This window comes from Cnephaeus nilssonii (assembly GCF_951640355.1).
Source record: "Cnephaeus nilssonii genome assembly, chromosome: 10".
NCBI classification, from domain to species: Eukaryota; Metazoa; Chordata; class Mammalia; order Chiroptera; family Vespertilionidae; genus Cnephaeus; species Cnephaeus nilssonii.
In genome coordinates, this window is record NC_137081.1 from 23,762,326 (window position 1) to 23,834,414 (window position 72,089).

The window sequence follows — 72,089 nt, forward strand, 5'->3', positions numbered from 1 at the left end:
TTGTCAAGTGTTTGCTATTTACTTATTTCCAAATGGGCATCACTTACACAAGAATTTTTGTTTGGTTTTGTACATATTGCTTATAATAGAACCTTAAGTATAGCCACTAGGTCAAAAGATATGATATTTTCTATCTATATCTATCTATCTGTCTATCTATCTATCCATCCATCCATCCATCCATAGATCTGCCTATACATTTTCTTAATCATGTTACCAAATCATCTCTCATGAGTAGTATATGAAAGTGTCTGTCTCATGAGACCTTGGATATTTCAGCATGTTTTAAATATATTTTTTTTTAATTTTATAAGAAAAAAAGTATTTTTTTTAATGGTTTGGTTTCATGTTGTACCACAGTCACGTAAAAGCCCAAGCCAATCACTCCTCCCGGATTTTTCTTTCAGAGCCAATGACTCTGCGTGCTCCTAATTCACTGTGTCCATCTGTGATCAGCTTACATTGGTCATCAAGGGGAGCTTCAAGGCCACTGGAGTTCAGCCTTTGAAGTACATGTAAATGGGGTAGGGGCACTCCCAGTCCAGGTCCTTGGTGCCTTGGATTGCCTTGAAGGCCTACCTCACACCCTGAAATATTATGGGCAGCTTAGAAACAGGTGGCCAGCAACCTCTCTTAATTCCTCTCACTGTTTCCTGAGGCATTCATTGTTCAGTGTTAGGTATGGGGTCCTCCAAACCATGGACTACAGTTTATCTAATTGACCCTAGCAATGGCTAATACTATAGGGCCTTTATAGTTCAATTCCTTTTCTCCCTGGGTAAGAAATACTATATTCTCTTTCTTCATGGTCAGCCTTCCTTATTTCTAGTCTCTTTCACACAAGGCCATACAGATACACAACTTGCTAAATACAGTTCATTTAGAATGAGGAATGTAATCTTAGAATTGTGAAAATTTACTGATCAGTATGTCTATAGAATCGCATTTTCAACATTTAGTACTTGTTGATATAGTAATTAATGTAGAATTAAGGGGTTATTAGATCATGCCTTCTATCTTTTTTGAATTTAAAAAATTATTCTAAGAATGGATTTTAACTGATACAAGACAGTGGTTCTTAATGGTTCTTATTGCTTCTAGATAATAATTTAGACATTTGGAGGAACAGTTTGGTTTGGTTGGGATTGTCCGAATGATAGGGGGACAAGACTGACATTTACTGAGGCCAGTACCAAGGTTTCTAGATGGACAACAATGAACAGAACAGTCCCAAATAAGTAATAATCTACTTGCAATTAATGAGGCCCAGATCCTTACTCACCTTAGTGTATAGACACATTATTATTTGCATGTTCCAAAAGCATACAGAATTTTCCAAAAATGAAATTTATTGGGTAGAGGGAAGATTAGACTTTCTTTTATTCAGAATATTAGTAAGTTGCTTACTATTTCTGAAAACTCCAATACATGTTAATACCAAAAGAACCCACCTGCAGCATTATCATAGACCCATGTTTAGACATAAGAATCTATCAGTTATCTTGTGTCTTCTATTGTGGTAATGCTTTAGCAAATACATATTGAAATATATATGTAATTATTGTTATAATATTTTATTTCTTCATTATATTGCTGTTAGAGTTTTGTATTTTTTTAAATAAGTATGTGGCTTGTCCAGTGTGTCTCAGTGGTTGAGAGTCGACCTATGAACCAGGAGGTCACAGTTCTACTCAGGTCAGGGAACATGCCTATGAACCAGGAGGTCACAGCACACGCTCGGGTTTTGGGCTCCATCCCTAGTGTGGGGCGTGCAGGAGGTAGTGGACCAATGATTCTCTCTCATCATTGATGTTTATTTCTCTCCCTCTCTGAAATCAATAAAAATATGTTTTTTTTAAAGTACACAATCACATTAATTTTTGACCCAAGAATTAAAAACTTCTCCCTTTTTAAATATTATTACTCTTAATGAAAATTTTGTATAGAAATTTAAAAATAAATATATTAAATGGTTACTGAATGTTTGTTGAATAGTGAAAAAAATTTTTACTTCTTTTATTGTTTCAATAGTAAAAATATAAAAATGATCGTATACATAAGTGAACAGAAAAAGAACCAGAAAAGATACACAGCAAACCATGACAATGGTTACCTTTGTGGAAGGAAATAAGATGGGGGAGGGAAGTATATATATGATAATTTTGTTCTCTATATACTTGTGTATTATTTGAATTTTTGTACAGAACATTTATTCATGCATTATTTATGTACTTAAAATGAATTAATTAAATTTTAAAATGAAATATTTACTTTGTATTTAGAGACACCGAGTCTTCCTTGATTATAGAATGCTTTGTCAATTTCATGCCAAACAGAACTCCAGTATCTGCTCAGTTTCAGCAATTCGTTAAAGACAGGCGGGAGAGCTTATGCAACTTGTCCAAAGTAGCAAATGTTAGAGGCAAGGTTTGGATAAAACTCAGCTCTGTCTCACCTGGGTCTGCAACATTTCTATATGGCTTTTAATGTTTTCATTCTGAGTTAACATGCATTTGCATCTAAAAATCTTTTATTTCTTTCTATCATGAACTCCATAAATATTCTTCTTCCGATATGAGTTTGGGAATGGAGAGACACATCAATTTCCTAACATCTTTGTTGAGAGCATACCTGTTTAAATTGATTTTTATTTTCTCCTTTTCAGGGGGAGATGGTCTAGAGACACATGTTGGATTATTATTTGAACATTTATTATAATTTATCTCCTTTGAAATTCAACAGGTACATGTTTCTGTATGAAGCAAAATAAATAGGAAGTGGAGGCTCATCAAAATGGCAGCCGAATAGGTGAAAATGTCCTGCACCTTCTCACAGAGCAAATAGAAGAAACAACTAAATCGAATAACATCCACCTAGAATTGGCAAATTAAACACAGCTGGTGAGACAATCTGCGGGTGGAAAGGACAGAGGATGCCTTGAGAACGGTAGGATTGGGGATCTGAACCCACAACCACCAGGAGGAGAGGATCAGAAGGAACCTGCATGGCAACAAGTCCATGTCTCCTTGGGGGACACGTGTAACACTCAACTGTGGAAGGGAGGTCCACAGGGCTGCCGGCAGCCAGAGAATTTAGATCTAATTCCACAATCTCGAGAGGCTGTGCCCAGAAAGAAAGCCTGAAGGACTGTCCAAGCCGCGAGATGCAGGGGGCTGTGGAGGTGGGGGAGAAACTCACAGTGGCACAGTTGTTTTGCCTCTGTATTTTCCTTGCTTTTATTCACTGAATCCAGTTCATAGGATCTTTCTATTACAAACTCTCACCAAGGCTGCGGTGCAGGTGGAGGTGCAGTTTTGTGGAGGCTGAGGTGAGACTGTGGAGAGGAATAGGGCAGGGAGAGGTGACCAGGAATCTGGCACTGACATATTCCAGACCCTCCAACGCTAAGCAGCCATTTTTCTCCTGAAGAGCCAACCCATCTAGTGCAGCAGCACCCAGGCTCCAGCTTTGCAGAGGAAAGGAAGAATATGAATAGCCCCAGGGAGCCCTTGGGGACTGGATTGAAGGGGCGTTTGGTCCCAGAAATCAATACAGCAACACCCCTACCTAAAGCCCATGTCAGAAATAGAAGCTTGAGTAATTAAGACTTAGAGCAGGCAAACAAAGAAAGCGGGCAGATTGGTCCAGCCTGCTTGCAACCAAGGATGTGGAGAGTCACAGAGGAGTGGTGGATCGCTGGGAACTTCAACACGGTGCTGACTACCTAACAAGAAACTGAGAAGTGGCAGATAAAACAGTAGAGTAGAGTCTTTAAGCCAGCCCCCATGTGACATTAAAACTCGGCTGAAGTGAATGACACTTCACTTTTTTATTTTTTATCTTTTACTTAAATTTTTTTTTCTTTATTTTTTATCTTTTATTTTTTGTATTATTTTCTTCATTCTATTTTTATTTTTTATCATTATTTTATTTTATCTTATTTTTTTTATTTTTTTCTACCCTTTTCTTCCTTACCTCTCCCGTTTTCATCCTGTTTCTCTTCTCCTGACCCCAATTTAGTTTTTCTCTCTCCTTTCTTTTTACCCCTTGCTAAAAATTGATCTCCTTTATCAGCTTTATTGACGTGTTATTATTATGGCAGTCTCTCTTGGCTTACTCATATATCTTATTTCCTCTCCCCTGCTCCATGTCCATGCACCCTTCTCTTTTCTCTTTCTTTACTAGGCAATTTTTTGTTATACTTTTGTTTTTCCTCTCCTCTCTTGCTCTCTTCTTATCTTATTTGTTTAATTAGTTTCACTCACTAAACTCAACATGTCTGCTCTCTCCAATATTCTCCTTTTCCAAAAATAGATGAATATATAGATAGATACATTTTTAAATTTTTTTTGTTTTATCTTTGTTTTTCTTATTTATTATTTTGTTTTTTACTTTTCTTCTTATCCACTCTTTCTCTTTCTACCTTCTCTATACTGAACCAGGGTCCTTCCCCTATTCATTCAATTCCTTAGCCTTACTTTCTGTATATAAGCTCTGCCTCTACAGATCCTCCCCCACTTTTCTGGGTGTTTATTGTTTGCATTTTTGGGTGTATTTGTTTGTTTTGTGGTGTTTCCTCCCCATATATACCTTTCCCCTTCTTTTTTCTTCTTTTTCTTTTCTCTTACCTTTTTTCTTTTTCTCAATATCATTTTTGCTCCCTTTTCTCTCTCCTAATTCTCTTTTCTCTGGTGGTCACTTTTATTGAGGTTATCAGTGTCATGAGTACTAGTACATTTGTGTTTTGTTCCCTTTGTGTTGTATCTTGTCGAGTTGTATTTTGTGCTGTTGGGTCAATGATGTAGACAGTGAGCCACATAACCAGACACCTGAAAGGAGACTCCATCCACGAATGGGACAATAACACTCAAGAAACAACTACACCCGGAGAACCCAAATATCCCAAATAGGGGGCATCTTTATATTACCCATCCCAGAAAACTGGAGATATTGTATCCCTGTGTCCCACAAAACATCTACTATATAAGACAAACTAAAAAAAAAAAAGCTGAGTGACATAGAAGTTTGATCTAATACATAGAAACAACCACAAAGGAATAGCAAAAACACGAAATGAAGAAACAACACCAATATGAAAGAAGAGGAGGAATCACCAGAAAAGGAAATAAACAAAATGGAGGCAACCAATTTGTCAGAGAAAGAATTCAGAGCAATGGTTATAAGGACATTGAAAAGGATGGAAGACAAATTCAATAACATGTGTAAGAACCAAGAGGAAGTGAAGAAGAACCAAGAAGAAATGAAGAATGATATTGTTGCAATAAATAACATAATGGAAAGTATCAATAGTAGACTAGAAGAAGCTGAGAACTGCATCAGCGAGTTAGAATACAAGGGAGGAAAAACACCCAAGCAGAGCAGCAACTGGGGGAAAAAATACCTTAAAAAACAGGAGGAGAGCCCAGAGGAACTTTGGGACAACATAAAATGAAACAACACCTGCATATTAGGGGTGCCAGAAGGAGAGAAAACAGAGCAAGGTATAGAAAACTTGTTTGAAGAATTAATGACAGAAAACTTCCCTGATTTGGGGAAGAAAAAACTCACAGAAGTCCAGGAAGCACAGAGTCCCAAACAAGATTAACCCAAAAAGACCGACACCAAGACACATCATAATTAAATTGGCAAACATCAAGGACAAAGTAAGAATCTTAAAAGATGCCAGAGAGAGACAGAAAGTTACCTATAAGAGATCTCCCATTAGAGTATCAACTGATTTCTCAACAGAAACACATCAGGTCAGAAAGGAAATGGAATGAAATATACACAGTGATTCAAAGCAAGGGACTGAATCCAAGAATACCATACCCAGCAAGGATATCATTCAAAATTGAAGGTGAAATCAGGAGCTTCACAAACAAAAAAGGGAAAAGGGAGTTTATTACCACCAAGCCAGCAATGTAAGAAATGCTAAAGGGACTGCTATAAAAAGAAGAAATAGAAAGGGAAGAAGAAACACAGGCATAAAGAATAAAAATGGTGACAAACAAGTACCTATCAATAATAAACTTAAATGTAAATGGATTAAATGCTCCAATCAAAAGACATAGCTGTGTCTTTTGATAAGAAAACATGACCCATATATTTGCTGTCTACAAGAGACCCACCTCAGAACAAAGGACTCATACAGACTGATAGTAAAGGGATGGAAACTTTTTTTTCAGGCAAATGGAAATGAAAAATAAGCTGGGGTAGCAATACTTATATCTGACAAAATAGGCCTCAAAGTAAAGGCCATAACAATATATAAGGAGGGCTACTTCATAATACTAAAGGGAGCAATTCAACAACAAGACATACCTCTGGTAAACAATATGCACCCAATACAGGAGCACCCAAATACATTTTAAAAAGACTTCTAGAGGATATCAAGGGAGAGATTGACAGCAATACAATCATAGTAGGGGACTTTAATACCCTATTGACACCACTGGATATATCCTCTAGACAAATAATCAGCAAAGAAATAGCAATTCTAAATGACTCACTAGATCAGATGGAATGAATTGACATCTTCAGAACATTTCACCCCAAAGCTACAGAATATACATTCTTCTCAAGTGCACATGGGACATTTTCAAAGATAGACCACATATTAGGGCACAGGCAAAGTCTTTTCAATTTCAAGATAGAAATCATATTAAGCATCTTCTCAGATCACAATGGCATACAATTAAAAATCAATACAATAAAAACAATGAAAAAAATCAAACACTTGGAGACTAAATAGCATGCTATTAAACAATGATTGGGCTACCAAAGAGATAAAAGAAGAAATAAAAAGCATCCTGGTAACAAATGACAATATAAACACAACAATCCAAAATCTAAAGGACACAGTGAAAGCAGTCCTGAGAGGGAAGTTCATAGCTCTACAGGCTTACCTCAAAAAAAAAAAAAAAAAATGGTAATAAATTATCTAACCCTACAACTTAAAGAATTATAAAGAGAGCAACAAGAAAAGCCCAAAGTAAACAGAAGGAAGAAAATAATAAAGATCAGAGCAGAAATAAATGACATAAAGACAAAAAAAAAATACAAAAGATCAACAAAACCAAGAGCTGGTTCTTTGAAAGGATAAATAAGATTGATGAACCTCTAGCCAGACTCACCAAGAAACAAAGATAGAACACCCAAATAAACAAAATCAGAAATGAAAGAGGTGAAGTAACAACCGACCCCACAGAAATACAAAGGATTGTAAAAAAAAAAATATATATATACTATGAACAACTCTATTCCAACAAACTGGACTACCTAGACAAAATGGATATATTCTTCGAAAAATACAAGCTTCTAAGACTTAATCATGAAGCATCAAAAAATCTGAATAAGCTGGTAACTATTGAGGAAATTGAAGCAGTAATCAAAAAACATCCAGCAAACAAAAGCTCTGGGCCAGATGGCTTTACAGGGGAATTTTACCAAACATTCAAAGAAGAACTAAAACCTATCCTCAGACTATTCCAAAAAATTTAAGAGGAAGGCACACTTCCAGGCTCTTTCTATGAAGGCAGCATTAACCTAATTCTAAAACCAGATAAAGACACTACAAAAAAAAAAGAGAATTACAGGCCAATGTCCCTGATGAACATAGATGCTAAAATCCTCAAAAAATTCTAGCAGATCAGATATATCATTACATTAGAAAGATCATACACCATAACCAAATGAGATTTATTCTGCGATGCAAGGCTGGTAAAATATCTGCAATCAATAAACATGATACATCACATAAAGAAATTGAGAGACAAAAATCACATAATCATATCAATTGATGCAGAAAAAGCATTTGACAAAATCCAACACACTTTCTTGACAAAAGCTCTCAGGAAGTGGGAATAGAGGGATCATACCTCAACATAATAAAAGCCTTATATGACAAACCTACAGCCAACATCACACTCAATGGGCAAAATCTAAAACCATGTCCCCTAAGAACAGGAACAAGACAGGGATGCCCGCTTTCAACACTCCTGTTTGACATAGTACTGGAAGTGCTAGCCATAGCGATCATACAAGAAGAAGAAATAAAAAGTATCCAAATTGGAAAAGAAGAAGTAAAACTGTCATTATTCACAGATGACATCATATTGTACATAGAAAACCCTAAAGACTCCATCAAAACATTACTAGACTTAATAAGTGAATTTGGCAATGTAACAGGATACAAAATTAACACCCAGAAATCCATGGCTTTTTTAAACACCAATAATGAATTCACAGAAAGAGAAACTAAAAACACAATCCCATTTACTATGGTAAATGGGATTGTTTGAATATCGAGAAATAAACTTAACTAAGGAGGTAAAAGACCTGTATGCAGAAACTGCAGGACATTGAAAAAAGAGATAGAGGAAGACATAAACTAATGGAAGAATATACTATGTTCATGGATGGGTAGAATCAACATCATTAAAATGTCCATACTACCCAAAGCGATTTATAGATTCAATGCAATCCCCATTAAAATACCAACAGCATATTTTACAGACATACAACAAACTCTCCAAAAATTCATATGGAATAAAAAAAGACTCCAAATAGCCACAGCAATCCAGAGAAAAAAGTACAAAGTTGGAGGGTTCACAATACCAGATATCAAGCTATATTACAAAGCCACTGTTCTCTTATGCCTGATACTAGCAAAAGAACAGACATAGACCAATGGAACAGAACAGAGAAGCCAGAAATCAACCCAAGCCATTATGTTCAATTAATATTTGACAAAGGAGGCAAGAGCACACAATGGAGTTAAGCCAGTCTCTTCAAAAAATGGTGTTCGGAAAATTTGTCAGATACATGCAAAAAAATGAAATTAGACCACCAACTTACACTATACACAAAAATAAACTCAAAATGGATAAAGGACTTAAGACGGGAAAACATAAAAATATTAGAGGAATCCACAGGCAGCAAAATCTCAGACATATGCCGAAGCAATATCCTCACTGATACAGCTCCTAGGGCAATGGAAACTAAGGAGAAAATAAACAAATGGGACTACATCAAAATAAAAAGCTTTTGCACAGCAAAAGAAACCATCAACAAAACAACAAGAAAGCCCACTGCATGGGAGAACATGTTTGCCAATGTTATCTCCGATTAGGGTTTAATCTCCAAAATTTACAGGGAACTCATAAAACTTAACGAAAGAAAGATAAACAATCCAACCAATAAATGGGCAAAGGACCTAAATAGACACTATTCAAAAGAGGACATACAGAAGGCCAAGAAACATATGAAAAGATGCTCAAAGTCACTAATCATCCAAAAGATGCAAATCAAAATGACAATGAGGTACCATCTCACACCTGTCAGAATGGCTATCATCAACAAATCAACAAATGACAAGTGCTGGCAAGGATGTGGAGAAAAAGGAACCCTAGTTCACTGCTGTTGGGAATGCAGACTGGTGCAACCACTGTGGAAAACAGTATGGAGTTTCCTAAAAAAATTAAAAATGGAACTCTCATTTGACCCAGTAGTCCCACTTCTGGAAATATATCCCAAGAAATCAGAAATACCCATCATAAAGAATACATGCACACTAATGTTCATAGCAGCACGATTTACAATAGCTAAGATTTGAAAATACCAAAGTGCCCATCAGCAGATGAGTAGATTAAAAACTGTGGTTCATCTACACAATGGAATACTACACTGCTGTAAAAAAGCAAGAACTCTTACCATTTGCAACAGCATGGATGGACATGGAGAACATTATGCTAAGGAAATAAGACCAGTCAGAGAAAGATAAATATCACATGATCTCACTCATTTGTGGAATATAATCCTATCTAATAAAGAAGGAATATGCCAATTGACCCTCACGCCATCATAAAGATGGTGGCGCCTACAGCCAATAAGGGGGGAATATGCTAATTGACTGCCCGCCCTCAAAGATGGCAGCACTCACAGCCAATAAGGAGAGAATATGCTAATTGACTGCCCTGCCTTCAAAGATGATGGCACCCACAGCCACAAGATGGCAGTGCCCAGTTCCCTCAGCCCTGCTGGGGTGGCAGGTGCACGGCAAGGGCAGGCCTGCCCCAGGCAGGCCCAGCCACTCCACATGCCTGCCTCTGGAGTCCCCCAGTCCCCTCAGCCCCACAGCCGCCCAGGGCTGGCCCGAGGCACAGACAAGCCTCGGATGGCAGCTGCCCAGCCGCCCAGGGCTTGCCCAAGGTGCAGGCAAGCCTCAGATGGCGGCTGCCCAGCTGCCCAGGGCTGCCTGAGGCTCAGGTAACCAGGGTCGGCCGAGACTTGTGCTGCCAGCAGTGGCAACAGCAGAGGTGTGATGGGGCGACACCTTCCCCTGATCTCTGGGTCACTTCCCACCCCTGAGGGCTCCCAGACTGTGAAAGGGTGCAGGCCGGGCTGAGGGATTCCCCCTCCAGTGCATGAATTTTCATGCACTGGGCCTCTAGTGAACAACATAAAATGATGAACAAAAGTAGATCCAGAGACAGAGAAGCATCAAACAGACCATCAAACCTCAGAGGGAAGGCAGGGGTTGGGGTGAGGGGGTAAGAGATCAACCAAAGGACTTGTATGCATGCATATAAGCATAACCAATGAACATGAACACTGGGGTGGTGGGGGCATGTCCTGGGGGGTGGGAATGGCTGGGGAGGGGTCAATGAGGGGGGGAAAGGAGACATATGTAATACTTTAAACCAGTGGTCGGGAAACTGAGGCTCCCAAGCCAAATGCGGCTCTTTGGCCCCTTGAGTTTTTAGCAAAGGCCAGCTTAGGAGTACCCTAATTAAGTTAATAACAATGTACCTACCTATATAGTTTAAGTTTAAAAAATTTGGCTCTCAAAAGAAATTTCAATCGTTGTACTGTTGATATTTGGCTCTGTTGACTAATGAGTTTGCCGACCACTGCTTTAAACAATAAAGAAAAATAATAATAATAATTAGAAAATAAAATAAATAGGAAGTTTATTATTAGTTAGTTGTTTGTCTCCCTTCAAGTCCAAAAGGAACCTTATGGGAATCACTGGCCCTCAGGAGCAAACAGCCTTCTTTTATAAAGCAGTCTGTTTCTTGCACAAGCCCCCACACCCCAAAAGTCATCTATTCTTTCATGTTTCAAAAATTACCCAGGAATCTTGCTTTATCTCTGTATGTATTACTTGCAGTATAGAACCAAAGATACATCTCACTTGGGTTATTTTTTTTTTCTTTAGGAATATCCACTGCCCTTTGGTTTAGAAGTCTGGGCCAAATAATAAACAGAAAGATCTGAAGAGTAGCAGAGATTTCTACTTTTGTCCCTTTAAAAAAAATAAATAAATAAACTTTGCACTTCGTTAACTTCCATCCCAGACATTAGAATTTTTGTATTTCCATTTTTTATGATACCTGTTGCTCTTTTGTCTATAAATATAGTTTGAGGTTCAGCTCTTGCCGGGGTGAAATTATTAGTATATAATACTTATATATACATAAACATATATACTCATGCCTGCTTATAGGAAGTTCCCAGTGTGTCACAATGGATTTCCCTTGAAAACATTCCTCCTCCTACCCCTTTGTGAAACCAGTCCCCTAGCACAATCCCACCTGTGTCTCCCTGAAACAACCCACCCACATGTTTGACAGGTGAAGGGCTCTTCTGCCAATTTCCTGTGGCTACTTCTCTCCTTCCTCTCTTTGTTCCCTTTCTTTCTTCCTCATTCCTCCTCCTGCAGCTATCACTTTGAAGTCATCCCCACCCTTTCCTTATTTTCCTTTGTCCTTTCTGGGCTGCTTCATTATCTGGTACTGGTGGATTCTCTACCTGCTCTGTTTAAACTTGTGTCTGCTGTGGGACGTGTCAGGGTGCCTCCACCTCCTTATCTCCTTATTATTGTTTCTCGCCCCAGGGCAAATGCTTCTCCTCTTTGCAAAGGTTGTGTCATCTCTTCTTCTAACAATGGCTACTTTTGTGTCCAGAGTCCCAGCACCTGAAACATCAGAGCCGGCTGCATTCCACACTAATTTTGCCTGCGTGGGTTAATGTATTAGAAGGATCTCCCCCAGCAGTGCCCTGCGACCTCCACAGTCCGGGTTCTATTCTAAACCACAAAGTTCAGTAGTATCGGAATAGTCCTGCTTAGGAACAGAGCACCAAAGGAATCCATAACCTGTCTTCCTGGAGCTCTACAATCCCGATCACCTCTGCACCCTCAGGGAGGACCACATAGCTATACCCCTTACATGCATACACAGAGCAGAGATAATTAGAGTTTCCGCTCTGTAATTTCGGTGTAGGCTGGAGTCAGCTCATACCAGAGCCAATTGGTAAAATTTCAGGAATTTTATGACTCAGTTGACATCAGGTTGTTAGTTTGAAATTAGTCATTGGCGGGGAGTGGGGGAGGGGTGGTATTTACACCACCCAAAGCATCAAATACCACAAATAGGGCCCCCAACTTCCTGGAGATCTAGCTGTTCAACATGTTCCAGCATGCCACATACAGGGCTCCGAAAAAAAAAGAAAAAAAAACTAATGTAAAAAATATGCATGAAATGTGAGAAATCACTATATGAAAATTCTTTGAATCTTATGGCCAAAGCCCTTGAAGGTCTTTGAAAGGTCCTTCATTTTGAAAGGTTTTTTTTCTTAGCTTCTCTTTCTTCCTAATCTGGTCCTGTTTGCTTCTGACAGTTGAGCAACAACAAGCATCCACCAAAAACAAAATTACTAGTAAAAAATGTGAGATGTAAGATGTATTCTTCTTTGTTTCCAGAGCATTTTTCTGGTTTTGCTTTTTCATCCCAGGTTTTCCACGACAGCCAGAGGCTAAGGTTGACTGGGCTACCACAAGGTGAAATGACTCCATCGTCTGTAAGTTGTTTATGGCTCTGATTCTGCAGCTTCTGCCCCATCACATCTCCTTTCAGCCCTTCCAACAGCTAGTGGACAGTGAACACTACTTTTCCCTGACCATTTCCTGAAATTTCCCCAGAAGCCTCTTTATTACAATGCCATCAATCATGGAAGTCATGTTGTGAGGCATAGGGTGAATAGAAATTATTCAAGATGCTGTGACAGCAAGAGATAATATCCCCAGAGAACCTTAATCAATGGAACAATCAGGACTAGAACCCAGGTCTCCGAAATAGTATTCTCACTAGCAGACAGGCTTGCTTATTTTCATGCTGAAGTGCTTGCAAGTCATTCTGCTTAACTTCCTAGAATATAGGCCAAGGGACTATTAAAACTCTATCTAAAACGTTCAAACAAAAAAAGGAAACAAATATTTATTTGCTCACATCCGTGATTTAGGTTATCAAGTAACACCACACACACACACACACACACACACACACACACACACACACACACCTACTGGGTGTACTGGTTATAATGCGGATTTTTTTCAATAGACGGAGTTACACATATGTTGATATATAAGCGATTTGATATGTGTGCTATTTTGTTGTATTGACAACAAGCTTCAAAACTTCATATGTCAAATTTGCTGAAGGTATTAACAGCATAGATATTTTTACACTTAAAAATGTTGAATTTTGTGCCGAAAAAAGAGCATTTGCGGGAAGTTTTAATTCATTATTTTGAATAAAAGTGCTGCTGAATACTTTAGGAAGCTTATGGTGAATATGCTCCATCTCAAGATACTTGTGAACGCTGGTTTAAGTGCTTTAAAAGTGATGATTTTGATATGAAAGACAAAGACATCCAAGTCAACCAAAAAAGTTTGAAGACCAACAATTACAAGCCTTGTTGGATGAAGATGCATGTCAAACTCAAAAATAACTTGTAGAAAGATTAAACATTGCTCAGCAAACAATTTCTGATTGTTTACAAGCAATGGGGAAGATTTTAAAGGAAGGAAAATGGGTTCCACATCAACTGAATGAAAGACAAATGGAAAATCAAAAAGTCATCAGTAAAACGTTGCTTCAACGGCACAAAAGTCTTTTTTGCATCAAATTGTGACTGGCAATGAAAAGTGGATATATTTTGAGAATCCCAAACACACAAAATCATGGGTTGATCCAGGTCAACCATCAACATCGACTGCAAGGCCAAATGGCTTCGGAAAGAAGACAATGCTCTGCATTTGGAGGGATCAGGAAGGTGTGGTGTATTATGAGCTTCTAAAACCAGGTGAAACCATTAATACTGATCGCTACCAACAACAAATAATCAATTTGAACCATGCTTTGATCATAAAATGACCAGAATGGGCCAGAAGACACGGCAAAGTAATTTTGCTTCATGATGACGCACCATCACACACTTCAAAACCAGTTAAAGACATGATAAAAGATCTTGCCTTGGGAAGTATTAACCCACCCGCTGCATTCACCAGACCTTGCTCCTTCAGATTACCACTTGTTCTGATCGATGGCACACACACTTGCTGAGCAGCACTTCAAAACATACGAAGAAATGGAAAATTGGGTCTCTGAATGGTTTGCCTCAAAACAAGAAAAGTTCTATTGGGACAGTATCCACAAATTACCTGAAAGATGGGGAAATGTGTAGCTAGTGATGAACATTACTTTGAATAAAGCACTTTTGATGTTTCTATTGAAATTATCGTGTTTTCTTTGATTACAAAATCCGCTATTATTAACTGGTACACCTAGTATCTGGAAATACAGTGTCTTACTCTAGGTTCAGAGAGCAGTAGTTTTCCTGAAGTGACTCCAAAATAATGCTAAAACAGAAACTGTAGAGGTGGAAGCCAGCACTGTTTTAACAAGCCCTCCAGATGATGCAAGCTAAGGCTACATGATCATTGAGTTTTATCTTTTAATTTCCCTAAGCCTCAGTTTCATCATCTGTAATATGTGCACAGCACCTACCTGACAAAACTTTCATGGGGATTAAACTTGACCAAAATTGTTATTGCTATTATTAATATTAATAATAAAATAGGAGTGCATGAAAATGTTTTATATGTATATGTATATATTATATTATATTATATTATATTATATTATATTATATTATATTATACTAGAAGCCCAGTGCATGATTTAATCATGCACGTGTAAGCTGTCTGTCCGCTGGTCAGCAGCTCCGAAGTCCCTGGGCCCCTAGGGCGAGGCGGGGCGGGGGCGTGGTCCTCCTGTGGCCGGAGCCCAGGCCAGGGTCTTGCCTTTGCCTCCCACCCAGGAAGGCTGGGGCCGCCGCCACGTGCTCCTGCGGCCCAACTGCCGCCAGACTCCTCCCCGGGGAGCCACGCCGCCCGCCCACCGCCCGCCGCCTCCAAACCTCCAAAACGCCGGCTCGGCTCGCTGCCCCAGAGGCCTGTCTGTGCCGCAGCACAGCCATGGCGCGCAGACGCTGAGCTCGCGTCGCCGCTGGCAACGCGAGCTCAGCATCCTGCCGGCCCAATCACCACCCCAGCCACCCCGAGTCCCGCCCCCTGTGTCACCCGCTGGCCCAATCATGGGCGTAGCGGAGTGATGGTAATTTAAATATTACCTTTTTATTATGTAAGATTATCCTAATATATAAAAAGCCAGGGCCATCATGACTGAGACAACTGGACAGATGACCGAACACAGGCTGTGTGGGGTGACCAGGTCACCAGGGGGGTTGGGGCAACCAGGCCAGCAGGGGGGCAGTGAGGGGCAATCAGGCAGGCAGGCAGGTAGGTGAGCAGTTAGGAGTCAGCGGTCCCAGATTGCAAGAGGGTGCAGGCTGGGCTGAGGACCCCACCCCCGTGCATGAATTTTGTGTACCGGGCCTCTAACCGCCTCTGCCTGCCTGCCTGATCGCCCCTAACAGCCCTCCCCTGATGGCCTGGTCACCCCCAACATGCATATGGCTGGGGTCCCTCAGCCCAGCCTGTGCCCTCTCACAGTCCAGGAGCGCTCAGGGGATGTCCTTAGGGGAGCAGGCCTAAGCCATCAGTCAGACATCCTTAGCTCTACTACGGAAGTGGGAGAGGATCCCGCCACTGCTGCTGTGCATGCCAGCTGTGAGCCCAGTTCAGGGCTTCTGGCTGAGTGGCACTCCCCCTGTGGGAGCTCACTGACCACCAGGGGGCAGCTTCTGCACTGAGCGTCTGCCCCCTGGTCATCAGTGTGCGTCATAGCTACTGGTTGTTCCACCGTTTGGTCAATTTGCATATTAGCCTTTATTATATAGGATGGGAGGGACTGATAGAGGTCAGAGGGGAGGGGGATAGACATAGACAAAAGTGTGGTGATGGCCAGAGGAGGAGGGGCTGGGTGGAGGAGGGTAAAAGGGGGAAAATGGGAGACATCTATATTAGTGTCCACAATAGAATAAAAACAATAATGATATACCACTACACTACACACCTATTAGGAAAAAAATAGATACATTATTAACTATGTATTTACTACTTTGATAAAATTGTAAAAATTACAAAGAATGTTGTCTATAAAGGAGTGTTGTTGAAATGTGTTTTGTTTTTGTTTTTGTTTTTATGGTAAAGCTAAGGAAGCTTCAGGGCCCCTGTGAGGGCTGGATTTGTTCTGGGAGAGAGCAAGCAAGTTGCAACCAGCAGAATTTTGTATAACCTGCCTGAAATTATTTAAAAGAGAAAGGGACAGATTCCCCAAGCCTACAGTTATTTGTAATTTATTTTCTTATTATAAATGAAGTCATTCTTGAGCCTTATTAAACGCCCCCCCCCCCCCTAAAATTAGTCCTTCAGGTTCAGTAAACTTTAGGCCTCACAAAACCTGTGTTAGTCCATGAGGGTTGGGGTCCCCAAAGGAGTTCAGATTCATTCATTATATTTACCTGCTCCTTTTAATTCTTGTTCTAGAGGGAGAGTGAGGACAGTTTTTTACTCAGTAATTTTTATAATAAGAATTGTATTGGAACCTGCTCCTTCTTTGGCTGTTCACAGAGACTTTAAGCCCTTTGAAGATAGGGACAAGCTGTATTGTGTTTCTATAATACAGGCACAAAGTTAATACAACTTTTATAAATATTTGCTGAAGAAACTGATAAATTTCAGTGCCATAAGGCATTACTTTTCCTTCTGCTCCATCTCTTTATTGAGACTTTTGTGCAAAGCATAAGGCTGAGGGGAGTAGCAGGCAGAGTGGAGTAAAGTTGCTTTTTCCAAACCCTAGATACCATCTTTGATTTTACATAGTAGATGCATTTCTGAATGACATTTTGAATTGGGTATATTAGATTTTGCTAATATAAACTCCTTTTACTCATAGAGATTATTTTAAATGATGTTTAAACGTTTCGTACTATGAGGTGCAAGATATTTTGCTTATTTCAAGAATCTTTGTGCATTCTTTCTGTAGTAAAGTGAATTATCAACATGGTAAGTCCATTTGGGGGGTCTGCTTAAAATGGGGCACACCAGTACTACATTCAGTTCTAACAATGACTAATTCGCACACCACATGTGGAGTTAGATGGCTGCTGGACCTAACCATTTCTTGGGGTCCCTTTGCTCCCACAGCACCTGCTTCAACCAGAGGCAGTGTCTTGACCCTCTATGACCTCTTTGTCATGGCGTCCACAGGGCATCTACTGCCTGAGGCCTTGGCAGTCAGCGGGCATTGACCTTCCCAAGATGGCAGCAACACTGACAAACGCACATCAGGGGCCGAGTTCCACCAGCAGAGGCGGGGCAGGGGGGCACACGGGGAGAGCCTTCCGGCAGGCCGGCTGAACCTGACAGAGTTGCACCAACAGCTTTCCCCCTCCTCTCCTCTGCTCCCATGCCAGCGGGTTGATGGCTGAGGGGAATGGCAGCCACTGGCAAGGCAGGCTCCCGAGGATGGGAAGCCTGAGGTGCTGGTCCCGGCTGGGTGGGCGGGCACTTCTTCCCAGGCTTTCGGAGGGTGTTGGGGGCTGGAAAAGAGGGAGGCTGCCCCCTCCCCCACTGCTGGGTGGGACATTGTGAAGGAGGGGTGAACCGCCACCAAGAGCCGCCCCTCCCCGCTGCTGGGAGCCAAGAGTCACCTGATTTTTCTCAGCAGTACCTCCAGTCAGCACTGAGACATTGGGCAAGCTGGAGGAGGAACACATGGTGATCGTTCTAGTGAGAGACATTGCCTAGCCCAGACAGCTTTTCCAGCTCCACATTTGTGTCACAAAAGCAATTATTTTAAAACCTGATCTGCTGCCTCAGTCCTACCCACTTGGTTTGAATTTTCTGGGCTGAGAGCCACAAGCCACCCTGCCCCACCACCGGGAGCCGCTGTTCACAGGTGGGTGGGAGGGACCAAGAGGTGCTCAATGCACCTCATAGTGACCAATCATCCATCTGGTCATTGCAGTCATTAGGGACACTAGCCTTTTATAATGTAGATATTATAAATTTATTTTATATTTATACTTATATATTACTAGAGGCCTGGTGCACAAAGTCATGCATGGGTGGGTTCCCTTGGCCTGCCTGGCAATCAGGGCCTATCAAGGCTGTCTCACCAGTCCTGATCGGGCCGATGGGGACTGACCAGCTGGGGAGGGATCACGGGAGGGCTCCAGGGTGTGTCTGGCCCTCTCACTCAGTCCTGATCAGCCGGACCCCAGCAGCAAGCTAACCTACTGGTCGTAGCATCTGCCCCCTGGTAGTCAGTGTGCATGATAGCGACTGGTCGAGTGATCGACCAAATGGTCGCCCGATCGGTTGGACACTTAGCATATTATGCTTTTATTATATAGGATGTATAAATTATGTAAAATATGTATTATAAAATATATGTTAGGAACTAGGTATTATATGTTGTGGTATAAAAATGAAATATTCTTTTGCATAAAATAGGTAGGTAAGGGAATCAATATTGGATGACAACATAAAATAATGAAATTCTCAATAAAATAGGGCAATAAAGTGATTCGTCTAGTGCCTAACCTTTTGGCTACTGCTTTATAAATAGCACCTACTGTTATTACTAAATTAATTTATCAAATTTACATTTTAATAGAGTGAGGTAAAGTAAAATCCTATATCTCAGTTTCAGAAACCTATTGCACAGAACAGACAGAGCTTGATTTAAGTACTATTCTGCTCAGAGGAAGGATAATGAGCACAAATATTTTACGAATCCCTTTCCCCAAGTAGAAATAATCACATTTCCATTCAATCTTAGGATCCTTTGAATCTATGAATTACTTTCCAATTATCTGTTAGATCCCAATAGAATACTATAAAATAGATGAAAATCTTTTTGCTACGATTAACTTTCCTTTCATCTTAAAATCTAATAAAGAAACTTCTTTCATTCTAAATTCTGACTAAATTTATTTTGAGTGTTATAGTCCTAGATAAAAATAAATGTGAGAATGAAGGCTCCAGAATGGCTATGAGATCTACATTAGGTTTTAGTTAACTACCTGGAAACTTCTCTTTTAGAAAGGCCACATCCATCCCTCAGGTGCCAGTTACTCATGAGAGCTTCCCTCTCTTTTTTCCTCAGGGAAGAAATAGAATTTTTACTTGTTCAATGATTTGTAGACTCCTAAAGAATTGTAGTGAAAACAGAAGAGAATTCAGTCAAGTGACCTCAGCTCAAGGAGCAATGCATTTGGATTTTTTTCTATTTCTTTCATCTTAGACAACTGTGTTTACTTGAAGCACAAAATATCTATGTCACAGGGACAGTTGGTGCAGAGTGCAGAACAGTGGTTCTCAGTCAAGTGCGATTCAGGGTCAGGAAGTTTGAGGACTTAGTGATCTGTAACCCTCCATCCCCTGTTCCTCAACCTGCCACCCTCTCTCCACCAGAGGTTCTAATTTATGTCTGCAAAAATCTCATTTAAAAACAAAATAAAATTTATTTCAGGGGGAAAGAATATTTTTTAAACATATTTTTATTGATTTCAGAGAGGAAGGGAGAGGCGGGGGAGAGAGAGAGACTTCAATGATGAGAGAGACATCATTGATCCGCTGCCTCCTGCACACCCCCACTGGGGATCGAGCCCGCAACCCAGGCATGTGCCCTTGACCAAAATCAAACCCGGGACCCTCCAGTCCACAGGTCAACGCTCTATCCACCGAGCCAAACCGGCTAGAGTGGAAAGAATATTTTTAATCATAAAAATATGGATTCAGGGGTGGGGGTTGAGCAAATAGGTTGAAAGTGGTCAAAAGGGACAAACTTCCAGTTATAAAATAAATGTGTCTTGAGGATGGAATGTACAGAATGGTGACTATAGTTACTAATATTATATTGTAGATTTGAATGTTGTTAAGAGCATAGATCTTTAAAGTCCCCATCCTAAGAAAAAAAAATTGTAACTATGTATGGTGATGGATGTTAACTAGACATATTGTGGTCATCATTTCACAATATACACATATATCAAAGCATCCTATACTAGTATAATAAAAGCCTAATATGCAAATTAACTGAACGGCAGAACAACTAGTCAGAGAGCAGGTGGCGCCAGGCCAGCCAAGGTGGGTGCCAGTGGGCAGAGAGAGGGGATGGCAATTGGGGGTGGCGGCGACCAGCAGCGGCAGAGGGGCAATTGGGGGACAGGGCCAGCAACTCGCAGGCCAGCGCCATCCCCTGATCGGCCCGCAGGTTGCCTCCTGCAGAGGGAGGCCACAGGCAGTGGCGGCAGGGTGGGGCAATGGGGGCAGGGCCAGAGCTGCTCCCTGGTGGTCAGTGCCCTCCCACAGGGATGTCTGCAGGGAGTGGGCCTAAGCCATCAGTCAGACATCCCCTGAGGGCTCCTGGATTGCAAGAGGGCGCAAGTGGGGCTGAGGGACCTCTCCGAGTGCACAAATTTTCGTGCACCAGGCCCCTACTTATATTACATACTTAAAACTAAGATAACATTATATGTCAGTCTATTTCAATTAAAAAATAAAAATATGGAATCAAAAATTCATTGTTGCCATTTTCTGGCTGACACAACTTGGATAACTTGCTTCATATCTGAGGCTCAATTTCCAGGTCTCTGCAGTGGAATTCATAATAACACCTACTTCAGTTATTGTTCTGACAGTTATATGAGGGAATGCATGCCATGTGCCTGGCACACAGCATGAGTTCAATAAACCTTTGTCCCCTTTCATGGGGCCTTGTGGAATACATTTTTAAGCTACATAAAGACATGCCAAGAAGACACACAAAAATACACACCACCTTTCTGTGATTTTTCCAAATTCGTGATGAAAATAGGTATTTATAATGCGCTGCCACTTACTTTTCCTCTTTTGCTATTTGCACTACTGTCTTGTATTATTATTTAATGGTTACCATGTGTGTTTATGGGTCTGTGAGCACAAGTGGGTCTTTTCTGTACAACCAGCTGTTTACAAACTTTTGGCAGCAGGGACTATTTGTAGCTTTCTCACAAATATCCAACGCATTTTCCATTACATCAAAGGTGCTCAGCAAATATGTACGCAATATATACATGTTACAATAAATAATTCCAAATTTCTAGAGAACGGGGCACCTCTCCTCTCGCTTCCACTCTAAATAAAAACAACTACATCAAATAATATTGCCATCTTTGAGCCAGTCTCAAGTGGTTTAAAAAACAAAACAAAAAAACACAACTCTCTTATGCTTTTTGGTTTGTTTGGTTTTGAGAACATTCATAGTAATAATGGTAAATAACTAATAATACTTTGGGTTTCTTAACAATTTCCAATTGTCTTTTTTTTTTTTAATATACCTTATGTTCACCATCTGAAGGACTCGTTAACTGAAAATTTGATGAACTCATACCAATAAAATTTTTGGATGTCAGTTTAGAACATCCTTAGGGTGACACAAGCACCCACAGAAACAGAGAAACAAACCTTGTCATGTTTCAAATAAGCCAAGCAAAAGGAAATACATTTTTTAACCTGCACTTGTGCTGCCCTTTTTTGTGGATTATAATAAAAAGTCGTGTCACAAATTAGCTGTGGCAGCAACTTCATTCTGACGCTCAGCCATCTGCTGTGTGTACGCATCTCATGATGGTTATGCTACATCCTTAGCAAAGAAATACCCCAAAGCTCTTCAGCCGTTCCTATGCAGACCTCTAAGATTGTCCTGCCTGCCTGGGTCAGAAGTTGAGATATATAAACAGTCTTTCTGTGCTGGGACTTGAAAGAAAAACCAGTCATCTGTACATGATCTGTGTTAGAGCAAAATGTAATTTTTCCCTCTGACAATGTGTTTATGGTTGTTAAGTTATCTTGATTGCCAAAGAAATCTGTTTGGGTGGCAGGCTTTTCTGACTTCCAATGTCAGAATGCCTTACCCCCACCCGCCCCCCCACCCACATATCCAGCCATCCTTCCAGCTAATTCACAAATTGACTTGACTCTCGGCTAGATTCAAAAAAAAATAATTTCCTGAAAATTAAAAGTCTGGCACAATGCTGCACTAAAAGTCCATTTATCTTGTCTCTTTTTATAAGCTTCACTACAGCCGCTGGCAAAGTGCCCGCTTCCAGGAACAAAGGTCCCGAAGGACATCCAGCAAGGAGACTGTTCTCCCAAGACCCTGAAAACGATCCTGAGCTTCCGAACGCATGATTTAAACGCTTCTGATGAGGATTTGTGATATTACCTTACATATTATTTTCTTAAAAGTGAGAAGCGAGTGGAAATACTGTGGCGGTGAGGTGACAAGAATGATGGCATGTCTTGGAGCTCCACCGCCTCACGACGGACTCGGTCAGGGGCTCCCTGAAAGCTCGGGATTTCCCTGTTATTCGGAAAGATGCCGGCTAAAAAGATTATCTAGATGGGGCAGCGCAATGATTCACTCTTGTTGAATCAACTACAACCTGTGTTAAGCTCCATCCTCATCTCAATATAAACCAGACTAATCTTTCCACTTTCCCGCAGGAAACTGTGATGGCACTTGTTTATTCGGCTCCCCTGGTCGTGAGTAAATCCTTTCCTTTCTTCCCTCCTCCCCCTCCCCATCAGTTGGGGGGAACGTTTCCAGCACTTCCAATCTAAGACTGATTGGGCCTTCCTGTTGATGTCAGATTGAAGCATTCCATTGAGAAAGCAGCCTCAAGACTGTTGACTTTACTTGTGGCTCTGGGCTAACCAAGTGATTACACCACATGCACCCCTCTTTCATTCGAGGAAAGAGAAAATAGCTGTGTGAAGAGTTGTTTGCTTGGAATGTTTTTTGAGGAACTGAACACTCGTGTCAAAGAAACGGCAGGCATGCTTCAACCCATTTGATATGAGGTTTCCCCAGTTTTGACCACAGTTTCACTTACCAGATCTTTCTTTTAGCATGGGATCTGTCAACGCAAAGCCACTTTGTCAGTTCCGTGACATTTGAATCAATAGTCATTTTCCCTCAATGATCTACCCTCAACGTATTCCCCATAAACCGTAATGTCATTTCATCAGTGAGTTCCTGACATTAAAACTATTGATATCAAATTCCAATGTGATTATAGAATTAGGTTTATTTTTTTTCTTTTATTGCTTTTGGAATATTAAATGTGTTTTTTTCTTATTTCTTTATTAAGTTAAGTGGTTTAGAAGAGTTTGAAAGTCTTCTGAGGCATGGCCAAAGACACAATCCCATCTGTTTTGTTTTTCTTATTCATGGCATAAAGGATTTTATTTTAAACAGTGCATGCATTTCACTTTAATTCTTCCTCGTGTCTGTCTGAGCACATCGTCTGTCATGTGTGCATAGTTAACCGTAGCACCCTGTGAGAAGGTTTAGGCAGAAAGTGAAAACAGCTTTTTGAAAAAAGTCAGCTAAAAGGGGAATCTGAATGCTTATGGGGCTGTTGTATGTCCATCCTATACTGAGCAAACATTTTAAGGACAACCTGTTGGTACCTAAAACACATCGGAAGTTGTGCTCACTTACTTAGTAAATGTTGAAGCTCTTTATTCTGGACAGGTGTCGAATGTCCCAGTGACTGCATCCTGTGTCTCCGTGAGGGTTTGTGGCTGGGAGGGAAGCCAGCGACAGAGCAGCCATGAAAACAGAGCCTTCCTCTGGGCATGCTCGTTGGTCTCCCCTCATTAGAATTGAGTCCTAACAGTACAGAAGCTTCCATCTCTCATTTTGGTCTCCCCAATTCCTCATTTTCTCAAATTGGGGTACTCCTACACCTTCTTCACCCCAATCCACACAGAGAGCAGGTGGGGTTCTGGGGTGAACAGTCCCAATGGGGTATTTCTTCCTAGAACATCAGTTTTTCTCAACGGCAACAGATTTACTAGTACAATAAATTCCATACAAGCAAGCATAAAAATACCGTGGCGCAATATGTAAAATTCCCCCATTTTCAATAACAGGCTGTAAGAAGTCTCCCTAGCTGTAGGGGCCTGGGTGGACTCTACCTTCAGAACACTCTTTCTTCCTTGGCTACAGGGATTTCTGCTGTGTGCTCTAAACCCTCTTTCAGGAACAATATCTGCCATGATAGTTTTAAACATTCAACTCTCAAGTACTAATAAAAGCAAGATTGGAATCACCAGGACACTACATACCTGAGTTGCATATCAGGTTTTTCTGATTGTAAACCTCCCACTCGCCCCCTCCCGTCTCCCCTCCCCCAAACTCTCTAGCCCTTAAGTTTCTTTCACGCATTCCTTAACTTCCACCCCAATAAAGATTGATCTTGTGGAACAGTTTCAAACAATTATGGGTTCAAGGTCACACAGGATGTATTTCTTCAGGTTATATTTACTAAATACTCAGCTTATACAACACAAATTATGCATCCCAGAAATAATTTTGGGTAAGTTTTATGATATAGTACCCAGTCAGGTTAACTAACCTAAAACATTCTGAAAAAAACATAGGTTCGCAAATGCTTAGTACATCATGATTAAACACTACAATATATACTTCAAGATTGTTCCTGTCCATTCTCTTTCAATGTAATTGGTCTTTTTCTATTTAAACTTCCAAAGGGAGATGCTTGTGGGATTCAAAAAATCAACAGCTCTGCAGAGCTAGGCAGGACACATAAATGAATAAAGCTATCAGGTGCTAAGCTAGTAATGTTTTGATCAACTATGGTAGTTCCCTAGTTACATAAACTTTCTGCGGGCCAAATCAAACACACACAATAACCAAATTTGCTCTGTAGGCCTCCAGCACAAACCACTAGGATGACTTTTTCTTTCTTCCTGAGGTGGCTTCCTGTTCTTCTAATGCTCCCTCTGTTAAAAGTTCACTGCCTCCATGAAGCACCCCCTGATTACTTGAATCAGTGCCTGGCATAGCATCAAAGACATGTTCCCACCCATGACTGTGTGAAGAATAACTAGCAGAGTATCCACTTACCTAACAGAAGGCTCACTGCTCCGGACAAGCCATGTAAGGCATTCTGTTTGATTTGGCTTACCTGGCTTACCCTACCTGCCACCTGAATCATGATTGTAATTACCATGCAGAGTCCTTGGGGCTTAGGTATACTCTAGAACAATTGTTGTAGGTGTTTTCCATCTCAGGTCATAAAGACAATAATAGGCATCACTGAGAATGAGAACCACACTAGGAACCAGAATTGTAATCAGTTTACTAAATAGTTACCAGAAGCCTGGTCATTGGTATCTATTAAACAAATTACAAATGAAAAGCAGATATCTACTTCTCATTTCTCTTCCCTACAGAATTACTGGAGCCTTTAGTAAGTATGGTTTAAAGAAATGATACTTTCTTAGTCCTACTTACATTCTCTTCTTTTTCATGGTCCTTTGATGTTTTTGTGTCCTACGCTGTCAGCCCTGAGATTCCTGAATTAGAGATTGTAAAAAAAATTGCAGATTGTTTTTTTCTCTTTGCCAATCAAGTATTTAAAGTTCATATCTAAGGGTAATATATAACTAACATCTAAACCTGGCAGGGTGGGCAGAAGCCTATAAACCAGGCAGGTTCAGTACCACAGGCATAAGGCTTGGTGAGCACAACCCTAGCTGGCCTCAGTTGGCCTAGAGCTGTGGTGCAGCACAGACTTCCCACCCATACAAGCCACCCCTGTACCTTTACCTTATATTTTGCTTGAACTGTTTCACAGTTGCTTTTGAACTTCATGCATGTTTTTCTTCAGTGTGTTTTCTTTTATTGTTTAGTTGTAATACTTAATTGAGTTCATATCACAACACAGTGCCTTGAGGGAAGTTATAATCCAATAAAGAAAATAGACCTGCTCACTAACAACATGTGGAAGGGAGGGTGTGCTAGGACAAAAGGATGAGTGGGGCTGAATGTACTGAAGTGAGCCAGTGCTATATTCCATGTTTAATCCCTGGCCAGCAGTGGAATTGATGATGGAGGACCTTATCCTGGGTGTCAATCCCAGAATTAGATTGGAGGCTCCTTTCTCTTTAGTTGTCACCTCCAGGCTCTAGCAGAACCCCTAGCATACAGCAAGTATGAAGGATTCATCAGTCTGCAGACTTTCCTCACATCTAAAATATTCATGGAAAGCCTGCATCTATCTTGCATTCTGCATTTTCAGTTATGTTTTTGTGACACCTTTTATTCAAAAGCACATAAGTATAAGCATCTAAAAGGGAAGCCTATAGTTTTACCCTTAAAATAGGAAAAAGTAAACTTTTCCATTCCAAAGAGAAAGGAAGCTTCGTTATTTCAACATCAGTTATCTTGACAAATATACAGTAATTGTTATGCATCTTATCTATCCCAATTTCTTAAATGTTCCCTTTTTTAGTTTGAATTTTCAACATATTCTTATGCCTTAGACTATCCTAAACAGTATCAGATCTCATCAAGTAGATGGAAGCCTTCTGCCAGCACAGCATTTTCATCTGTTCCCAACATGAGTAGGTCATGTACACCACTGTTGCATCAAAGTCTTTCAAAGTAATAAATTAATTGAATTACTGCTTTGTGGTGAATGAAGAACAGCAGAAGCCTCAATGCCATGGCTGCTCCTTTCAAGTGAATGTTTAAATTCCCTGGGCATACAAAGGAATTCCCTATAAACTAGACAAATGATCCATCTCTGTGTGATACATCTATTTTTATTATACCTGCAGGTAGACATTGATGTTCCCCTTTCTTTTTACCCGAAAGCAGAGACATTAATGAACAAGATGAAGTTATAGCTCTCAAAATGGGGTGATTTCTTACATGAATGACTGTCCAAATGTATATACCAAGTCCCGGAAAAGAGTAGAAGGAAACAAAGAGAGAAGTGGCATAGACATATTCCAGAAAGCTCTTTTGAAAGCCCTGATTTCTTTGTTTTGTTCCCAGAAATCTTTATCCCTAAACTGTATGGATTTTGCCTTAATACACTAAAAGAATTACTAATGGTTTCTTTCTTTCTTAAAATGAAAGTTAAAAGCTATCTGGATTGTGAACTTAGGTTATAATTAAGATCTGTATTGTAACTTCAGCAGGATTTGACACTTAGAAAAAAAATATTGGTAAAATTATCAGAACATGAAATAGTAAACACTTTGATAAGAAAACCAGAGTGGCACTGACAAGAATATGTCTAGTCTGACTAGTCCGATATCCTTGTGGGAGTTCTGGTCGACCAAAGGAAGTCAGAGATATAATCAATCTTAAGTTTTAGCAGGGACTTTGATTCTGCCCCACACAATACACACATCAATTAAGTGGAAAAACAAGGTCTGAACTACTCAGTTATGAGGTGAGTAGAAAACCAGCTGGAAAGTCAAACCCAGAGAGAGGTTATCAATGGATCAGTGTCAACCTAGGGACACACAACAAATGGTGCCACGGTTCCTCCAGGGTCAGCTCTAAGCCTGTGGTCGTTTAACATTTCTATCAGTGACCTAAAGCATTCAGCGGAGAGAAGGTTCTTATTAAACTCTAAAGGGTAAAGGGGGAAGGCCAGATTCCTGGAGTAGGAGGAATAAAATACAAAGTAATGGAGTAAATTGCCAAAAGTCAGCTACAACTAAAATAAGGCTTAATGGGGATGACTGTGGAATACTGAAGAACAAATTTTCCCTTAAAAAGACAGGAAAAGGTTAGGCATATGCAGTAAAATAATTATTTAGAGTTTTGGCCACAGATTTTTATTCTTTGGTAATAGTCAAAGACTGTTTCCTCTCATTCTTACCCCCGTTTTTTTGTGTGTTTTTTTAATTGCTGAATTCAGTAAACTTCTATCTCTTAAATCTCTGGCACTAGGAGACAAAAGAGAGTGAGAAGACCACATCCGTTTGTTTTTTACCTTTTAAACGTATATTGTTGTTAAGTATCTAAAAACAAGAAGTCTTGCATGGAAGGTTGTAGTTCAGTGTTTAACCATCAGTTTAGGAACCAAGAGGTCACCAGTTTGATTCCTAGTCAGGACACATGCCCAGGTTGCAGGCTTGATCCCCAGTAGGGGGCGTGCAGGAGGCAGCCAATTGAAGATGTTCCTCTTTCATTGATGTTTCTATCTCTCACCTTTCCTTCCTCTCTCTAGAAAAATAAATAAATAAAAACGTATTTTTTTTAAAAGAAATAAAAACAAGGAATCTCATCTCACAGAATGAGGATTAGTCTTACTCCCAAATCCCGATGTGCACATGCACAATATTCTTATAGCATTTGTTTGCTGAGCTCTACTCCCATATGTGCACACACATGCACTCACACCACCTTAACTTAGCATACAAAGTCCTCTGCCAAGAGCTTGCTCCTCAATGACACCATGCTGGGTTATCCCTTCCTCTAGCTACAGCGAGGGAATGGAGCAAGGAAAAAATAGTACTGACATAATTTTTATAAAACAAGTACAACATAGAACAAAGCTTAGAAGAAGATTTAACCTTAAAAATATGAGAAAAATGCTTGGAACTGAGTAGTATAATTATCTGTCTTTAAATCCACTAAAAATGTACGTGTGGGAAGGGAAATGGTTCTCAACTATAAAATAAAAGGGTAAACTTAGATATAAATAACAACTTCCAAAATGTGGGTACATACACATGTTAAGGTGAGGCAAGCAAAGCACTCAAATTAGGCACAAAATTTAAGGGGAACCAAAATCTCAGTAATAAACATAAACAGCATTTTAATGTGATAGCTTTAAAAAATTAAAATTAATGCAAAAAATCTATAATAATAGCCTGGCCAGTGTGGCTAAGTGGTTGAGCATCAATTTAGGAACCAGGAGGTCATGGTTGAATTCCCAGTCAGGGCACATGCCCGGGTTGTGGGCTCGATCCCAAGAGGGGGCATGTAGGAGGCAACCAATCAATGATTCTCTCTCATCAGAGATTTTTCTATCTCTCTCTCCCTCTCCCTCTCTGAAATCAATAAGAATATATATTTTTAAATCTATAATAATAGGATATCAACATTTTAAAGGAAGAAAGGGTCAGCATTACTGACTTTTCTACCTCAATCTGCATTATGATTAGACACCAATAGAGTCAATCCAACTGCTTAATTTGCTAACTACAGGAATTTGAAAAATAGGTCTTTGGAAGACCTCAAAAAACCAATATGAATTTTCATCCAAATATTTGGATATCTTGAGGTATTCTAAATAGTAAGATTTTTTTTTTAATTAAAAGTGCATTATCAGTTTTCTGCATAGACTTTCAGTTTGCCTTTATCTATCCAGGATATTTAACTAAATGTCTTGCCTGTTGATTAAAATATTCCCAATGCAAGGATGACAAATCATGGGTCATCGTATGTTCTTTTAATTTGCTGTGGAACACAAAGAAAATAGAAAATGCTAACTCTATTCCCAAATCACCTTTTACTAGTATACCCAAGCCTTCTGCTTTTCTTTTTATTTTATATTAGAGTTATTATTGTTGTTTAGATTATTTGATATCATAAATGTCAATTTCTTAACAATACTGCCAGGAAAGACAGGTGACTTTCTTTACAGTTTCTTGTCATATTATTCCTTCCTGTAACACTATAGAGAAGTATTTCCCCGGAATCCCTCTTGTCAAAAGCAATGAGTAGAATAAGATCTCAGATGAATATGAAAATCAGGTCCTCTATAAAATGTAATACTATGCTATAAGTATCTTTCTCTTAGACCTCAGATAATTCATAAAGCATCAACTGATCTGCTTTAAACATGAAATCTCAAGTGATTCCAGCATGTAAACTTGCTTCACTGCCATAAATTGAAGGATTTTAATGGGGTTTTTACAAGTGTTAATAAAATTGTCTCTCTCTCTAAATTTAGGCATTTGCCTTTACATTAAGTATGTTTTCTCCTGATGGGAATCATTTATACTTGCTTGATCCAAACATTCCTTAACAGTGGAATAATTAGATATTGTGTTTCTTTCATTTATTTTTATTGACTATTAAGTCATCCCAGGCAATAAAAACATAGTGCTGTGGATGATGCAAATATAACAATAGTGAGATACATTTCAATGCACTTGAAAGTAAATGTTTTTCAAATATGCTTTACAGAATTTTCTTTTTATTTCATTATTTTGTTGAATGTCTTCTTGAGGTGCCATTGATTTACAACATTATATAAATTTCAGGTGTACAGCATTATAATTTAACATCAGTATACACTACAGCGTGCTCACCACCAAAGGTTTAGTTTCCATTTCACAGAATTTTCATGAATATAGAAGATATCCAATTATAAGTGGCACAAAAATATTGAATACACAATTGGGAGAAACAGCTAACGCACAGTTTTTCTGTTATAAAAATTTATTTATACATTCATGTACACATTTACACTAGAAAGTTTTGCACAAATAAGTATCTATGTTTGTGCCTATATGCTGCTGAAATGGAGAAGCTTGTGAAGGGTACAATTAATTATGAAGACATTTTGCTTACTTATGATGTCAAATCAAATCATTCAGGCACAGGGATTTTATTTATTTGAGTTTTGCAGGGTGAATGTGCTAAATCATCAGGACTGACCGGAGAACCACTTAGATTCTCAGGGTAATATACAACCATTATTTCTCATAGATGGATAAATAAAATCTAAACTCAAGACTGAATGCATTATCACTTCCAGAATTCTAATTTAGACAGAATCTAAGACATATTGATTCAAATAGGTAGTTGGCTGAAGGGATGACCAAAGTGTCTGTAATTCTCATTCTTATCCTATCATCTGTGTTTCAAGTTCAAAGGAATTGAATTGAAATCCCTCCTTCCTCTTATGGTCTAGAAAATTACCTTCCCCATTCTTAGAAGAACTCCCATATGGCAATAAAGTATATATCTCTTTTCTTGGAAAGAGAAAATCCAAAGGCTTTATAGAACACAGATTTGGGGGGAAATTACACAAGTACAGAGTAAAAGGAGGGGAGGCTAACAAGATCATAATTAGTGGATGATGTGATTTGTCTGCCATAGAACTTAATGCTCTCTTGGGTTGCATTAATAGTGGTCTAGTTTCTAGATAAGGGAGGTGATGGTTCTTATCTATGCTGCTAGTCTTCAGCCACTCCTGAAAAATGTGCTTCATTCAGTCCATGGTGATTAATGATCTAAGGGAACTACCATGTTATATAAGACTGGATGTTTAGGCTAGAGAATAGAGATGTTTATGGGGTTTAAATTCTTATAAGACTATCATGGGAAAGAGAGAATAGAACTGTTTGTATTTTGTTTTGTTTTTTGTGACTCCAAGAGTGATCAATTAAATAATGTCATTAACATTTAAGGTTCTTTCCATTTCTAGAATTCTGAGATGATTTCTAAGATTCTGTGACTTTAACTGATCAGGCCTTCTGCCTTTAAAGCAGGTAATAATTAAGTCTCTCCAGGTATATGAGAATCCTTTTTACTTTAAAAGGTCACCATAGAACAACATTTACTTATATACATTGATTACCTATTTATTTAAAAGTCTACATTATTTGCTGAGGTGGAAAAAAAGCTATGGGCTCCTCTTCAGGGAAAATCAGAATACACCGACATTCAGTATTTAAACTTCAGTTAAGAGGCTCCACTTAAAAAATGCTTATAAATAGATAGAGCTAAGAATTTTTTTTTTAGAAAATGTAAGAAAAAATAGAATAAATCATTTTAAGAAAGCCTTTTTCAATAGCCTTAAGAAACTAGGTTCTCTAGAGAGAAAATTATGAGAAGGAGGTCAAGAAAGATAACTTTTGTGGAAATTATATTTACTGCAGAAATGTAGTGCTTTTGTACACATATAGTCACACAAAATTGGAGTCGTAAAAAAAACCTCATTGGCTACACAAAAGAGGCTAAAAAACAAGTAGGCTAAAAATTTTAAAAGATCTTGAGAAAACCAGAAATTTGCAATGTACTTCCAAAAAGAAAATATAACTTCTAAGAAATAGAAATGGAGCACATCTTAAAATACAGTGAAAATAGATTTAGTATAAAGGAACGTCTGTCTCTTCTGTGAAAACTGAATCCTTTCATGAAAGACATCAACACTTTCTAAAACCAGTAACAAAATAACTTCCATGAAATTAACAAGGTAGAAAGCATTATTTGCACCTAGGACAAGGTTGTACATGAATTAGGAAGCCAATATATTAAGTTACATTACAAAGGCATCTTCAAAAACAATAGTTCTCACCTTGAATGGACTCAAGGTTATCCAAGACAATCATTCATGTATTTCTTAAGATCACATGTAGAATTGCTGAATAAACAATATTTCACATAAGTACCTGATTATGCACTATTTGAATATGATATATGTCATATAAATATATACAGTTATATAGATAGCTATACGTATTATAGATATACTAGAGGCCTGGTGCACGAAATTTGTGCACTCAGGGGGGGGAGTCCCTCAGCCTGGCCTGAGCCCTCTTGCAGTCTGGGAGCCCTTGGAGGATGTCCAACTGACTGGGAGCAGGCCTAAGCCGGCAGTTGGACATCCTTAGCGCTGCCACAGAGACTCCCACCACCACCACTGCGCTCACCAGCCGTGAGCCCGGCTTCTGGCTGAGTGGCGCTCCCCCTGTGGGTGTGCACTGACCACCAAGGAGAAGCTCCTGTGTTGAGTGTCTGCCCCATGATGGTTAGTGCATGTCATAGTGACTGGTTGTTCCGCTGTTCGGTCGATTTGCATATTAGCCTTTTATTATATAGGATATTATGTACCATATATGTATGTATCATATATGTAAAACTATGTCATACATAGATATGTATAATTCTTAATCAATTTGTACAGATGCTATCATGATTCTACAATGTAAATTTATTTAAAAGCATTACTGAATTCAAAGTAGCTTTTTGGCATGCGATTTATTATTTTTTCAATAATAAAATCTGAGTACTGTTATATTGTTAACTTTTTAAATATATTTTTAGAAAACCTCTTGGTATACTCAAAATAATTGAAAACCACACTCTAAAATTTTATCTCCTTTCTATAGATAGCAGATCTAAGCACTTGAAGACATTCTAGAAACCAAGTTCTTGCTGCAGAAAATATCATAATTTCTTAGTATTTACTTTAATAAAATGTTGTCCCTCTTACTGCTATTACTTGACTTCTTGGGCTATATACAAAAGCACATGCAGTTGGAATCATTGTATTGTTTGGCAAGACAGATCAAATCCAATCTTACCTTTCATTGACTCTTTAAAAATTATTTGCCAATGGCAAGTAGCCCATACCTGTGGGGGAAATTTATACTTTAATCTATGTAGACATTTGAGTCCTCTTTGTTCCTTGACTGGATATGTGTGGACTGTTTATGTAATTAATTATGATGAGAAAGGTCTTGAATTCATGGTTTATATCCTAATTTATCCATGTCTTAGACCAAATGAATGGTATTTGTTTACTGAGGTCTTAATTATTAGGGTTCATTTTGAGTTGAGGTCACCCACAAAAAAACTGGCAAGTAAATGATGTTTCCCCGAAGTGACGGTAAGACCTTCTTACATAATGTTTTATTTCACTCAAGTTTAATCCTTGAGATATGTATGTGTATTTTTTTCTAAAACTACCTTATTTTTTATAAAATTACTAATTTTTTCTGAAAATATTTTTTCTAAAAATAAAATATTTTTGTTACTGAACTAGAGATTTTTCAATTCATACACTTTTTTTTCCTGAAAATTCAATCTTTCCGGCCACTAATTTTTAATGTGTAGAACATTTTAATATATACAGAATTAGATGAGAGATTTGGCTCATACCCACTGAGTTGTGTTCCAGCCATCTCTGTTGATAAAAATTCTTTTCTTCTACATAAAACTGCTTTCTACCTGGTTGAAAAATATATCATAGAAAATCAATGTATTTTATTTTAAATATTATGTATAATGCATTTCTCCAAATGCTTAATGTCCATTAAAATTCCCTTACCTGTATAATGTTACACGTAGAGAATGACTTTGGGAAAGTAAATCTTTTTGAAACTAATATGTGTAACTAAATCATATGGTTCGTTGAAAGGTCACATAGTCCAACTTATTTTATGTTGACTGAACATAAGTTGGCAAAGCAAATGATTTTAAAAAAATGGAAGTGTGGTCTATTTTAAAATAATTGCTGGTATAGTAGTAGCCTATGCCACATGTTTATTATTTGAATCTGGATATATAGTAGAATAAATTATGTCCTCCATAAAATAAGTCCATAGAGTAAATATAACCCAGACTCCAGGTGACAATTTTGCCTCACAGTTCAAAGGTTATTTACAAAGGCATTACATTTTAATTGATAAGTTTAAAAGATGGATCTCAATTTTTACTTTTAAATATTTACTTTTAAGTATTTATGTAAAAGGAATGTTCTGTTACTTGATCAGAACTATTGAAGGCATGAGACCAAACTTAGTTCTTACCTTAGCAATAATACAAATGTGATAATATGCCACACGTCTATATTCAATTTATCTCTTTAAAGGTCTATCACATCGGTAGGTTTATTTGAAAAGTAAAATGTATTAAAGCAATGACACACTTAAAAATGTCAAAAAACTGGAAGTCAAAGGACATGAATTTGACTAAGCTTCACTTCTTCTTAAGTATATGTAGTGGTAAAAGGGTTTCATAGACAGAGAAGATGTGTTTCTGTGTTTCTGAAACCCAACAACTGGACTGTTTCTGGAGACCTGTTTTGTTCAAAGATTAAATGTGGAAAATAACGCGTATTTTATGGATAATAAGCAACAAATGATATACAGGGTGTCCTCCAAAAACTGTATACACACACTTTGAATAATTATAAAGGCAGTGTTTATTAAAATACATTTCATTTTTTAAAATCGAGTTATCAGTTCTTAAAGTGTATATACATTTTTGGGGGGACACACTATAGATATGAAAATACTTTGCAAAATATGCTTAAAGGTGTTCATCAACAATCAATTGAAAGAGTATCTTTTATTTTATTTTTTTAACATCAGAAGATGGTGACCTTTTTCTAATCTCTGTTCATCAGGAATCCTATTTATCTTCACCCTTTTAAGATTAATTTAAAATCAAGACCAGATGGCCCAAGGCCACCCATTTTCATATGCAGAGCTGATTATTTAATTACCAAATCTTCAACAAAATATCTTGCAAATGCTTATAGAAAAGCATAAAATATAAAGAACATGCAAAAATGTATATGTAAATTTAAATTATACTTATTAAAATTGAGCATTTATATTTAAATTATCAACAGAAAATATTGGCGACTGGACACTAATATATCAAGATGCTGTGTGAAATAACGACACTGTGATAGGCTTATCCAAGCTTTGACATTTAAGCTCTTTTACCTTGGTCAATTGACCTGACCTCTTTGAGTCTTCATTTCCTCATCTCTAAAACGTAGATCTTGGATTAAATGACTTCCAGGGTCTCATCAGGATCTGAATGTTACATTGCTTATAAACATGAGTGTGCAGATCATAAACTCATACTAAAACACTGAGGAACTTGCTATGTAATTTTCAGTTAAGAGTCTTGATATGCCCTAACTGGTTTGGCTCAGTGGATAGAGCGTCGGCCTGCGGACTGAAAGGTCCCAGGTTCAATTCTGGTCAAGGGCATGTACCTTGGTTGCAGGCACATCCTCAGTAGGAGGTGTGCAGGAGGTAGCTGATGGATGTGTCTCTCTCATTGATGTTTCTAACTCTCTATCCCTCTCCCTTCCTCTCTGTAAAAAAGCAATAAAATAAAATAAAAAAGAGTCTTGATAGACTATTCAGTTGTATGAAGTCCCAAAGGATATAATATCTACTTTCAATGAAATTGAACTTTGTAATTACATTCAGACCATGGGTGCTGGTCTGGAAGTTAGTAAGCTAAATTTTCAGTACCTGATGCCTGGTCTCTCCCTGCCAGAGTTGGTAATAATACGAAATATATGTGTGTGTGTGTGTGTGTGTGTGTGTGTGTGTGTGTGTGTGTGTGTGTATATATATATATATATATATATATATATATATATATATATATATATTCATCCTGTTCTTTCCTATTCTTCCACATTTCTAAAATAGAAAACTCCTAGTTTACAATTAGGAGTAGTGCTTGCATTGGAAAATACTACTTTATCTAAAGAAGACAAAGAATGACTGAGCTCACATTGGTGAGATCTTGCTATGTGCTAGGAACAATTTGCCCATTATGTCATTTAGTATGACAAATCACCATTACAACCTAATTATTAAATCTTATTCATCATTACAACAAATCTATAGGGAAACTATTACTGATCCCCCATTAACACAGAAGAGGAAATGACTACTGAAGGTTCATAACTTGTAGAAAGTCACATAGCTAGTAAGTGTTAGAAAAAAAATTTGAATCCAATCTGTCCGGTTATCGCCACACTACCATTCTCTCTCAGAAATGAAGTATTGGAAACTCATAATTTAAATAAGTGCCAGAAAAATAAGAGTTTTGGGTATTTTGTACAATCACTTGGCATTAAATACAATGGGATGTAAAGTACAACATAGGAAATGTAGTCAATAATATTGTAATAACTATGTATGGTGCCAGATGGGTACTGGAAATATTGGGGGGAAACTTTGCAAAGTATATGATTGCATAACCACTATGCTGTACACATGAAAGTAATACAAAATAATATTAAATGTAATTAAAAGAATAAAAACTTTAAATGCAATACTTTCAATTTTAAGTCAAATTTAAAAGAGCATAGAATATTTGTAAGATGCACTTTTCTAAATTGTGATATATCCATATAATGGATTATTCTGTATCTACTATAGATTATGTTTTCTAAGAATACTGAATAATATGTTCTGATATTAAAAACAAAACATAAGCTCTATACACTAATACATACAGTATGCATAGAAAATGCACCCAAAAAGGTAAAAATTAATGAATGAACAAATATCAAATGCCTGTTCTGTTCCAGTGCTAGGTACTGAAAATACAGTGTGGAAAAGGCAGACAGACATCAGTTCCCACCCACAGGGTACCTATAATATACTAATTAGTTTGTCCTCTCTGGGTAATGGGATTATAAATTATTTGTTTTTGCCTTTTCCTCATTTTCTAAATAATTTATAATATAAATATATTTCATAATCAAAAGATTGTGCTATGAGAATATGTGTAAAGCAAAAATAATTGTGTGCATGGTCAAGTAAATTTAAGAGGGTTTGAATTTTAGATCGCCCTCTCTGGGAGAATCACTGTGTACAGCAGTCTGTGAAAGGCTGACTGATGTTATTTAATTTAGTGTATCCAAAATTTACTTGACCAAAGTATATTTTATCTTTTATTTCTTTCCTTTTTTTGTTGAAGAGAAAAAGGAGAGGGATGTATAAGATTGTATAACTTGTGGGTATTAAATTTAATATATCAATAAAAAATGTGTATGAGATAGTGAGTTCTTTTTTGTGCTAAGTATATTCACCTTTTTAGCATTTCTTAATTTGGATCAGCCACATTTCAAGTGTTCAATAGCTGCATGTAGGTAATGGTTACCATATGCACAGCAAATACCTAAGTCAAAGATCTTGACCTGGTGGCTTAATATATATGCAAAGTGTTATTTGTTTATTTGGGTGGACTAATTTTGCTTTATTTTATAGAAGAAAAAAAAAAGTAGGGACTTCACATGAGCAATTCTAGATTTCTAGATGTTTTTGAAAATGTGTCAGTGTATAGACTTTTGCCCTAGCCGATTTGCTCAGTGAATAGAGCATCAGCCCACAGGCTGAAGGGTCCCAGGTTCTATTCTGGTCAAGGGCACGTACCTCCTACCTTGGCTGCAGGTTGGATCCCCAGCCCAGGTCAAGGCACATGTGGGAGGCAACCAATAAATGTATCTCTCTCACATCGATGTTTCTCTCTTTCTGTCTCTTCCCCTCCTTTCCACTCTCTAAAAAAAAAAATCAATGGAAAAATATCATCGGGTGAGGATTGACAAAAAAAAAAAAAAGTATAGATTTTTAAATATGAGAGTGGAATCAAGAAAGTAAAATAATCCTATATAATAAAAGGCTAACTTGCAAATCAACTGAATGGCAGAATGACTGGTCGCTATGATGCATACTGACCACCAGGGGACAGACACTCAATGCAGGAGCTTGTCTGGTGGTTAGTGAGCTCCCTGCGGGGAGCAGGCCTAAGCCATAAGCCAGCAGTCTGACATCCCCCAAGGGCTCCTGGACTGTGAGAGGGCACAGGCCAGGCTGAGGGACCACCCTCTGAGTGCATGAATTTCTTGCACTGGGCCTCTAGTAAGCAATAGAGCTCCAAAGACATAAAAAGATAGAAGTATAAAGATATATTCAGGGCTACTTGCATACTAATGTCAGTTACTCTGCAAAAGAAGTGATACAAAATAATCAAATTTTATATATGCTAAAATATTCAATCATCTGGTTTGGGAGATTTAAAAATCAAATTTTATATCTGCTTGTGCCCCAGGACATTCAGACAGTGACTGATACCAGTAAGTCTAACATGCGACAAATATAGGCAAATTGCGTTTTTTTCTAGTTGGTTTATTTTGTTTAAATTGTGTTAAGTACTTAAATAATTAGTTTAAACATGCTCAAAGCAAAAGTAAAAATATTGCAAAGGAAAGAAGAAAACATGTTTGCCTTTCTTCTTAAACCAGTGGAGTACCGCACAAAATTTAGCCTGATTGACCATTGTAATTGTTTATTCTGGAATGAGTGAGAGGCATGCTCTCATTCCTCAACCACCACAAATACTAAGCAGTCACTGGAATGTCTCTTGTGGTGTATTTGTGGGCTTATATTGTGTCACTTCTACTTGAATTATAATCATTAATTGTTTAAGGGTTCATTCAGTTTCAAATATTTTCCATCAAAATCTATTCTCAAATAAATACTTGGAATAAAATGGAAAGTAGTGAGGGGTTATTAAAGTGTGGTGTTTAAAAAGCAAATTTTAACTGTTTTATACCCTAAATTATAGATTGTGCCTATTTCAAATGGAACTTATATGGTGGGTTGGTTTTCATTTATGAACAAAAAAAATTATTTTTGGATCCCATATTATTTTATTCATGTTGGTCTATAGTACATCAAACAATTTTTTAAAAAGACATTAAGACAGAGAGACTTCACAGTCTTTGGCAGCTAATCCAGAAGCTTCCCTAAAACAAACCTGCAGGGGACAGCTTCCAGGAGAAAATTGCTTTCAAGAAATCATTTTCTTTCTGATGATGTTTCCACAATGTAGAGTCGACTGATTTTTCAAGTTATATGAAGAGCAAAAAAGAAAAATACTTTTAGATAAATTTCACTCTTTACATCTAAGTCTTTAAATATTAATTATTTTCTTTACTCTTGCAGAAAGTCATAAATTGTTACCCTCTGACATAGAGAAAGAAATAATTGAGAAGAGCTAGTTCTCTATTCCCTTGGCAATTGATTTCCCATATTCAGAAACAGTTTATATAAATGGGATATTTGTTTGCTAAGTTTTATTTACAGATTTTGCCAGATGAGCATTGTACCCAGTGAACTATAATTATGGATATCCAGCTGTTACCAGAAATCTTAGTATGCACAGACTTGGAGCCTGAAGTGTGTTTAAGATGTAAACCTAAAATAATATCAACTATTAACAATTGGTAAACCCACTGAGAAATGGCTGCTGATTCATGAAGACCATGGAATTACAGAGGTAGATGTGCTCTTAATAAGTCCTTGCATTTTTTTCTCCATTTCAGGTTCAAGTTGACTATACTTACATGACCCTAAATAGAGGAGACATTCTGTATTTTAAAAACCAACCATTGCAGTAACTTAACAACCCCTCTAGGAACATATTATGATGTTTCACCACCCTTCTTTTCAGATATTTATCTTTATTTATAATCAAAGGCCTCTGGTTGCTGTTGAAACTTTTTTCTACTTTTTGAGGAAATGGAATCTTTTCTGGCTTTGTTTTCCATGGCCTGGAACTCCAACCTCTAAAACTCTTGGAGTGTTAGAAGGTGCAGCGCTGTTTCCCCACCCATCTTCCCCACCACTGTCACCCACTCTCCCCCACAACAAACAAGCGCAATCACTTTCCTCTTCCGTCTTTTTCGGGCATGTCTACATGATTTTATCCCCCAAACATAATTGACCATGTCCCTGATTCCTGGTTCAGACAAAAACAGACTAGTAGAAGTTAAACTAAAATTGTCTGGGCAGTTGATGGTGTTATCTCTTTGACCATTTATCTAAGTAACCATTAGGTAGAAGTGTCAAGGTAAAGGACCAAGACAGGAAACCAGTTGTAAGGACAGGAGAACCAGGGAACACTGGGCAGAGCCCAGTATCCCAAGCTAGCTTGAGTGCAGAAGCAGACCACTGTGAAAGTGAATTTGGCTCTGTACTTAAAGCTGAAGCAGTAGAGTTGTTTACATGCTGTCTCTTGTTTCAGGTTAGGGTTGGTGTTCAGAACAAAGAGAACAGTGAGCTTGTTGGTATGAATGCCATCACTATCATATGAGGAGGGGGGGAGGGCCAGACCTGACAGAACAGTCTACAAAGTAACAAAAATATTAATATCCAATGAGGTTGTTGTATAAATTATAGCAACTCAATGGACTATTATTTAGTCATTCAAAATCATGACTATACATATAATAGCAGCATGAAAACATATTATGATATTAAGAGGATGTATTTAGGACTGTCATAAAATAATACAGAGGGAAAGGTCATTAAATAATATAAATTTATTTTCTCACAGTTCTGGAGATTAGATGTCCAAGATCAAGGTGTCAGCAAATTTGTTTTTTCCTGAGGCCACTCTTTTTAGTTTGCAGATGATCACCTTCTTGCTATGTCCTCACATGGTCTTTCTTCTGTGTTTATGGAACCCTGGTGTCCGAATTTTTTCATCTTATTGAGATACAATTCAGATTGGATTATAGCCACACTAATGGCCTTATTTTAAAGTAGTAATTACCTCTTTAAGGACCTATCTCCAAATACAGTAACTTTCTGAGTTATGAGGATTAGGGCTTCAGCACATGAATTTTGAGCATACACAATTCAACCAACAGCATAAGCAAAAGGAAAGGAATATACTAAAAATCAGTGAAAATGATATGGACCCAAACATCTACCAGATCTGACTTCTGACATATTAGTTCTTTAATATCTAACAAGAACATAGGCCACTAATTAAAGAGAAGAAAGCAAAAACTCAGAATATGTAAATAATTTACCAGAGCACTCACAGTTCTTAGAAAATGGAATTTAAAAAGCCGGGCATAATTTGAAAGTTGTCTTTCTGCCATGCTAGTATGACTGTTATGTTGATGGGCTTGTGATAAGATAGTTATCTGATATATATCTGTATACATAGTTATAAGGTTATTTTACAACAAATAAAAGGAAGAGAGATAAGCAGATATAGTTGAAAATTAAATATATGCCAAGAAATATTGCTGGGTGCCAGGAGGTCATGGTGGATGGGTAAAAAGGATGACAGTGTCCTTGTTCTTAAGGAGAAGGGAAATTTGCATGTATAAATGCATAAACAGCTACAGTTAAGAAAAATTATGATAACCACATAAGGGTTCTAAGAACACAGAAGTTAATTTGTCTATTCATATTAATCATACAACTAAATTTTTGTAAAGCCATCCAAATGCATTCATTAATTCAACTATATTTATTTTTAATCTACCATGTTTCAGACATGGGTATATAGCTATGCTGGGGCAAAAGTAGTTTTACAGTTGTTCATATAGGAAATAACACAATAATTAATAAATAATGATATAAGAATAAAATGTGTTTCACATATTTTCAACTGTAAATCTCCTTTTGCCCCACCCTGTACATAGATGCTTGTGGCTTCCATATTAGGAAGGGAATGTTTTCCAAAGTGTAGTCTTAAGACTATAATGCTTAGAAATTACATAGAATCCTAGTTTAAAAGCACAGATTTCTGGGCCTTATTCCAAACCAATTGAGTCAGGTTATCTGTGTGTTGGGCTTGGAAATCTCTATTTTTAGGAGCTAACCATCTAACATTTATGATCCACTGACCTATAGGCAGATTCAATAAATATGATGGGTCCTTGTAGTAGTTCACTACTGCTGTGCTCCAAATTACCCTCAAAACTGACAGCTTAAAACAGCAAATATTTAGGAGTTCACAGTGTCTGTGGGTCAGAAATCTCCACACAGCTTACCTGGTTGCCTCTGCCTCAAGGTCACTCACAAAGTTGCTGGGCTGAAGTCTTATCCTCAGGCTGAGCAGAAAGAGGACCAGCTTCCATGTGCACTCACACAGATGTTGAAGGATTCAGCACCTCGTGAGGGCTTCAGTTTCTTCCTGGCTGTTGGCTGGAATCCCCTGTGTTTCTTGCCATAGATGTTGCTCCATAGGGCAGCTCAGGACATGACAACAAAAAAGGACAAGTAAACCAGAAACCAGTCTTTGGGTAACCTAACATTAGAAATGCCATCCCACCACGTTTGTCATATTAGATTCATTAGGAGCAAATTGCTAGGTCCAGGGACACTCGAGGGCAGGGACTCCACAAGGGCCAGAACATGGGGATGATTGCCAACCTTCTTAGAGGATGCCCTGCACTTAAGCCTGGAGGGTCAGCAAATAGCATCTAAGCTTAGGCCTGAAGGATGAGCAGCTAGATAAACTGGGAAGAAAAGAGGAGGCAAAGGACGATTCCAGAAAAGAATGAAAGCACTATAAAAGCCCAGAGTTTCATGAACTTGGGGACACCTTTTTGTCAATTGGAGGTCTCAGTTGTGTCCCAAACCATGTTGTTAGTGCTTATTTCTGGGAACTCAAGAATAAAATTTAATCTCCGCAAAATCAGGATCTTGGGGATTTTTTTTAATCGATGAAATTCTAAATCTACCACAATCTTTCATGAAACCAAAACTTGCTCAGTTTTTATTATGAATAAACTATTTTCAAGCATGAGAATATTTACAAAATATTAGTAGACACAATCTGCATTGTTTTCTTTTAGTCTGTCTTTGTTTTGACAGAAGCCTTTCACTCACAGTAAGTCTTGCCTTCTTTGCCCTATTTCAGCCTTAATTCTCTGTCATGCGTTTGCTCAGGTGTAGGCCACAAATTAAAAAAATAAAATAAAAATTACTGGGTATTTGTACCCTTGTTGCTGACTGAAAAAAATTCCTCTCCATAAAGCGTAAAGACTTGCTTTTCTTTTATCCTAGTCTGAGTGGCAGTGTGAATTGCAATAAATTCATTTGGATTTTTCAATGTTGTATCATATAACCCAAATTCAAAGTGGGGAATTGTGGTGTCCTGGAAAAGGCTCTGACCTCAGCATCTGGGAAACTAAGGTTTTTCTGGTCTTGGTGCAGCCACTAACTCGATGAGTAAGCATGGCTAATTCAATTAACTTTGCAAGGCCTGTTTTCTGATCTGGTAAATAAAGAGTTTGAATGAGACCAATAGTTCTAAAATTGTGAAGCCTGGTCCAGTGTGTCAACATCACCTGGAAACCTACTAAAAATGCAAATGTGAGGGCTTACTCCAAGTCTATTGAATCTGAAATTCTGGGGCTAGGGTTCAAGACTCACTATTTTAATAAGTGATCCAGTTCATTAGGATACATGCATAGATTTGAGAACCTCTGAACAAGATAATTTAAAGTTTATTTCAACCTAAATCTATGAGATTAAAAATGTTTAAGGGTAGCAAAAATCAATTAAAAATAGTAAAGTTTTCCAACAAAAAAATTAAGGTTATTTTTGGGCTATCCAGACAAAGTTGAAGCTATCATAGTATGTTCTATCACATAATCATTAGGAGAAACAGAGGTGTGCAGATTACTATTTTAACCCCTGTATTGCATAGACAAGTAAAACCAGGACTAGGTAGATTCAGCACATAGATCAAAGGTCACAAAACAAATGAAAGGCAATGCCAGACTCATCTCCAGGAATCATGATTCTTGGTTTAATGTTTACTTCTCTACAAATTATTACTATCCTTATTCCAATATGTTTGAATTTGGCTGAAACATTTTGTCCACATATGTTCTCTACAAGCAGAGATAAACTATTACCTATCTAGAAGTGTTTTGATTCTCTTTTACTTCTAATATCAATCGTCTTTTTAAAGATCAAATCAATATAGAATGCAAATATGAGTACTTCGAGAGACAGAGCTATGTATGAGTGCCAATGAATTATTTTCTTTGACTCTTCCAAGTATTCTAATTCCATTTTGGCTGGGTGCCTACAACTTAAGTTTCTTAAAGTTTTCATTCAAACTTTCATCTACAAAATTGATAGTGCCATTAAAGTAAGGGGACATGGGCATCAACTGTTCAGTAATTACTAATAGATCTTTGGTGGTACTTGAACAACTTCATCCACTTAAAAGATATAACAGGTTGTAATGGATAATGGCCTAATTCACTTCTAGCCTTTATCAATGAGTAGTAATAATATTATTAAAAGTGTAATCAACCGAAATCTATTTTGTGAGGCTGGGGAAATCTCAGGCCAAAATAGATTTTCTAACCCCTGCCATAAATTGAAAATGATATTAACTAGATGCTCATGGCCATTGTCCTCATTGGACATCCCATAACCTTTGTCATAAGGCTCAAGCTGTTAACCTTAGTGCCCTGCTAAATTCCTGCTTTAGTAATTCATTTCTGTCTACCTAAATCTCCTTATAATTTAAGATAAGCAAATGATTCTTCACTTCCTCTTCTAAATTAATTTTATAGCTTTATAGTTCATTCCATCAATACTCTCTCTTTTTCTTTCTTTCTGTCTCTTACTGTAATTATTGCTGCTCTATACCACCTCCCTTAATCTGAAATAAGAAAAAAAAAATTGTAAACACAAATGCAAATGGTCTAATGTACCCTTGGTCTATGAAATCTTAAAATATCATTTGTAGGGCAAAAATACTTGGCAGTGTCATCAGTTTATTTTAAAAAACTTTCCATTAAATTTCACTTTCAGTGATCCACATTTTACTTCTTCTATTTTGAAATGTGGCTATCTTTTCCCATCTGAGTCTCATTCTCTCTTTCTTCCGAGGTCACTGCTTAACACTATTAAGGAACCTATTAGAGTGTGTTAGAAGAAGCTATTGCGGGTCTTGGAATTACCATGTCACCAAATGAGACTAACCCCTGCATCATTGTCTGCAGGAAAGGACAGGGGCAGCGTGGATTACAAATAAGGTCACTTGGTTCTGGTCTTACCTTTTAGTTCTGTCAATAACTGGTGTAGTCCCTGGCCTAAAGCATTCAAATTCATTGGCCTTTGATTTCTTCCTCTGTAAAGAAAAAACAATTGCTCTGGTTCCTTTTAGCTCTGACATTCTATAATTTTATTCATGTAGCCCAGAAGTTATCCAAGAGTTTCTTCAGGAAACTTCATGGACTTTATTGGAGAAAGAACTGCTTAAAAACAATGAACGTGCCAGAGTTCCACCCCCACCTTAAACATCACAACTTCCATTGCACCTCAACCTCCATCTTTGTTTTATATACAGAGGTTATTTTTGGGCTACCCAGACAAAGTTGAAGCTATCATAGTATGTTCTATCACAGAATCATTAGGAGAGACAGAGGTGTGCAGATTACTATTTTAACCCCTGTATTGCATAGACAAGTAAAACCAGGTAAGATTTACTTGGAGTGGAATAGGGAGAGTTCCAATGCTAACAATTCTTTTTGAAAACCTTGCACTATAACATAGAATAAAATCTAGTAGAAGAGAATAGTTACTGCAATAAAGTAGAGGAATCATTCATACCATGACCTTTAATAGTCAAGGTCTTCTTTATCTTTACAACACTATAAAAGTTTAAAATAGTTATATATTCAAAGTCAGGGGTTGACAAACTTTTTCTGTTGGAGGTCAGCTAAGAAGGCCTGTGGTCTGGGGATTTGTCATGGCTAGTCTTCTGTTGTTACATAAAAGGCATAGACAATAACCAAATGAATGGGTGTGGCAGGATAGACTTGACCTGTGAGCTCTAGTTTGCTGACCCCTGATAAAGATGAATGCACCTTTTAAAATGTTGAGGTATGTTTGCTTATTAGAGAAAACTATTTAGAACTGTAATAAAATTTTAGTATTTTTAAATGACTACAGAAAACATTGTTTTCTATATTATTGTTTTTGTAAAGGTTAATCAGTAAAATAAAAATAATTATTTTACCCTCTATGCTCATTCTTACTTTCATTTTCCATAACACACATTTAAAAAAAAATTCTGAAATAGATTAATGTTGATTTATATAATTTTTTAATTCATGGTTGTTTTACCTTTCAATAATAATCTTTCATTAAATTTACTCATTAACATAATGTATTTATCAAAGGATCAGCTCTACAAGTATTTGCTGCCATAGACTTGTAGTTTATAAATAGTTTCCTTATGTTTAACATGTCCCTTGATCTTTTACTTTTTGTCTTTTCTCCAGTCCCTAGGAAAATTCTATGGCTTCTATGGGGGAAAAAATTCATTTTTAACTGCTGAGAACACACTGAGACAACATTTGTATTTGCCATAGGATATATTTATTTTTTGTTGATTCATTTTTTAGTAGCTGGATCAAGTTTTTTAAACATATTTATTTTGTTATCTTTTTTGATGATTCTGCAGGATCATGATTCCTATTTGGGTTGGTATCAAAAAGACCTATCCAAATGACTCAACTCCTTCATAGAACATTTGTACCTTTGAAAAAATACACTATAGTGTTCATGGCAGACAATACATATGTATTGAATTAATGGAAGATAAATTTCCCAAAAGCACTATAAATCTTGAGCAGAACATAGCCAAACCAACAGGCTGATAACTTCATCTTAAAACCAAGTAGTCTTATTAACTTTATATTACTTAACTAAAAATTTAAGTATATACAAAATAAAATAAAAACAAAAGGCAGTAGTGTAAGGCTTTTCTCTATCATTGTAATCCTGATAATAAGCAACTAAAACATGGAACAGTGGTCATTATAGTATTTTGTCTTCCTCAAATGGTTGGTTAATCTGGCTGCCACACATTGAGCAAAAATGGAAAAAGGAATTAAAATTATTTAAATCCCTCTGACTAATTGTCAATAGGAGAAAGGTACAAGGCAAGGTTATCAACAAGGTAGAAATTCCATGACCCCCAGCCCACTGACTCTGAAGTTGAAGGAAGCATTCCAGTTACATGGAAATGTAAACCTACGAAGGTACCTAATTACACTTCTCAGCTCAAACCTGACATGAAGAATTTTGTGCTTGCCCGTGAGTTGAATTGAAACTACAACTCTGTTTTGTGCATGAAGACAGTATTTATTTGGAAACTGGAGCAGATTTCAGATTTGTGACCCCGACCTTTTGACCCAATATATTTACAAGACTGAGGTCAACTGTCTACAAAATGGTGGCTACCAACTCCAATACTGCCTGTACCTGCCCCCCTACCCACCCCACCCCACCCCCCGCTCCGTCCATTGAACGATGGGCTCTATTTTCCCTCCCCTTGAATCTGGGCTGGCCTGGTGACTTACTTTCATCAATAGAATGAGGAGGAAGTGACATTGTGCCAGACCCAACCTAGCCCTGCTTTTCATCTGTGCAAGCTCTGAGTCACTATGCAAAGGGGCAGTTACCCCAGAGAGACCACTTAGAGATGAAGAGGTCCCAGACCTCCCGCTGTCCCCACCAGAGCTCCAGGCATTCTAGGGAGTCTGTCTTGGACTTCCCAGCCCCAGGTGTGCTCCCAGCTGAATATGAGTGACCTCAGCTGATGCCATGAGTTGCCATAGAGCTGCCCAACTGAGTATACCCAATGCAGAGAATTGTGGAGAATAACAAAAAATAAATCAATGGGTCTATATTATACAGAGAACCAAAAAGACACCACCCTATTTCAGCTTTGCAACTTACATTCTTATGTCAGACTTCATATTATTCCTAAAAACATTCTGTTGTATTAACCTCAAATGCATTTTATTGCAGCTACACTTATTTTTCTACCTCATGACTGAATTTTTCAATGCACACACACACACACACACACACACACACACACACACACACAGAGGCATGCATGCACATATATGTGCGACACAATACTCATGTTTAAAGAATCAACCAGGATCCATATGTACTCTCCAATGCTGTTTTTATTGTCTCATTTGCTCTCTTCAAGGTGTCAGGTTAGTGTCAAAGTTAACTTCTCTTTTGATTATTTTCACATTGTTTATAGCATATGCCAGAGAATTCTGCTATTGCTGCAACAAATCTTTCCCCCTAAGCAATTAGTACTAACATGCATTCACCAAAAAGCAAAACAAAAAACAGAACTCCTGTGTTTGTGTGTGCACACTCGGGTATAAATGTGTGTGCTTTATAACCTTCCATCTACTATAATTAAACTTGTCCGTGCTTGTTGTAATCTTCTGATTTGGAAGGCTTAAAATAAAATTTAGCTGGCTCAATCCCCAGAATGTCTAAACTTTTTCCCAGCTCTAAGAAGAATGATTTTACACCCTCTGTACACATCTGTCCCCCATACTCTGGCAGTTAGCTCCCCCTCCCCAACCCCACCATTAATCCCTTAGGTTTCTTCTTGCCAAAGATGTTCTGCTGTTTGATAGAACACTAATCTCCGAGAATCTCAAAGTATCAGCTTACCTGTGAACGCCCAGAAACTGTCTCCATCCTCAGCCTCATCCCCTTTTATGTTTTCTTCATCTTTGAACAAATGCATTGCTTTCTGTCTGAGAATGAAGCTTACATTCTGTTGTGGTTAGGAGGGATATTGACCTGAAGGCACAATGTTGCCTCTTAAGGAAAAGAAGCAAGATCAACATTCAGAATCACTCAGTGACAAATAATTGGTAGAAGAACAGGTCACCCATGGGCAGGAAACGCACGTAAGCTCAGGGAGAAATCCTTTGTTACATTAACCTGGAGGCTTTTGCCAAATGAAAATAAGTCTCAGAGAAAGAAATAAGAGCCAGAAGTGGGCAAGTAAAATGTAACGGAGTGGGGAGAGTTCTCTTTCAATATTAATCTCCTGTCACAGTGCTACACTTTCGTAAAGGGAGACAAGAGCAGATACAACGGGAAAGTGCAAATTGACAGCCTCAGGATCCCAACTCAGAGCAATTTATTACCAGTAAAGAGGTTGAGCTGTGAAAATGGAAAAACTTAGTCCATCCATGAATGAAGGGTCTAAAGCTACATACAGTAAGTAACCCTTCGCTGGGAAAGTGCGGTGAATTTAGTAGAATCCCAGGATGTACAGCTGAGGGGTCTGCTCTTGTACCTAGCACAAGGTCAATTTTCAATTCTAATGAATGACAAAATTCTTATGCTTCAACCTAAATGACAATGTATGGTGCCCTGTCTTTGGCTGGAGTGATATTTTTATGTTCCCTAACTTTATGTATAACCTCAGGCCCACCGGTGATGTGGGATTAGTGACGTGACAATGTGCAGCGCCCCCCTCCTCCCAGTCACAGCAATGCCCGTGGCCCCCTTCCCATATCTGTGCTGCTTACCGCCGTTGAAAGCCTTGGGGTTTACTTCAATCTGAGACTAATGTTGTACTTGGACGTTTACTAATGCAGCTCAGAAAACGCCGTGATCTAACAACAGTGTTCAACAGCGTTTTGATGTTTGCCAGACCGTTGGTGATCAGTCCACCACATGTATCCTTTCAGGCTCTGTAGGCTGATGGGAAGACAGGGGGAAAATACAATTCATCTGAACTTTCAGAGTCTGCATATGCTAGTGCTATGTACATTGTGTAGAGACTTCACAGAAGCACAACCTTGCTTGCGGTCCAGGATGCCACCAATTTTGTAAGGTGGGAATGATCTGTCTGTGACGTCACCCGTGGGGATAGTAAAACCCTATCTTTGAATGCATTACATGGAAGGAGAAAAGAAGGAAAAGAGGCAGGCACACTGATAGAGGGTGGAAAAGAAGAACTATTTTTGAAATGCAAATTAGAACAAGTTTAAGATGCATTCAAGATTCTTCTGCCCTTCCCCCTCTCTTAGCTCCTGTGATTGTGGGGAGACCACACCCAGACTACTGCATTGCGTCTTGGGTACCTGAGTACCCCAAAAACTTGGACTGAGTTCAAAGGAGATGATTAAAGAAATGGAAGGATTGGAAGTGACTGACTGATGAGAAAAGATTAAAGGAGTCAAATCAAGCAACCTGACTGGGCAATAGCTGAGGGGCAAAATGATAAAAGCTACAAATACCTGGAATGTGCGCTCACCGCATAAGGAAAACATTCCTTAATATAAATTAGCAGAGGAACGTTCGGCTGTGAATTAGAAAAATCTTCGGAAAGTGTTCAATTAGCCAGCTGATCATTGAGTAATAGAAGTGGAGGCTGGTTCAGGAGGGACATTTTACAAGCAGGAGGAATGTGTTTCCAGAAGGCATCTGGTAATGACTTCTCCAACACTTGGAAGGCACGATGGCTTGGACAACCTTTCAGAACAAAATTCCAGCAATCAAGGCTAGTTAAATTACAAATTATATTAATTATATTAATTTCTTCAATCTTCCCAAAGGTAACTGGTTACTATGGGGGAAGGGCAGCAGAAATCTTCAGAAATCATAAGATTCAAAAAGCTGGGTTTAATGGCAAACAATTTGCTACAAATTATAACATGGAAATTAAATGCATAGCATCTTAGTGAACTTAATGAGGTGAGCAACGACTGCTAAGACTTCTAATGAAAAGTGAAAATAATTGAAAAAGGGCATTTCTTGAAAAAGGCAGGCTCCAGTAATGAGAACCAAGGCTGCTTTGAAGCTTTCAAACAATTCATTCTGATGACCTACAAGGATCCCCTTTGCTTGAGGAAGTCATTTTTTACTTGTCCTCCTAAAATTCCGAGTGTGACCTTGCTGATAAAAGTGTGCTAGCTTTCCAAAGACATTCTCACCTATTTAGAAGTTTTGAACAAAGGTTATAGAAATCATAGCTAGAATTTGCATAATCATCAACCAAATAACTTGCAATGTTAAAACATCTTCATTTAAGTGTTAGATCAAATTGCTCTTTAGGATGATTTTTCTCCCTATTTTTAGGAAAGGTGGAGTTCATAAAGAGTTTTATAGATTCTAGTGAGCTAAAATAATCAAGCTAGTTTAGGATAGAAGACCCAAAGCTTACCGGTATACCTTTAACCTAATCTTTCTGTAATTGTGTAGAATTAGCAACAAATTATAATTTTTTTGATAGACTTTTTCTTATTAGTTTTTATTTTACTTGAGCCCTCTTTCTTTGATAAGCAGGACAGCGCTCTCTGTGATAAGCTTCGGCCTTTGCCCCCATTAACTGTGCACACCCCCAATTTGCTCAGTGTTAAAGTTTACAAGGGCCCTCTACCAGCATTAATAATCATAAGCCAGCTTTAATTTGAAATTGCAAAGTCCTGTGCTGCAATAAACACCCCCAGGATTTCTTCCAGAAGCATTTAATAATCTGTTTAATCCTGCTGGCAGACACAGGTATGGTTAATTTGGAGTCTGGCTAATTCCCTCCTGTTGCCACCACTTCCTCCTCAATAACCAATAAACAAACAAACAAAAAGAGGTCTGGACATATGTATATTATTCTGTTGCGTGTGAAATTTTTTTTATTCTCTAATTTATTACCTTCTACATTTTCCTCCCGTTCTTCTTCATCTTTCCCCAAAGAAACGTATCAACCCTGCAGAGCTGAACCCACTTAACCGAAGCGTCCACCACAAGGAGGTGTCTATTTCCATTCGCACAGCGATTTCAGCTTCCCACTTACAGTGTACAGTACCCTTTCACAGCAATAGTGGTTCCATGCAGAGAACAAGAGCTAAACGTGCAGAGAAGCCTAAAAATTGCTGTCCTGTGACTTGAAGTGGAAGAGAGCCCAGAGATCAGGAAAGAGGCCACAGGATCTGAAAGCCGAGTGGGATCAGATATATTGGAGAAAGTTTTCCAAGATCAAGTTCCTGAAATGACCATCATTCATCCGGCGGTGAGAAAGAGAAAGCACACGTGTGCTCACCAGGGCCTGCTAAAGCATCTAGAGTTACGCAGAAACCACTCCTTGTACTTCTTTTGTGCTTCTCCAGGGAATGTATTTTTATAGGACAATCTTTACTTATAAAAACTCAGTAACTTTATCAATGTATTAATTACCATCTGTGACGTGCAGGAGTAGTAAGAATAAACGAAGGATGGTTTTTTCTTTCTAATTTCAAAGTTGTATGCTGAACACCTTGTTTTTATTACTTTTAATTAGCTTAATAATCTTCGCCTATCCTTGTTGAATATCTGCTAACTTAATGTGTTGCCATAATGCATTTTTAAATTACTGCTTTAAAGAATTCAGTGCTGATTTTCAGTTTCCGCTCACTGTATTAATTATCTATAAATATGTGTGAGATTTCCTTCAGCAGATTTTCACAATCTCCTTATTATCCCCATATAGACACTTTAAAGTGCTACAACAATTCAAAGTTCAACATCCCTGTAATTTACTCAGCCTTATAATTGATATTTATAAGCTCAGCAAACCGGGAAGGAAAGAGAAATATTAGCCATCCCAACTCAAGTTCAGAGACCTTTAATTTGGATGTAAGTGTCGAGATCTTGTTTTCGGAGACAAACGGGCCCGCCTTCCTTTGTGCTCAGCTATGTGCCTGCCTCTGGGGACATAGTTTCTCCTTTTGAGCCGGAGATGATTTCCCCGAGCTCATTCATTCCTGTAACAAGCTCGGGTTGAAAAGTGAACAAACCAGTTTGTGAGCTGCTTGCTGGGGATGGACAGTTGGACTCTCTCTAGAGCATTAACAAGGGTAGAATAAAATAAAATAAAAAATGCTTAAGTCTTAGCTCTGCCACTAACTTGCTATATAATGAGGAATGTGTCACTTGCTGTCACCGAACCTTTATTTACCCATCCTTGCAATGGAGGTGACATAGTCCAAGGTAAAGCCAAGCACTGTTGAGAGGAACTGAGACAATACAGACACAGTGTTTGAAAGCAGCAAAATGTTATGAAATGCAAAGTTAGAATTATGAATGCTACTAATCTATGGGGGCCTGGGGGGAGTACCTAACCAGGGTTTCTCAAAGTGTGCTCCCCCGTTCAGCAGCATCAGCACCACCTGGGAAATTGTTAGTTCCTATCAAATCCAAAACAGAGTGTGTTTTCACAAGTCCTCCAGGGAATTTGGATGCATGCTAGTAGAAGAACCAGCACCTTGCTTTCATCTGTGATCTACCAAAGTACTTTTGGGTTGAATTACTATCTAGAGTCAAAAAGGGGGAAAAAATGGGGAAATCTGTTTTCCTTTATCTTCCATGGTCATTGGTGGTGGATGGTGGTTAAAAGTTGAGTCCTTACAGAACTCGTACAGCTTAACAAAGGGAAGATAAACAATCCAATCAAAAAATGGGCAAAGGACCTAAATAGGACATACAGAAGGTTAAGAGGCATATGAAAACATGCTCAAAGTCACTAATCATCCCAGAGATACAAATCAAAACGACAGTGAGGTATCATCTCACACCTGTCAGAATGGCTATCATCAACAAATCAACAAACAACAAGTGCTGACAAGGATGTGGAGAAAAAGGAACCCTCTGGGAATGCAGACTGGTGCAGTCACTGTGGAAAACAATATGGAGTTTCCTCAAAAAATTAAAAATGGAACTCCCATTTGACCCAGTGATCCCACTTCTAGGAATATATCCCAAGAAATCAGAAACACGAATCAGAAAGGATATATGCATCCCTATGTTCATAGCAGCATAATTTACAATAGCTAAGATTTGGAAACAGCCTAAATGCCCATCAGCAGATGAGTGGATTAAAAACAGTGGTACATCTACACAATGGAATACTATGCTGCTATAAAAAAAGAAGGAACTCTCACTATTTGCAACAGCATGGATGGACCTGGAGAGCATTATGCTAAGCAAAACAAGCCAGTCAGAGAAAGATAAATATCACATGATCTCACTTATTTGTGGAATATAGTGAACAGTATAAACTGATGAACAAAAATAGATCCAGAGACATAGAAGCATCGAACAGTCGGTCAAACCTCAGAGGGAAGGCAGGAAAGGGTTGAGGGTTGGGGGTAGGAGAACAACCAAAGGATTTGTATGCATGCATATAAGTATAACCCCTGGACACAGACAGTAGGGAGGTGAGGGCATGTTCTGGGGGTGGGGGGGTGGGAATGCTGGGGAGAGGTCAATGGGGAAAAAAGGAGACCTATGTAATACTTTAAACAATAAAGAATTTAAATTAAAAAAAAAAAACTAAAAAAAAAAAAGTTGTGTCCCTACAATCAGACTGCCTTGGGTCAAATCTTGACTCTACTAATTGGGTGATTTTTGACAAGTTACCTAATCACTCTGTCTCAGTATATACTGTGAAGCAAATAGCTAATTCACAGGAAACACAGTGCTTAGTACATAGCAAGTGCTCATAACCTGTTAACTATTATTATTCTCTAGGTTTTGCTTTCTGGGCAGCCCACAATAGAGTGTCTGACCTAACTGGTTTCCTAACTGTTTAAATAAAATAAGAATAAAGAAAATATTGTCCACTAGTTTGGGTATGTCTAAGTATGTACATAACCAAACTATATATATTTCTTCTATGCAGACCCAGGCAAACCCCAATGGCAAATTCACAGAATAATTCCAAATAGTCTTCCCAGCATACAAGTACAGCAAAACCCACTTCCCTTTCATTTGTTCCTCTGATCCTGCAGGTTTATAAATCCCCACTGTGCCTCTCTGGAGATGTGAAGCTGTTATTCATCCACCCAGCCTTTAAGGAATGGGACGCAGAGTGGAAGGAGAAAAAGAAAGTCAGACTGGCTGATTATTTTTATGAACACATACAGTCAATTTCAAGCAGACAGTGGAGCCTTCCTACAGAGAAAAGCATCTTTAAGAATTCACCATTTAATGGAGAACAGGTAGTCATTAATTTTATAAAAACATACAACATATATTCATTAATCTATTTGTGAGGTGCTCAGAATTTTCCAGGTGCAATGCTCATTACTGGCACTAAATGCACTGCAATTGCCAGAAGCAGACAGTGAAATAATACAAATAAATCCATGTGCATGGAAAAAAGCCTTGGGAAATCTCCGAGACACTACAATTAAGGTGAGATAGACGGCAGCTCTTCTGAAGGAGAAGAATAAGGGAATCAAGGGCTTTCAATATGGCTTCAAGAAGGATTATTCAAAGATCTAAGGGCAAAAAGAGAAGCCCTGAGGGGGAAATGGAAAATACAGGTTGGAACCAAAGAGACTAGAGGGAGGATAAGGACAGAGAAAGAATGTCAGAGCGGCTTCGTCAATAGAGTTCTATTCTAGCCGAAAGAGGGAGACGTGGTAGGAGAATTGCCCCTTAATTAATACAGCCAGCTCTCAACTTACTAACCAGCTCTGCTCCTCAGTTCATTTGTAAGTCAGCAGGTTGAAGCTCAGAAAACATTTTCCCATGGAAACATTATTCATGGTGGTTTGGCTTTCTGGACAGCCCACAATAGGGTATTTAACCCAAAATGAAATTGAATATAAAACCTAAGCCTTAAAAGTATGATTTCAACTGTGTCTAACCATCACTTTTAATATTGTGCCTTTGGAAAACAGTTTAAATTCAAGGGTGGTATGCATCGAATGAGTTCTGAGCTCTGGCCAGCAGCTTAGCCTGTGTTCCTTGTGCCTAGAATGTTCTTCCCCCAGGTGACATCATGACTACAATAACAGCCCATTCTCCATTCCTGACCATCTTACTTAAAATTTCAACACCCTCCCACCAGCACTCCCCAATTCTCTTCCCTGTTTTATTTTTCTCCACAGCACACCATCTGACTATATATATATATATATATATATATATATATATATATATATATATATGCTAGAGGCCCGGCACATGAAAATTCGTGTGCGGGTATGGTCCCTAGGCCTGGCCTGAGATCAGGGCTATCTTCTCCAGTTGCCTGCAGCTGGCCCTGCCCCCCGCTGCCACCCACCTCCAGTTCCCCATTCCCCATCGGGTGATCGGTGCCTGATGGCCAAGGGAAGGGACCAAGAGGTCGGCTGTTCCTGCCCACTCGCTGGCCCTGCCCCCGCTGGGGGTTGCCCTCTGTGTATTGGGAGACTGGCGGGGCTGGAGCCTTGGCCTGGCGCCAACCGCATCCCCGGCCACCCAACCCTGGTTCCCCGTTCGCCATCAGGCAATCGGAGCCTGCTGGCCAGGGAAAGGGACCAAGAGGTGGTCAGTGCACCACATAATGACTGGTCCAGAGGTTGTTCTGGTCCTTCTGCTGTTAGGGTCAATTTGCATATTACCCTTTTATTATATAGGATAGAGGCCTGGTGCACTGGTGGGGGCTGGATGGCCTGCCCTGATGGGGCCCCCGATTGAGGCAGGAGTCTCCACTGGGAGGTGGGGCCAGCCTGGGCGAGGGGCCATGCCCTCTATCAGGGTGGAGGTCTCCGCTGGGGGGCGGGGTTGGCCAGGGCGAGGGCTCATGGGTGGTTTGCAGGCCAGCCACACCTCTGACCAGGGTGGGGATTCCCTTTGGTGAGTGCCAGCCAGAGCAAGGGTCACTGGGGGTTTTCAGGCTGGCCATGCCCCCAATTGGGTGGGGATCCCCACTGGGGGGCGGGGCCGGCCTGGGAGAGGGCCCAGTAGTTCTGGTCTCTGGTTGTTCTGGTTGTTCTGCCATTTCGGTCGCTGGGATTTTATTATGTAGGATATACAATTACTTACTTATTTACTTATTGATTGCCTCTCCTGTGAGAATGTAAACTCAGTGAAGGCAGAGATTCTTGCCTATTTGCTCAGCAATGTATTACCAGTGCCTAAGGCAGCAACTGATACACAGTAGGCAACTGATACATATATTTTTAATACATATATTAATTATCTACTTGTTTATCTATTTATTAACTGTAAGTTGGAGAGCTAGATCTGGAACTGGAGCCAGGTAGATGCTCCTGGATCCATGATAATGCACAAGAGAAATTAAGCCTCTAAGTTTTCCCTAAATGCTCTGAATCAGAAAGAAAACTTGTGTGTTTTGGAAAAGTAGGGTGTGGAGAAGGGCAGGGGTTGAGAAGGAGAAAATTTTAGAATCCCCCACTATGCATAAAAGATTTCTGCCCTAGGAGTAAAAACTCATTGGTTCATCTCTTCTCTTTGATACTCACTAGCCTGTGTGTGACCTTGGACAAGACATTGATTCTCCAGAACCCTGTTTCTCACTCTTACAGAGATAAGATGCTCTTTATGCCCTGCATGGCTGTTGGTGAAGATCCACTGGGTAATATATGTGAAAATGCTCTGCAAACGATAAAGTGCATCCCTAAAATAAGGAAATAATGATGAAAAACAGGTGGTTTGTACAAATAAATAGGGTGATTAAATCTGCAATGATCCTTGGTGAAATGCTGGGGCTTTATTTTTCTGAATAGCTAATCTGTAACCCTTAGCTCAATAATCTACATGTAAAAAACAAGTAGAAAGACTGGGATAAAATATTTGAACAGTTGATATTTTTGATTAAAGGGAAACCAGAATTTAGAAAAATATTCAATGACAATATGATGAAAAAATATTTTTAATTGCAAAATTATATCTTAGCTCAAAGATAACTTTCTCAGAGAAGACTTCCCAGACATAGCCCGACTTGTTTATCCTTCTATCCATCGAAAAGTTAATCTCTCCTTGTTCATAACACCCATTTTCTTTTTCTTTAATAGCCTCCAGCACAATGGGTAATTATGTCAGTAAAACATATAATTTATTTGTTTACCGAGGGGCTCTCCCACCATCCCCACCCTACTGGTTCCATGACCACAGGGCCATTTTTGTCTTGCTTACAAATGAATATCCAGAGCCTAGCATAGGACCTGCTCTATAGCAAACACTTGATAAACATTAGCTGTGTATCAAATGAATGAATAGGTAGATAAATGAATAAATGAACAATGAATGAAAAAAGACATGAATGCATACACTTGTACATATATACAGACTTGAAAGTCAGAGTTTTAGTAGGCTTACTGGATCCACCTGGCAATTTCTTCCATGCATGGGATAATAATAAAATGTAATGGCGTTGAACTCTTAGCAAAGAAGACTTTCCTGGTAAAATAGTTACCTAGTATCTGATGAGAAGAGCTGAAATGATTCTGCTCCTGCTTTTCATTCAAGCTTTGTCGTTGGCACAGGCACAGGCAAGTCCTGCTTGACTGGCTAAACCTGTCAGGCAAAGCCCCATTTAATTATAGCCAGAGGACCCTGGCACACCATTCACAAGTCTGTCTTCAGACAGGTTTGTCCAACAAGGCCCAAATATATGTGTCTGCTCTTCTACTCTGGCTGATTCATCTACTGTGGGAGGGGCTGAGGCCCATTGGGGAACTGGAAATGTTAGGATGAAGGCCAGCCACAGAGCTCTCTCCCTACAAGTTTCCATGAAACAGGCCTAATGACCACCAGGCACTGATATTTGATAGAACAACAAGGCACTGATGAAAATAAGGCCCAAGGAAAGGATGGATACTCAGTGGTCTCCAAAGGAGCAGATCTTGCTTTTTCTACAACATGGCTTATTAGCAAGGGCTCTGGCTTGGGAGTCAGGCATCCAATTGATGTTGGATTCATTTACTTACTGTGTTATTTAATCTTCACTTTCCTTGTTGTAAAATGTGCATAAAAATACCTACTTCCCAATGTTATAAAGGTTAGAAATATATGTACATAACAGACATTTAGTGAGAATCTGTAAATCATAGTTATTATAGTTATTTCCTGGATTGCATGGTTGTCTCATAAGTCTTTTCATATAAAGTGCTTGCAGAGTCATATGCCACTAGCTCGATGGCTGTCAGCCTTGGCTGCCCAAGCTGGGTAAGCTGGGGTTCTTTAAAAAAGGCTGTGACTGGGTACTGCCCCCAAAGATCCAGAGGAAATTGGTGTTAAGTTCATGCCTGAACTTTGGGAGTTTTAAAACCTTCCCAGGTGAACCTAATAGGCAGACAAGGTCAAGGACCATGGCTCTGGCTGGAGATCTCTCAGCCCTAAAACTCACACCAAACAAAACAAGAATCTCTTCTACCCCACAAAGCAATAACACTGGGAGTCTTTTCCAACCAAAGAGTAAGCCCTTTTGTTCTACAATGAGTTTAAGTGGAAATGGTCTTAAAGAAAGTCACTAATTTGCTATTAGGATATAAGTGTCTTTCTCTGGAGCGGGTTTTAAAAGGAGGAAATGCAGTGGGGCCTCAGGAGGGGAAAGTACTCCAGAGCTATTAGTAAACGCAGAACCTCGCTCTATACTCAACTGCCACATAGAACTTTGTCCCCAACCAGAATCTCTTGATGTTTTTATTTTTATCTCTTTTTAAATTTCTTAATGATTATCCTTTTACTTATGGCAACTATCTTTGGGAGTATTTTACATGTTATTTTATTGTAAAACCATACAATGTTTTTTTTAATATGGTAGGGAATAAACAAACAAATAAAACATTTCATAATTTTGCTAAAGCCTTGCCCTGCATTACTTCATGAAAATGAAAAGATCCTGCTGGATACTAGTAACTCATAGTCACTCTCAGATATAGTAACAGTAGTAATAAAAAGCAGAATTAATAATTTCCAAGCACTTACTGTGTGCCAGCCACTAGTCAGAGTAGTTTGCCTCTATTAACTCATTCAGTCCTCACAACAACCCTGTGAGTTAGATTATTTCCATTCTACAGAGGACAAATGTGAGGCATTAGATAACTTCCTACGGCTAGAAAGTAGAAGAGTTGGGTGTCAGATTGCCAGAGAAAATACATGACATAGTTAAATTAGACTTTCAGATAAACAATGACTAATTTTTAGTATAACTACATGGGACATACTTATATAAAAAAATTATGGTCTCATGTAATATTTGAGACAGGGTTATACTAAAAATGAGTTATTTTTTAATCACGATTTCTACTTTCACTGGGTACCCTGTATTTTCATTTGCTAAATCTGGCAATTCTAGTTAGGAATCAAAAACAAATCATCTCACTCCAGAACATGTGCTCTTAGCTGTCTCTGCCTTTAGGAATGATGGTCAGTTCTGGAGACAGCAGAACATGTGCTCTGTTCTGCTGTCTCTGCCTTTAGGAATGATGGTCAGTTTCATGGTTCTGGAGACTTGGGGACAGAAGTCTAAGCAGAAGAGTTGGCTGCCACATAGCAGAGCCATGCTGGCTGTCAGTCTCTGTCTCTTCCTCTCCCCAACAGAACCACTCTGTCCTGCTACCAGTTCCTAACCTAAAGCAATGACTTTGGCCCTGCTGATACCAACATTATAGGGTTCCATGTCATCTTGCAATCAATTCAGCTATGACATGGTGTCCTGGGTCTGAAAAGTGGTCCCTCATATCCTCTTTCATCATCAGTCCACAGTGGACCCCAACATCTCTATAGCTAGACTTCTGCTTAGATGCCTGTTCTGAATGGCCCCTTACATAAAATAATTTAGTGCATCTGCCCCTTCTGAGACTGACTCTTACTTACTAGGACACCCCTTTGTTTTCATCTTGAATTTTTGTCCCTCATTGATTTGTTCTGGAACCTCTACCCGAAGATATCAGACTTGGCCTGCAAGACAGAACTTTCTCTGTATGAGCCTGCCCTTATTATTCTCCTGCCAGCTCCCAGCCTATGCCAGTGGATGGCTCCAGCTCTAGGTCTTAGCCCCTCCCGCCAGCCTTGTCCAGCTGCAAGCCACTAGCCAGCCAGTCCTGGCTGAAGCCCAAGCTAGGACAACATGAGCAGTATCTTCCCCCTGGCACCTTTCTAACACCATGCTTTATCCTCTTTTAGTGATTTCAATTCACTATTCTGACGACTTGGACTTCTCTCTACAAGTTTAGCTGCTTGGGGATCCATAGGCAGAGTGATAGAGGAATTCACAAAAGCTTTGTTTTTCTCCAATGAATAAAAAATAATAAATGGTACCCAATAAACCCTGAAGCAAATAGGAGGAGAGGAAAATCTACCCAAATTCAAAAACTACAGGAAACTTTGGGTTGAATTTTTTAATAACAAATCATGCCAGACAACCTAATTAGCATTTTGATGGTGTTATGACATGACTAGTTAATGTAGCAGTTGGTGGTAATATCCTGGCTCTTTCTTTTAATGAATCATTTGATAGCATCTCATGAAAATTTTACTTACTGTTACCACTGTGTATTTTGTCGCAATTTGTTCAATGCCTCTTAATAAACATACAGACAAACAAGTTTCCTGCCCAAGGGAGCTTACAATCAACAAGATAAGTCAAGCAGAGAAGGGATCCCCACAGGAAGGAAAATAAAACTTCTCACTACCGACACAGCCTGCCCTAAATTACCAAGTGCACTGGCCGTATCATCAGTCATCGTCACAAACACTTATTAAATGCTAATCCACAAGCAGTGATGTGTAAGGATCTAGCTCAAGGGAGTGAAACAGACACGGTCCATGCCCTGCACGAATTGACAATCCAGAGAGCTGTAGTTATAAATCGCAGAGAAAAGATTGTGCCTCACTTCTATTCTCCCCTCTTGCCTGGTTGCTCACTGAATTCGTGTCACTTTTGCCTCTAAAATACAGTCATTCTGTTTGTTGGGCTTGTTTTCCTCCCTATGCTTGGAACACAGGAATTAATCTCAGCAGGTTCGAAATATTTTTCCCCTAAAATAAACTTGATTTACCTTTTGATTGTCAAATTTCAAGTCCTTCCATCTATGATGCCTCATTTTAAAGACCTTTCATTTGGCTTCTAAGTTCACTTTTCACACCTATGTGAGTGTACTGTGCTCATCTTTGGAGAGCATATTTTTAAAGAAACTACAGGAAAGTATCCCCTTTCCAATGGTGCATGAAGACTTAATGCTGTTTACCTATGCTGTGTATGTATATAGTTACATAAACCTATGAGTGCACACCTGTACCCATAATTATATCTAGTATGAATATGTAAAATAACAACCAGGATTTATTAGGTGCTCCAAAATATTTACATATGGTGCTGAAATGCTCAGCTTCTCATTTAATCTCACAAGACCTTGTGGAAAGGGAAGATTATTGTCCACATTTCATAGATGAGAGCACAAGAGTATTATGTAACTCTTAAGGTTTGGATTTAAACCAACAGTCTGACTCCAGACAAAGACCCTTAACTACCCCTATACTACTGTGATCAAAATTTTATTCTTGAAGTCTGTATCTACAAAAGTCCACCCCGCAGGGACGTTGAGGCATAGAATGCTGTCACCCCACAGCAGCTTCTGGACAGACCATAGTTAAAAGGATCTACAAGACAGCTAGCCCCAGCCATTCCATCAGCGTGTCCTTGCTGTATACAGAAAGGGCAGGCACCCAAAGCTCCTCAGCTAGATTCTGCCTTCGCTGCCATCTCCTGGGAACCATGTGCTCAGACTGGTAACTTTCACCTTGAGAATGCAACCCCTCCCCTTATCTTGTATCCCTCTCACTATCCAACAACATTTCCAAAGACTTTTCAAACACAACAAAATTTACTTTTCTGTGCTAGTGAAGATTTATGAGGGTCTGAAGTATATACCAGCAGGCAATTACAGCCCACTTGAAAATGCCTTCACAGAAGGCTGGAATCTGATAAGGAAGCAGAGCGGGGGTTCTCAGAGGGAGCCAGCCTCCCTTCTGTGTTTCCAATGTTCACATCACCCCAATTTGGGAACACCATGTTTTTTAACTTGCAAAAGCCGACTTTTGTGCTGCAATATATGATACAGTGAGATATTTTGTCCAGGAGCATAGCATTAGACCTTAAGCACATTGGGTTGGACTGGACAGGTCAATGCTTTCCAGCCATCCTGCCCACTGAGAAGCTCTCCATCGCTACATACCCACAGCTCCTAAGTGACTTATTAGAAGCAACTAATTCATCATATTTCCCCCTGTATGACACCACAACTCTTACACAAATTGATTAAACCAAGATTGTCACCTGACAATGAGCAGCCATTTATATGCTGTCTGGTGATCCGTGAATCAGCCGCCCTTGAGGATTTTACCCAACAGGGTGCTTTATGCTTTCATTCTGGATAACTATTAATGAACCTAATCAACTCTCCTCTCTCACTCACTCTCTCCCTTGGTGAATTTGAAAGTGAAAAACAGGAGGAAATAGAGGTTTAAAATGCATATACATCCAGGGGGTAGAAGTCAGAAAGCGAGCAGAGCTGAGTCCATTTGCTGGTAGAAAGAAGCAAGAGCCGTAAGCTGTCACCATAATGGCTGCTGTTGGGAGTAGAAGCCTCAAATGCTTATTGATCAGGAAGAACCAGAAAACCAGAGATAACAGTGTAACCATGTACCACCCGCCTGTAAGGGCCAACTTCATGGCGATGGGACCCATGCAGGCTCCCTGTCCTGTGCAAGGAAGGGCCCGACACATGGTTTAAAGCTGTTGCCACCATCTTGAAACTCTTCATATACTTTGAACAAGGAGCCCATGTCTGCATTTTGCAATGAGTCCGGCAAATTATGCAACTGGTTCTGCTTCCTATTGTCTTTCAAGACACAGCCTTTTGGCAGATGAGATTGTTTTCTGCCTCTCCCAGTGAAAGATCTAAGCTTTGTGAATCTTGAAGCTTGTGTGATCATGAGAGCCCTCTTTAAGAAAAAAAGGGTACAAAATTATGAATATAAAAGTAGATTTGAAGTGATAATTTACCTAAATTAAAGATATAAATTACATCAAAAATGCCTATTACTGAATTTCTCTTTGTTCCTTGCAACTTAAAAGAGTCTAACACACACCTGCCCATTCTGATCTAATGGGTTCTCAAAAAAAATGTTCAAAAACACTTCAGGCTGCCTGCTTATGGTCCCCTGACTCCCAGGAGTGGTTGACAGAGTAAGTAAGCTCTGAGGAGGGGGGTTATTAAGACCTCTTGGTTTGAACAGTTCTTTCCAGCTACAGTAGCAGAAGTTTTTCCTACAATAGTTTCCCTCTGCGTGTGTGTGTGTGTGTGTGTGTGTGTGTGTGTGTGTGTGTGTTTTCTTATTATTCTAGTTTGTTCTCAATCCTCTATAAACCAAACCACTCTCAATAGCATGCCTACAAAAGTACACCTCTTGGTTGTACAGAATTCTGAAATTTTCTTTTCTCCAGTTTTTACTGAGTGAAAATGTTTTTCTCTTTCCTAGTCTGTTTTAATTGTCCTGATACCAATGTATTTTGTTTACAGTGATATTACATTCAATTCAACAGTTTCAGCTATTGTTTTTTAACAGATATACACAAGACACCAGTAATATTCTCAACTCCATAGCATTCAAGAAGGCAAATTTAGTCACCTGCCAAGCTCCTCTACACCTTCCTATTCTTAGAATGTGGTTTATATGTACTTTTTCTTTAAGATTGTACTTCTGGACTAAGAGAAGATTAGCAAACTTGTTCCAATTTCATCTAGATCATGGTTCCATAAACCCTGTGAAAGTGTTTCCATATATGTGAAAGTTTTAAGCACCCTATACTGCTCAAAGTCAAAATTCAATAAATGCTTATACTTTCTTTTTTGTTCCTCTGATTCAAAGGTACAAAATATATGGAAGATTGACATTTTAAATGTCTACTAAAGTTTCTTTTTCTGAAAAAAAAATGTGACCTAACTTTCACCTGTAAGACTGAGTAATGAAGTTCAAAAATACTCATTGTCTCATTTTAACTTTTTTCTTTGAGTTATTCCAAAGCATAATCCTTAATTTTAAAATGTGCATAGTAGCCTTAAATTAAGTTAATTGCTGAAATTAGTCGAAATATTTCACTATATCTTCCCACTGTATTATACTACGCTGGTTTTAAAGCAGTTAATAGTTCTAGAAAATAATGTATTAGCAGTCAAAAATATGAATCAATGATATTACTTTAATACTATTTCAGAAGCAACCAGAATGGTTCAATTAATAGCATCCTATTATTTTATTATTGCATAAGAATTTATAGCTGGGCTGACAACACATCAGACTAATTCTCCCTTTTATTGGATAATATTAGACAATGCATGGCAGAGCCTTCTTCAATGGCCCTGGGGAATCCCCATAGTGACCCAGGCAAGTTCACTTTCTTAACCCTCACCTGGTAGCACATTATTCTTTTGTCTCTTCAGGTTCACACAAAGTTCATGCATAAAAATGCCTGCCTAAACCAGAGGTCAGCTAATCAACAAGGTAACATTTGAAGACTTAAACTTAAATACAACTTATATTTGATAAGAAATATAGGGCTTTCCGTCAGCAACTAACTTTAACAGGGTGATCTATTTTTAGATTTATGCTTTTGAACATTGACAAAGGCTACTTTTGTCTGGCCCTACTGAGCCTGACTTTGCTAATCTATAGGCCAAAGGTATGTGGAAGAAGACTTCATGGGTTATAAAATGAAGAAAGAATTTCATTCAGTGCTTCTTATTCAACAAGAGAGTTCAGGAAAGTTTCGAGTCTCCATGGGTTGAAAAGCTTACCCCAATTGCCTTATATTGTGAGGTAAAGTTTAGATTTTGTTCTGTTATTGCCACTGGATCTATAAATCGCTGCCTGTGGTCCAAGCAGCTGATAACAGAAGTAGATCATCCCAGCCACCTATTCATTGTAATATTTACTGAGCACCTAAAATACACAAAAGGTATTCTAGGTATCAGTGATATGACAGGGAAAAAGGCATTATTCTCTAGAGATCCTACTCCAGTCCTTTCCCTGACCTACTGGTATAATTTACAGGGCATTGACCCTGCCTTAGCCAGAGGCAGAATTAGTAAAGTTTAGATCTTATAATTTGTAGTTCCCCTTGTTCCTAACTTTAGAGGACTCATTTTTAAAAAATTAAGTTTATAAACCATTTATATTCCACACTGTCAAGAGCTTTGTTTCTCCTAGAATACAGCAATAACCACTACTAAACCGTTATATTATTTTAAGTATTTAATAAAGCTTTATTCATGGAAAAGAATGAAATTGTGCAAGTGTCATTTAGCTATAATGAAATTTGAAATCTAAAAGAAGACATGTGGAAATTATTGTGCTCAGATATACCAACATAGATTCTTTCTTTCTATTCTTTCTTTTGATTCTTAGTTGATAGCTCTTGGGAAAATAAATCCATCTGTTTCCAAAAAACAGACAAGCAAATATAGAATAGCATGTTGAAGCTAGAAGAGACCTTGTGAATCACCAACCCAAAGCTATCAATTTACATGGGAGAAAATGCTCTTTGCTTATGCTCCTTTCACTCCTAGGGCAGCCTTCAAACCTCATTCACCTAGCTATATTTTAGTCATCTACCAGTACTATCACCCAGCATCACCTCCTCCAACCCCCAGGCTAAACCCAGGGCCCTTTCAGCCTATGTGTATCTCCATCAAAGCATAAATCATATTGGAATGAAATTCTTTGTTCATGTATTTCTTTTTCCTAACTACACTGAAGTTTTCCAATGGGAGGAACCACACCTCTTTGTCTATCTCTGTGTCTCAGGCTGCAGCAGGGACCGATGTACTGTGAACTGATATGACCTGTTCAAGTTTACAGGGCGAATTAACAGTAGATCCAAGACTAAGACACAGTTCTCCTAACTCATGGTCTTGGGTTCTTTCTACAACACCAGAACAAAGGAATATGTGGGAGGAAAAGGGCTTATAAATGGAAAAGGGGATCCTTTGAACAATTTTCTTTAGGCCAAATTAATGTAAATCAATGGGTGCTTTTGCCCCAGAGTCTGTGCCACCCATCTGATCCCATGACTAGTCTTCAGTTGCTTACAATGAGCAGCCTCAGCTCCAATGAAAGAAAGGGAAAGGATTCAGTGTTTGTTGAGCACCTGCTATGTGCCAGGAACTTTAACATACAATCTCATTCAAAGCTGGGTTTCTGTAGAATTCTACACTCTGACTTGTTTTGTTTTCATCATTTTCTTGATTAAACCCTTTTTCAATATTTACAAATGGGGAAAAGATAATTATACCAAAAGTGCTTGGGAGACCCAAGTCTCCTGGTAGCCAAGAGCAGTGATAATAGTCTAATAACCTGCTATAGTGTTAGGTTAAAAATGATTGAGCTGAGAAAAATGAAGATGGAAAATCCATCAAAATGTCCAGCCCAGTCAACTTGACCATGAGCCCCTCGAACTTTGTCTGGTTTACAGGGCCTTTAATAAATAACAAGAAATCTTGAAGTAATTGATAATAGTTAGTTCAGACAGCCTGTAACTTCCTGATTCTCCTGGATTTTTCTTCTTGTTAATCAATTCATAATGTTAAGATGACTTCCCTAGTGACAGGTGTCTCAACTTATTCTAGAACAGAAAGTGAAAGGTAAGTATCAGCCACTTTTATGCCTTTAATCAAGAAATACACAGTCTAGTTCTAGACTCTAGAACAATCCTCTTCCCCCAACTAGGTTATTTTTATATCTCATTGGTCAGAATAATGCTGCATGCTCACTTCTGGCTGTATAGGAAGATGGAAAGTGAAGAGGACATTGGGAAAGTGAAGAGGACATTGAGTTAACCAACAAACAGTATATGTCATAGGCTTCTAATAATGAATTGAGACTGAAGATACTTAAGAAGACTGTTAGTTTCTAAAAGGGTACATTTATAATTTCTTTTTTTGTGTGTGCCCTGAGAACACAGAAGGAATTTAATACATGATGTATCAGTAACTGGACGGATGAACAGAGCCTGAAACTAGGAGAAGTGCAACATAGATGCTTGAGAGGAACTGAATGTACAGTAGGAATAAAATCAGGTTGAGGGATGACTCTGCTAATGGGAGGTACTCAGTTGATGGGAAAGTGAAAAGTTCCTCAGTCAAATTCCATCATGACACGACTTTGCTATTCCACCCACCCAATTTCCTGTGCCATCAGAAACCATCTCTGGTCTATACCAAAAGGAGAGAGAGAGAGAGAGAGAGAGAGAGAAACACCTAAAAAACACATGTTCTATTTTTGGAGCCCTCTCTCATTGAATTGTTTTATTAGGTAAATTTTGAACCAGTCAAAAGTTTCTAGAAAGCCTGAGGACACATTTTCAAGTATTGTTCCTCCTCTTCCTTCTTCCCAGCCCACACATACCCAGTGATTATGAGTATGCACATTTTCTTTCATTTTAAATCTTGGTTCTTTTTAGTCTAGCTTTATAAAAATATGTTTAATTGGGGAATAATGAACAGATGGAGGAGGAGAAATTATTAACTAATTTTTCCCACCTCATTGATTAGGCCCATTACAAAGAAGATGAGAAACTTGCCATTTCTTATCATGCCTTAGAATATGATCATGTAGCAGTTTAGGAATTCCTGAAACAAAGCTAGTTAATTATTATTATAATCAGCATGACCCACATCTCCAGTTTGAGGAACAAAGGCAGTGCATATTTTGCTTTTTCCCCCAAAAATTTACATATTCTTCTCCTACCCTCTATAAATCTAGTACCTCTCTATGGCTCTCCACTCACTACTCAAATAACCAAGGAGGGTACTTGCTCAGTCCAATATAGAGTCCTATCTCTAAATGCCTCCTAGAGAGGCAACTGTGGTGTACTATAAATCTAAACGCCAGATTATTAACATTTTCTCTTTAAATAAATCAATTTTATTTATGTTTTGCAACTTGATGTTTTCTACTATGTTTACGTTACACCAAAAATGTGCTAATTCTAATCCACTAAAATGATTACACTATGCCACCTATTGAACAGAGGCACACTTTTCAGCTATTGCTGTCACACAGTGTTGCTATTGAAAACAGAGCCAATGTCTCCTTACCACCTGATACAAAGCCACCATCTACTCCTTTCCAGATGTGCACAGACCATAATGCTGCTCCACCCCTCGGACTCCCACAGCTAGAGGTGTTTAAACACATTATCTTTGAAACATGAACACCAAGTAGGGTTGGAGGGTACGGAGTTTGGTGGGCACCACAGAAAGAGACTAGCCTTAGTCACACACTGAGCAAAATACCAGCAGTTCCCCCAAAATCCACCAGACTTGGGGGCTAGATTTAAATTGCATTCCAGACCTGTCCTTCTCCCATGGTTGGTTCCCCCTTAAGAGGCCAATAAAAGCTCTTTCATGATGACTGCAAAGCCAGCATAATATTGAACCTTCGATGTCTTCCAATGTTTCTTATGTATATATAACTAAAAAGAGATGCTCAAAAGTCACAATCTGCCACATTTATGGAACTTAGCTGGACAGGAAAAGAGACAGGCATATTTTATATTGCAGATTCACGAGATTAATAAGAGTAATGTTATTTTTCCCAACCAGGCCCCTGCTTAATCACAGAGAACAAAGAGAAGAAGGGCCAAGACTCTATTCAACAAGTTTGGTCATGTTGGTCAAGCCCCTTCATCTTTCTGCTCGCTCTTTCTTCACATCTCAGACAAGGTTACCTTTTATTTCCTGCCTAACTTCTAGTGTTCTGCAAAAACGGATGAGCTAGCAGATGTGGTGCTAGAAAAAGTTTAAAAATTATTTCAATACAAATATAATGTAATCATCAATATGACCTTATAGCTCCAAGGAAACTCTTCCACTAAAAAATTGAAACAAGTATAGAAGAGGCCTTGTTTCTAAGAACATACTTTGCCTAAAATAGGAAACCACTTTTCTAACAGTGAGAACTCTAATGATTTCATCATTATAACTTTTTTTTCCGGAATCTAAACTGCCTTCCCTACTCACCCTGAAGCCACTTCAATAAAGTCTCTTCCTAGTGGGCACTCAAAGGAAGTCATTTGTTTGATGTATATATTTAATTTTGTGTACATTTTTGAGCCTCATCTGCAAATCCCAGTTTCTATATTTACCTTGAGACCCTCTAAACACCTGCTCCTTCAAAGCAAAAAAGAACCCCTGGGCCCAAAGGAAGATTTTTCTAAAACAATGATATAGTAAATAAAAATCAAGGTCAAGGTCAAGGTTTCATATCATTCTATTGTCTTTAAAACTGAACTTTATAGTAAAGGAAAAATGCTGAACTGATTTTCTTTCCTCCTTGATGACTTCATTGCTGGATTGAATATATAACATCTTTGCTTTGAAAAGAATGAACGCTTTAGAACCAATTTTCTCTAAATCATTTTTCAAGATTTCCTATTACTTCATCTAAAGCTGCTTTCCATTAATAATTCCTCAGTACAAAGCATCTAGACACACAGACACCATAATTAGGGGGATTTCAATTACCTTTGTGAGGAGGCAGGTAATTGACAATATAATTAGTCTCATTTCAATTACCATTTTTCTCTTCATTAGAGCAGTTAGAATGGTGAAGATTTGTAAAACATTTCAAGACCACAGCATTTCCAAGCTTGATTTACTAAAAATTGAGGCTGGACCTTTCCAAGACCAAGGGAGCATAAGCAATAGGAAGGCAGTATCCAAGACAGCTGTTCTGTGCAAGAACCAGGCAAGCATATTGGAAGTTCATCAAGCAAAAATATGATTCAAAGCCCTGGAGTAGAAGCTGGCAAGTTACTCAGATAGGACTCATTCATTGTCCAAAGAAGAGGTTACTTGATATGTATATTACTTAGTGAGTTAGTAATTATTCTTATTTATGGAGTGTTTGATATGAATCAAAGACCAGATAAGCACTTGATATGCAGTATTCTCTCATTTTCATGCAGGCATCAACTCTCTGAGGTTATATTATTCCCACAAAAAGAAAAAGAGGCCAGAGTAAACATGGATTTTGAACTTTTTTATTTATAATTCTAAAGTGCCATCCATATCATGTTATACGTGAATAGCAGTAGAATGTGAGTTACCAGAGAAAAAGTTAAGATTTTTTTAAAGTCTTTCAATACTGAGAGAGCTGTTAAAAGACAAAGTCAAGGTTCAGAGTAGGGAAGATTAGGGTTAAGAAACCACAGTGGTATATACAGGAAGTTAAATCCAGGTGCTCACGGGAAAGATTAAGTAATACTGACTGTCCTGTTTCTCAGGTGAACGTCAATCAGTTTTGTTTTGTTCTTATGCTGCTATTGCTTTTGAGATGTTCTAAATTGTTCTCAATAAATCCTACATGTCCAAAGAAGAACATACCAGGTTGTTCTTTGAATGACAGCACATATGAGAATTTGTTCACCTGACCTGAGGGACTGTTATTTTTATTAATGTAATTTTGTGGCCCTTATGATAATAACCCCAGGGTTTGAATAACTAGAGATCTTTGACCACCATCTTGACTGAGAGAGAAGACAAAGCTAGTTGCTGTCTCCATGCAGAGGTTTGAAGTTGGCTAAAATCAAGCTGTTTCCTCTGCTATAGATTTTCCAAACATTCAAAGGATCAGTATGGATCTTCAACTACTGACTGTGGCTCAAGCTAAGACCACTTTCTGCTGAACTAGTGTAGTTCCTTTCTAAAGTACAGTCCCAGAACTCTCACACAGTGGGCATGAGATTTCTAATGTCCTTTTTAGAATTTGCTGTATATTAGTTTTCAAATGTGATTGAGCTGGAAACGTACTTCCCTTTAGAAATACTTTAAAGGAGAAGGACAAAAAGAACAAATCCATCCCCTCCAACAAAAAGACAATTTTCAGTTAACCTTATTCCTTCAAATGTCCACACCTCTTTGGTTCACCAACTGTCATACTTGCTCCCTCAGAGCACAAAAGCCTTCTTTGAGGTTCAGAGGTTGAGTTTTATCTGTCTCCC